A 72,089-nucleotide genomic window follows, 5' to 3' on the forward strand; every position below is an offset into this window, starting at 1 on the left:
TCTCCCACAATGCCGCAATTTTTTGTTTCATTTAAGACTCACGGCGTCGGTATTCACAGTTCATATTCCAAATATACTGCGAAGATTCTTTGTAGCATTCCTGCTCAATGGGTTCATCATACCATTCCTCAAAATCGCAATAATTTTTGTCATTGCCTCCAAACCTATTTATACACATCCAGTATATGCACCCAACATGACCATCGGACCAACATGAGTTCATCATACAACATTTTCCACAATAGCACATTGGTTCATCATTACGTCCAGACATTTGTTAATGAAAAAAACTTTGCTTTTATGGAAAGTGTTGCTATTTATTTTGGTTAAGCGCAAATAATAACTAAAATGCGTTAGTTATTTATAGACAAGGAAACATGCATAACATAGTATATAACTGCGCTATGTTTCGCGTGTTAAAGATTCTTTCAGGTACAATACAACTTTTCCAGGCGAGCTTGCAAAACGGCAGCTTTATCAGGTTGACAAGACAATACACATAACATAGTATGTAACCATGCTATGCTTCGTGTGCTAATGATTCTTTACGGTACAATACATCTTTTCCAGAATACAACTTTTGCAGAATGACAGCTTTATCAGGTCGACAAGACAATACACATAGCGTGGTATGTAACCGCGCTATGCTTCATGTGCTAATGATTCTTTACGGTACAATACATCTTTTCCAGAAGACAATTTTTGCAGAACGATAACTTTATCAGGTCGACAAACAATACACATAACGTGGTATGTAACTGCGCTATGCTTCGCGTGCTAATGATTATTTCGGGTATAAGAAAGCTTCTTAAATTGAACCAAGTCATATGTATTTCAAAGACCTTTTGAATAAATATTACAACATCCATTAAAAAAATGCCTCTAACATTTAGCATTTAACATTACAACTACATACACGATGTTGATGAAGAAGTTGAAGACAATGATAATGAAATAGTTCTAGACAGTGACGATAATGGCGAATGACAATTGTTTTTTTTTAAATGGGTTTATGTTAGATTCTTGTACTGAATATTAATGTTAAATATCAAAAAGATATAACAGAAATGAAAATATAATTTTCTTTCATACATTTTGCAAGATAAACAAGTACATACACTTATTACAAATACATTATGGAAACAAAACACTACGTGTATCCTTGATAGTTGGGCACATTAGATGAACTTCCACCAGGATCTGGATTACCACCGCCACCCAAACCAGCTAAAGTACATTTACGACGGTCGTGTCCTATTTGCGAGAATATGCCACATTTACGCGTATAAATGGTATCACCAACATCCATTTGGTTCCGTATACGCGTTCTTTTTTGCACTTATAGCTTATGCAAATAGTTCTTGCTACACACCATTTTAAATGGTTCCAGCGGCCAATAATTCTCAGCACCTACTGGGTGCAACTGCACACTATATGTGTTTAAATATGCAGTAACACTGTATTGCTTATCAACATAGTTGGCTAGCCCTAAACCTGTATGTTGAAAATACTTGATGGCATGTGAGCACGACATGTGGTAGATGGACCATTTCTCACAAGAACACAACCTACTGGCTTCATTTATGGTGTGTATATTAATCCCCTAATTTTTGATGGATAGTGGTGTGAATTTCAAAAATATTTCACTCGTTGCATACTACAAAAATGAATGCCAATGTGCTCGCCTCCTGTATTTCTCAAATCTTTTTATTGCTATTGGCATAAATTCAACAACCATCTCCATCAATTCTGATGCACCTCTATGTCTTTCAAAAAACCTCTCTGCCATCTATTTGAATGACATCCGCACCATAGCAGTGACAGCCAATCCACGTACAGACTTCAATAACCGTTGAAAGACTCTAACACATTTGTAGTCAGGGTTCTCCATCGTCTGCCACCATCCGCATGCAACGTCCACTTGTCAAGCTCATGTCGCATCAACCAATGATAGGCTCTTTCATCTTCCTGCCTGGTCGATTCCATGCGCCTCTTAAATTTGCCTTTCCGTTGATTAGTTGCAGCCATCCACATTAAATCATGCAACTACTTGTTGGGATATTTCTTCTGAAAATTGACCTTCATGTGCCTCATATAGTAATGGTGGTATGCATACGGTTCCTGCCATTTAGGCAAATACTCTACAGAACTTAATATACCGCCATGCAAATCAGATATTAGACAAATACCTGAACATTATTTGATAACGTGCTCCTTCAAGTGGTTCAAAAATAGTGTCCACGTCTTTTGGCTTTCATTTGTACAGATGACAAAAGCTAGGAAAAATATTTGTCCATTGGCATCTACTACAATGACGATCAACAACTTAATATCATACTTTCCATAGACATGAGTACCATCTATGAATATTACCGGCCGACAATGCACAAAACCATCAATTGCTGGTTTAAATGCCTGGAATACGTATCTGAATATATATATTCGGCTATTCCCGCACTCCGCTCAAGCTTCCATTCAACAACAATCCCTGGGTTAAAGTGTTGCAATGCGTCCATGTACTTGGGCAGAGATGCAAATGACCTATCCCAGTCACCATAAATAATTTCAAATGCACGTTTGCGCCCGAGATATGCCTTTCTTGGTAATGGTACACCCATATTAGGGCTCCAATCCCTAAGTTGAGATTTTAGACAAAGGGCCTCCATTCCCTAGTCGCCTTTACGAATATTAGGGCTCCAATCCCTAAGTTGAGATTTTAGACATAGGGCCTCCATTCCCTAGTCGCCTTTACCAATATTAGGGCTCCAATCCCTGAGTTGAGATTTTAGACATAGGGCCTCCATTCCCTAGTCGCCTTTTGCCGACATTAAGGCTCCAATCCCTGAGTTGGGCAATTTTTCTTTTAGCCGACATTAGGGCTCCAATCCCTGAGTTGGGTAATTTTTCTTTTAGCCGACATTAGGGCTCCAATCCCTGAGTTGAGCAATTTTCCTTTAGCGACATTAGGGCTCCAATCCCTCAGTTGAACGATTCTCATTTAGCCGACATTAGGGCTCCAATCCCTGAGTTGAGCGAATTTTCCTTTAGCCGACATTAGGGCTCCAATCCCTAAGTTGAGCGATTTTCTTTTAGCCGACATTAGGGCTCCAATCCCTGAGTTGAGCGATTTTCTTTTAGCCGACATTAGGGCTCCAATCCCTGAGTTGAGCGATTTTTGTTTAGCCGACATTAGGGCTCCAATCCCTGAGTTGAGCAATTTTTCTTTAGCCGACATTAGGGCTCCAATCCCTGAGTTGAGCATATTTTCTTTTAGCCGACATTAGGGCTCTAATCCCTGAGTTGAGCAATTTTCCTTTTGCCGACATTAGGGCTCCAATCCCTGAGTTGAGCAATTTTCTTTTAGCCGACATTAGGGATTCAATCCCTGAGTTGAGCAATTTCCTTTGGCCAATATTAGGGCTCCAATCCCTGAGTTGAGCGTTTTGCCTTTTGCAAACATTAGGGCTCCAATCCCTGAGTTGCATCTTTTAGACTTGAGGTTTCCAATCCCCTCATCAATTTTGTAGATTTTTATGGCAATTAACTCACGAAATTTTCCTAGTGAAACTGGGGCAGAAAAATTTCGTTCGTTTGTTTGTTTTGTTGTCTGAGCAGGTTTGACCTTGAAGCACAGGGATCGAGATGACCTACGGAGTGAGTCTCAATCCAGAATAAAAGAAAGGAGGAAAAGAACAAAAGAAGATGAGCCCAAATACTGGAGCAAACAAAGTGCGGATCGCTCAAGATCTGATTGAAGTCACGAGCTCCGCCAATCCCGCTTCACTCAATGCTGCAGAAATAAACAAGCGCCTACAACTTGCGAGCATCAATATTCAGATCGAAGTCTACAAGCAGAATCAGCTAAGACTCAAGATCAATTTGCGAAAGAATTATAGATAGGAATCTTGTAACTAGTAGTTGATAGACATAGCTAGCTTAGTTTTAATTTTCCTTTGGTGTAATAAGGAGGTCAGTAAAGCAGTAGTAACAGCATGCAACAGCAGTAACATCAACATTACAGTTCCATGGTAGTCCCAGCTACCAAAACTTCCCGAACTACATTGACCTGATTCCTGTTTAGCCCAGGATATGTAGGAAACCTTTGAAGCAAAGGTTCGGTCAAATCTTTTTCAAAAAAAAAATGCTTCACACGGAGCACTCGGATGGGCAAAAATCGCTCACTTTATCTTTGCATGAAAACTCTTCGTATTTTCGGACAAAGAGGGGCAGCTGTAAGCACGTGATTTTTGCCCTATATGAGAATTACTCCCAAAAAATTCAAAATAAAATAATTTTCCTTTGTGTGCAATTTTTGAATTTTCGTGGCATTTTTGGATAATTATTTATATTTTTTTGTGCATGTTTATTTGTTATATTAATAAAAAATATAAAAATATGTCACATTTGCATTTAATATTTAATTCTACAGTTAGGAGTAATTAAGTTTTGTTTTACAAAATGAAAAAATCATAAAAAATATGTATTTTTGCATTTTTAGCATTTAACGTCCAAATTATGTGATTTTATCGTTAATTGCTATTTAATTGTGTGTTAATTGTTATTAGGAGCTAATTAGTATTTTTAGATAATTTTGGGGTTTTATAATTTAATCTTAGCATTTTTAGCTTTATTATTTAGGAAATTGAATAAATAGAAAAGAACAAAAATAGAAGAAATCGGATTAGGATTTTTCTTCAAATCTTAAACAAAATACCCAGCCTTCCCCTACGACCCGGTCCATTTCAAACCGGGTCGACCCAGTCCATAACCCCAAAGACCCAACACCCCTATCTCCCTATCTTTCATTTCACAAAACAAACCCTAAACCTAAAAGAAACCATCCCCCCCCCCTTTCTTTTTTTCTTCAAGCTTCAAAAAGACCCCTCCAATGGCTGTTTCAACCATCCACGTCCAAACGACCATCTTCTTCATCGTCCTCACGACCTCCAGCTTGAACAAACAGACCACCCTCATCGTCGTTATAGACTCCCTCCGTTCGTCGCTACATCCGTCAACCGGACGAGCTCAACCTCACTATCCCAACCATATCGGCCATGTCATCCTTCTTCCAGTCGACAACCAATCAACCAGCCCCACGACCACTGGAGCCCCGTCGAGCAGCAGCTGTTGCTTCACGTTCTTCTCCTTCGAACACCCAAACCAATATCGTCCAGCTCCAAGCCATGAACGACCACAGTCGCGAGCTCCAGTCACTGCTCCTCCAGTCGCAAGCTCTAGCTCCACCACGCCTGAGCTTCGTCGTTCACCTCCAGCCAAACCCAACAACATCACACGCCCAGTCCGTCTCCCAAACACCAGCCATCCGAGGTCTGCTCAGTTCCGTCGAGGTTCAAGCTTTGGTCCGGTAAAGTTTTGATCGAGTCTCTTGTACGTCGACTCGGGTTGGTCATTCAATGAAAGGTTCCGTTTCTCTATTCTTAATTCCTGCTGCTTGCGCTTCCATGACAAATGTGTTAATTTGTAAATGTTTTACATAGAAATGGTATTCTTGTTGCACCCCCGATCTGTTTGGATTTCTTGGATATGTTGATGAAGGTGACAGATTCGTGCTCATTTTGTTTGGAGTTTGTTAGTTTTTCATCAAGTGATTTAATGTCGCATGTTTATATGTTGGTCCCAAGTGTTTATTTTAGTTCGAATCATTTATCTTTGTTATAAAGTTGTTTGATTTAGTTTGTGTTCAACTGATGTTGAGTTTAGTGATTTAAATCTACTTGTTTGTCTTGTTAAGTTTGTTGATATGAATCTGACTCAGTTAGTAATTCATGAATGTTTGTTAATTTGACAAGTTTATTATGCAGAAGTTGATTATTTGTTGTTGAAATTTGATTATGAATTAGTTATAGCTGCTATAGTTTGGTTAATTGATTTAGGAGGATTGAATATAGCTGATGGGGGTACAATGGTAAATTGCAGTATTTTCAGGGGTAGAATGGTAATTTTAGTATTTTCAAGGGCATTTTCGGGATTTTAAAGGAGTCTTAAAAATAATTAATGAGTGCTCTATCGACTAAGTATTAAATAATATTAAAATAATACGTAGTGGGGAACAAGACATAAGTTAGTGGGGAGGTGATATATTTATTTAATATAATAAGGGATAAGACACAAGATAGTGGGGAATAATTCTTTAGTTTAATATAGTGGGGGACAAGACGCAAAATAGTGGGGAATAATTCATTTGTTTAAGGTAGTGGAGAACAAAGCATGCAATGATGGGAATATTTCGGGGAGTGGTTCAAGACAAGAGTCTTGTTATAAATAGAGTCATTTTGTGACACAAAAGGGAGGGACTAAGAGAGAGACTTTTGGGGAGAGACTTGGAGGACTTTGAAGAAGAAAAAAGAAAGTTGAGAGAGTTGACTGAATTTTGAGAAATCAGAATTTGAGAGCAAAAGAGAAAAACAAGTTGAACTTTTACTTGAATAATTTCCGTTTGTCTTTCCTTGAGTGTTATTCAAAATCAGTAAACTACTGCATCTTGTATCCGTCTCTCTTCTGCTTTGACTGCGATTGCATTCTGGTACTGCTGATTTTCAATCTGTTACTGGATTATTCTACTAGTCGTTACTGGTTTTGCTGTGTTGCTGAACCTGTTTGTTGCTGTGTATTTACACTACTGCTGCTTCCACTGATCTTCATCTTCTTTCCTTGCTTTCCAAATACCAGGTACACAAACTGATACACTGGTACATCTTGTAAGCTACTCGAAGCATGAATGCAAAAAAAAAATGGAAAATATTTGAAGTTGTAGTTTAATGTAGTCTTTTCTTTCTTTTACTGTCTGTATTTAGAACATTCTATGTGCTGCCCATGTAAACTCTTTAAACAACTCACTTTCGAAACTCAACTATAATAACTCGTGAGCATGTAAATAAGTTAGAATTCTTTTTCTTTCATTATAGAGACAAACGAAATAGAAAACATAGTCACTATAGGTCGATCCTTTTAAAACAAAAATGAGGCATGCCTTGCCAAACAAAAATGCAAATTGCGGCGCCCTCAATAATTGGTCATAATAAAATACTTAGAATTTGGGATGGTCCGTTTAGCGAATTTTTACGGCCTTCCTCAAAGATAATAACGCGTTAGACTTTTAGGCGCGATTTTTAATTAAATTACATTCTTCAATTCGGGTGCGCATTTATGCGACCCAAATCCAAATCTCAACGAAATCGGAATATATTAACAACCACGGGTGCAGTGATTGCGACGTAGTTCGAGATGCATTTTCATGACGTTGCAATTCCATAAAAAAAAGCGGTTTAAACCTAATAAAACCACACAAGTTATAACATGTATTAAAATCAGATATTTAGCCATTATAACAATTTAAGCGACCGCGCTAAAACCACGGGATCCGTGGGTGCCTAACACCTTCCCTCGGGTCAACGGAATTCCTTACTTAGAATTTCTAGTTCGCAGACTTCATTTGGAAAGTCGAAAATTTCCTCGATTTGGGATTCAAGATAAACCGGTGACTTGGGGCACCAAAAGCCAAACCTTTCCAAGTGGCGAATCTGAATTAAATAAATAATCTCATTTCGAATATTGTCACTTAAATTGGAAAAACTCTCACTGCGCCCTTGCGGCACGGGCGAAAAAGGAGGTGTGACAGCTCTGGCGACTCTGCTGGGGAATCAAACCCAGAACTTCGGTTCAAGGTTCAAGAATTCGAGCTTAGAATAACTGTTATAGTTGGCTTGTTTTATCTGATTTTTACATGATTGAGCCTAAATGTGCTAACTAACTGCTTTTACCTCTTTGATATTTTGTGAACTGTATATAAACTGTGCCGAAACCCATCTCTTCTCTGAGTCTTCTAAATCATGAAGAAGGGTGCACTTCGTGTGACTTCTTTTCTGTTTAGAGTCAATCCCATTTTTGGAACGAGGTTCGGATAAGTTGCAAAGCCTGGTTGAGCTTCTGTATCCCCGGTACGCTGCCCCCTCCGGCTCGAGCTGTTCGCTCGGGTAAGCCAGGTCTAGAACAAACACCCAGGTTCTGAACCTAGAATAACTCAACTTCATGCCGGATCCCTAGTAGGAACGCTTATCTGCATCATGTGCATTTTTGACTTAGGGGACTCAACACAGGGGTTGGGTCCGTCTAGAAATAGCAACCTGAAACAGAAAAGACCATCCTGATGCATCCTACTTACTGCTTGTGCATTTTGTTTGCTTTGGACTTGCATGCTGACCGGTTTTGAATATTGGGAAAATTTGAAAAAAAAAAGAGGAAGAAAAATAGAAGTGTATAGGGTTAATCTTCTGCTTTGAAAAATAACAATGTCCAAATAGTGTCGAAACTCTGCCGAATTTTTTTTAAAAAAAATATTTTTATTTATAATAGTTTGTTTTACTAAAAGCAAAGGAAAATAGAAAAAGAATCTTTATTTTGGGAAATTGTTCGCAGAAAAAGAAAAAGAAAAGAGTCTTTATTTTAGTTTGGGAATAGGTTGTTTTATTGTTTGTTGAAAATGAAAAGAAAAAAAAAATAGTCGTTATTATGTCTTGTTTTCAAAAAATAGAAAAGGAAAATAGTTTGTCTTGCCATGAAAAATGAATATGAAAAAAGTCTTGTTTTTTTTTAAATAAATTCTTTTTTATTAGTTTATGAAATGCCCAAAAAGAAAATGAAAAGAGTCGTGCTTTGAAAGTGGTTTGTTATTTTCTTATGAAATGCCAAAAATGAAAATGAAAAAGAGTCTTGTTTTTTTTTTTAAAAAAAAATATAGTTTGTTTTATTGGCGAACTACGCGGGTCTGATTCTCACCGGATGTGAGATACGTAGGCAAACCTCATCGATTCCGGCCCATAATTTTTAAAAAAAAAAAATCCAAAAATATTTTCCTTTACTTCCTCTCTAGAAAAGTCTTTTTTTTAAACCCCAATTTTCAAAAAATCCAAAAAAAAATTCATTAGTTCCTTCTTTAGAAATGTTTTCCCTTAGAAAATTCAAATAAAAAAAAAGAAGTTTTAAAAAAAAAACTCACAAAAAGTAGTGTCCTTCTTTCTGAAGTTTTTTCATACGAAAAAACAAATAAAAAGAAAATCAATAAAAATCAAAATCCAAAATACGTGTTTCCTTCATTTTTAAGTATTTTTCCCAAAAATTCAAAAAAATCAAAATCAAAAAACAAAATCCAAAAAAATACTCTTTAAATGTCTTTCTTTTGTAAATGTCCATAAAAAGTTTTTGAAAAAAATTAAGTCCAAAAATATTTTCGCCATTCTTTAGAAGTGCTTTTGTAAATAAAAAAAAAACTCAGAAATCCAAAATATTTTCTTAAAAGTCTCTCTTTCGAAAATTAAGGGGCAACATCCAAAATTCAAAATATTTTTCTTTCTTCTTTAGAAAAAGAGAAAACAAATAAAAATTCAAACAAAAATATTTTCTTTTTTACTTTTAAAATTCCCAAAGTTCAAATCAAAAGCAAATGAATTTTTTTGGAAGTCTTTCTTTCAAAAACAAAACAAAAATCAAATTTCAAAAGAAAAAAAAAATCAAAAATATTTTCTTTTTTCTTTTAAAGCATTTCTTTCAAAATTCCAACCAAAAAAAAAGTTAGTTTATTTACTCCATTTTCGATCTTCCCGAACTACGCAAGATCTGATTCATGCGGGGTCATGATACGTAGGCAATCCCCATCGGATTCGATCATAGCTATAAAATAAATTGAGTGAAAAAATAAATTGAAAGAAAAAGAGAAAGAAAATTGAGTGAAAAAGAGAAAAGAAAAAAGAAAAAAAAAAGAGTGACAAAAAATAAATGAGTAAAAAAAAGAGAGAAAAAAAGAGTGCAAAAAAATAAAAGAGCGGCAAAAACAAGAGTGATTAAAGAGAGGCAGAAATGAAGAAAAGAGGTACAGAGTGAAAGGGCTAGTTAAGGCTGGGATGAAACATGCAACCGTTCAAACACACGGTAGAAGCGTTTAACTATTAGGTGCATTGCATCCCAACATGCGATTTTCTATATGTTAAATGTTTCAAAACTAACAAGGTTGTTGAATGTGCAAGCATTTAGCCAGGTTTTGGTGGTTGGTTTTGTTAGTAGTCTAGTCTCCCCTCCTTCACAAAGGCACATATGGCCTCCGCAGACAATCTACCAATCATCGGTCCTGAGGATAACCCAGCATCGGCTATTCTATAGCTAGAATCAGCAACTGCTGAAGAGAACAAGATGTTGCGTCTCCGCATATTGGAAATGTGGGACGCCTGGTCTAATGGTAGAGAACCACCAAGTGCAATCCCTGGGTTCCCTGTATTGATCCCCAGGTCAGGTGAGGTTACCAATGCTCTTGTGCCCAACTCGCTCATCCCATGCGGGCACCCTCCAATGCCTTCCGATGATCCTGAAATGCCTTATGTGGTTTGCCCCCAGGCACCGCTTCAAAGGCACCACCTCCAATGTTCATCTTTCAGGGTCCACAGCTTCAACCAGAAATGACATATGTGACCCCATATTCTTTCACTCAACCTCCGCAATATGACCTCTCGGCGGAACAATAAAAGGTTGTTGAAAATCCCGAGCAAGAGGAAATGGCTCGAAAGATGAAGAGACTAGAACAAAGCCTGAAAAACATGCAAGGTCCGAGTGGCCAAAAGAGTGTATCATACTCTGACCTCTGTATGTTTCCCCATGTCCACGTGCCAGTTGGCTTCAAGATGCCAAAATTTGAAAAGTACGATGGGCACGGAGACCCAGCCGCTCATCTAAAACAATATTGTAACCAGTTGAGGGGTTTTGGTGGGAAAAAATGAGCTGCTAATGGCCTATTTCGGGGAAAGCCTCACCAGAATCGCTTCTGAGTGGTATACAGATCAAGAAACTACTCATTGGCACGTGTGGGACGATATGTCCCGAGATTTTGTTCGCCAGTTCTAGTATAATGTGGACATCGCTCCCAACAGAAACACTTTGTCCAATTTGGAAAAGAATATCACGGAAAGCTTTTGCGAATATGCTGTCAAATGGCGTGAGCAAGCTGCAAGGGTAAAGCCTTCGATGGACGAAGTTGAAATGGTCATGGTTTTTTTGCAGGCCCAAGAGGCTGACTACTTCCAGAACATGATGGCCGCTATGGGTAGGCCGTTCGCTGAGGCTATCAAAATTGGGGAAATGGTTGAAAACGGTTTAAAAACGGATCGAATCTTGAGTCATGCTGCTTTTAAGGCCATATCACAGGCTGCTCAGAATGGTTTGTTGGAGGGTTTGATGAACAAAAATGGGTTCGAAGAGGGAGCCATGATGGTTTCAAGCTCGAGGGGGGCCCGCAGGTCATTCAGCCAATCATATGTGCCTCATATTGTCCCACCACATTATTATCCCTTCAAGATGATGCTGATGCAGTGGCACCGCCTCCCTATGAGGTGATGAGTGCGCAATCTTACACGCAATCACAACATTATACACAAAATCGAGCTCTAACTCCCATAAATGCCCATCCTTACCAAGCTCCATATAATCTCCAACCAGATCTTCCCCAGTACAATCCTCGCCCAAGAGAGCCTTTCAGAAAGAATCAGTTCACCCCTATTGGTGAATCATATTCAAGCTTGTTTCAAAAGCTAATCAGGCTAAATCTATTGCAGTTAGTGGCCCCGAACCGGCCGAACCCCGAGTCCCCCTCGCACCGAGCTGATGCTATATGTGAATACAACTCTGGAGCAGTGGGACACAGTACAAAGGACTGTTGGACCCTCAAAAGGGCAGTTGAAGATTCGATTGAAGCTGAAAGAATCATTTTTCGGGATGAAGAAGCTCCTGATGTGATGAACAATCTGTTATCCGCCCACAACAACAAGCCAATAGTCGGAATGATTTGTGAAGATGAGGAATTTGATCCGGCACTAAAGGCCATTACAACCATTGCCGAGATAGAAGAAAAGCCATAAAATGGTTGCCAAACATGAAAGTTCCCCATCAGACGGGAGTCTCAGTAGCCAGTCCTGCTATCCTTTCTGCATCCAGATTATCTCAGGGTGTGATCCAGATGTTTTACTTTATTGTCTTACTTTCTTGTATAAACCCTTCTATCTTCAAAAAATTCAAAAAAAATTCAATCAAAATAAAAAAAAATGAAATTAATATTTCACTGTCTAGGAATGTCTCTTCTCTTAATCTTGTCATTTTTCTTTCTTATTCTCTTTTCAATTCTCTTAAATACAGATTTCAATAACACGACATGCTTACGGACTTCATGCCCGGATCCTGAAAGCCGTCAGACCTCGAAATAATGAATCAAGGATTAGATCGCAATGAAGATACGTTTAAGAAAATAAAACATAGAGTTGGAAAAGTTGAAAGAAAATTGGGTCAAGATTGGAAAGGTACATACATTGCAACAAGACTACTGCCAAAAGAGTGCGTTGTACTTGGGACATATCGAAGGAAATGCCCTTGAAATAACTGTCAATACAAATGCAGTCAAAAGATACTATGTTGGATCCTACATATAGTTCTAATATTTTCCGGTTGAGATGACGAAGGCTTTCATTCTCGCTACCCAAACACTATCAACCCTTTGCAAACCCATTTGAGCTGGTTACTCTTCTTTGATTACCCTCTTTGGAACCTGAGAGTATTATTGAAAAATAAATTAAAAAAAAAGGAAATTGAAATGAAAAAGAAAAATGAAGAATTGTTTTTTGGAAAAATAAGAAAATATATATACAAAAAAAAGGAAGAAAAGACAATGAAAATGAAAAAAAGGAAACGGAAGGGAAGAAGAAAGTGAAAAACAAAGCAAATCAGAAAAACAAAAGAAAATCAAAAACAAAATGATTTGCCTGAACTACGTTTGATTTGATTCCGAAAGGATACGTAGGCAACCTCTCCTTGGGGTTCAGTCACACCAAAATAAAATCCAAGATCCCCCCCCCAAAAGTGAAACTGGGGCAAAAGTTATAGTGGTTCGGCGACAGTTCGCCAGAAAGGTTCTAAAGTTGTAATTCCATCCAAGCTCGTTTTACCCTAAATCCTGTTCAAGTCCTTCCGATCAATCGGTAAGAATGTTCAAGGATCAGAGAATGCAATTACTTAGATCCTCGCAAGCAAAATAAGAGAAATAAAATGAGAGAGTCTTATTGGTGAAAACCCACACGGGCATCGTAAGGAAACGATAAGTAAAAAAAATGAAAATGAGAGAGTCTTGTTAGTGAAAACCCACACGGGCACTATAAGGCGATGGTAAGAAATGAAATGAAAAATGCCAGCTCATGAAAACCTACAAAGGGTGCCCATGATCGAAAATAAGATCCTCACAGCCATCGACATCAACAGAGTCCTGGCAAGGTTCCTCGGTATTCAAGGCAAAGTTATGATGAATTTTTGAGAGTCGGACGGTTTACACAGATCAGACATCCAGTCCAAAAGGCATGTCATGTTCATTGAAGTCCGCATGTACTCCAGATAAGTCTTTCTCTCCTTTCCCCGAAAGGGACACTTCTAGTTTTAAACTCATTCTCCATTCAATTATTTGTTTCTCTTTGAATCCCTTTTTGGTCTAACAATGTTCCAAAACCAAGACAAAGAAAGGATGGCAAGACTGATTTACAGGGCTTTCGTTTGATATACGCTAATGTGCAAAAGGCACCCAGCCTCAGCAGGTGCATCAAGTCGACCTCGACTGGCCATGGCGGCCGATGCTCAGGAATCAAAACTCTTGGAAGGAGAAAATCAAATTAAAGCGCCTATAAAGGCAATTGAAGTTGAAAGGGTTGAGTTTCACATGGCTAATCGCCTCAGCGAAGTTGAAGAAACCAAGGTACCCCCAAATGCTCTAAAATTGAAGTTGGAAAAAAGAAGACAGAAAAAGAAAGGCCTACAAAGGCAAAATAAAGTTGGAAAGGTTAAGTCCCACGCGATTAGCCACTGCAGTTAGGTTTGAGGATCAAAAATTCCCTGATGCTCCAGAAAAAAAAACAAATGATTTGCCTGAACTACGTCTGACTTGATTCCGAAAGAATACGTAGGCAGCCTCTCTCTGGGGTTCAGTCACACCAAAACAAAAATCCAATTTTCCCTAAAGTTGAAACTGGGGCAGATGTTATAATGGTTCAACCACGGGCACACCAAATGGTTCCGAAGTTGTAATTTTATCCACAATTATTTTTACCAAAAACCAAGTACAAGTCCTTCAGATCAATTGCCAAAGGCCGGGGAAACCAAGAAATATCATGGTTGGAAGCCGTTGCATTCTAAAATTGAGAGAAATAAAATGAGAGAGTCTTGTCGGTGAAAACCTTCGGGCACCATGAGGCGATGGGAGTAGAGAAACCAAGAATGAGAGAGTCCGTTTAGTGAAAACTCACAAAAAGCACTATCGGGCGACAGTGAGGAGAGAAATGAGAGAGGTCGACTAGCGAAAACCCGCAAAGGGCGCTGTCGGCCGAAAAGATGATTTCACCTCAGAAAGTTCTGGCAATGTTCCCTAGTTTGGAAGCATAGATCCGTTTGATTAATGAGAAAATGCAAATTCGTGAGGGTCGGGCATCCAGTCCGAAAAGCATGTCATGTCAATTTAAAGCCAGCATGCGCCTCAGATAAGTCTTTCTTTTCCCCTGAAAGGGACGCTTCTCTTTTAAATTCATTTTTTCGCTCTTTGTTTACCTTTCTTTGAATCCCTTTCGGCTTAACCCTAAATTCCAAAACGTGCTAGAAAGAAAAGGTGGCAGGACCGGTTTCACAGAGCTCCGTCAAGCAAGAAGTAAAGAAAATACCCAGCCTCAGTGGTGCGTCAGTCCAATCCCGACTGATCATGATGTTGATTACCTCCAAAGTAAAAGCATTAAAAAATATCCCCAATGAGATCTGCCCCAGTAAAAATCCCCAAGCAGAATGAGATGGAAGAACCAAAGCCTTACACGGGCGAATCATCATGAAATCCTGAAATACGAGTCTTATCAGTTTGAAAGGGGGTCACCTTTGAAGCCAATCAATGACAAAGTTTCTCAACGGAAATGAGGCCTGGACCAAGCAATTGGAATGATCAAGGCCACCGAACCAACCACCGCTTTCAAACTCACAATTGTTCTTTGTTTGGAAAATTGAAATAGGTGCAATCTGAAGCAACTGTGCAAGAAGCAGGTGCAACCAAAGGGAAAAGAAATGCACAAGTGCAAGAAACAGCTTTGCAGCAAGGAGTCAACCCAAAAAGGAAGTTTCCTCCAAATTCTTTCCTGCATTTTTACTGAACAAAAAAATAATTAAAATAATAATAATAAAAAAAACGAAAAGAGAAATAAGAAGAAAATTCCAAAAAAAAGGGTTAGTTTAGAATCCCCAATATCAACCTATTTTTAGCCAACATTAGGGCTCCAATCCCTAAGTTGAGATTTTAGACATAGGGCCTCCATTCCCTAGTCGTCTTTATCAATATTAGGGCTCCAATCCCTAAGTTGAGATTTTAGACATAGGGCCTCCATTCCCTAGTCGCCTTTGCCAACATTAGGGCTCCAATCCCTAAGTTGAGATTTGAGATATAGGGCCTCCATTCCCTAGTCGCCTTTACCAATATTAGGGCTCCAATCCCTAAGTTGAGATTTTAGACAAAAGGGCCTCTATTCCCTAGTCGCCTTTACGAATATTAGGGCTCCAATCCCTAAGTTGAGATTTTAGACATAGGGCCTCCATTCCCTAGTCGCCTTTACCAATATTAGGGCTCCAATCCCTGAGTTGAGATTTTAGACATAGGGCCTCCATTCCCTAGTCGCCTTTTGCCGACATTAAGGCTCCAATCCCTGAGTTGGGCAATTTTTCTTTTAGCCGACATTAGGGCTCCAATCCCTGAGTTGGGTAATTTTTCTTTTAGCCGACATTAGGGCTCCAATCCCTGAGTTGAGCAATTTTCCTTTAGCGACATTAGGGCTCCAATCCCTCAGTTGAACGATTCTCATTTAGCCGACATTAGGGCTCCAATCCCTGAGTTGAGCGAATTTTCCTTTAGCCGACATTAGGGCTCCAATCCCTAAGTTGAGCGATTTTCTTTTAGCCGACATTAGGGCTCCAATCCCTGAGTTGAGCGATTTTCTTTTAGCCGACATTAGGGCTCCAATCCCTGAGTTGAGCGATTTTTGTTTAGCCGACATTAGGGCTCCAATCCCTGAGTTGAGCAATTTTTCTTTAGCCGACATTAGGGCTCCAATCCCTGAGTTGAGCATATTTTCTTTTAGCCGACATTAGGGCTCTAATCCCTGAGTTGAGCAATTTTCCTTTTGCCGACATTAGGGCTCCAATCCCTGAGTTGAGCAATTTTCTTTTAGCCGACATTAGGGATTCAATCCCTGAGTTGAGCAATTTCCTTTGGCCAATATTAGGGCTCCAATCCCTGAGTTGAGCGTTTTGCCTTTTGCAAACATTAGGGCTCCAATCCCTGAGTTGCATCTTTTAGACTTGAGGTTTCCAATCCCCTCATCAATTTTGTAGATTTTTATGGCAATTAACTCACGAAATTTTCCTAGTGAAACTGGGGCAGAAAAATTTCGTTCGTTTGTTTGTTTTGTTGTCTGAGCAGGTTTGACCTTGAAGCACAGGGATCGAGATGACCTACGGAGTGAGTCTCAATCCAGAATAAAAGAAAGGAGGAAAAGAACAAAAGAAGATGAGCCCAAATACTGGAGCAAACAAAGTGCGGATCGCTCAAGATCTGATTGAAGTCACGAGCTCCGCCAATCCCGCTTCACTCAATGCTGCAGAAATAAACAAGCGCCTACAACTTGCGAGCATCAATATTCAGATCGAAGTCTACAAGCAGAATCAGCTAAGACTCAAGATCAATTTGCGAAAGAATTATAGATAGGAATCTTGTAACTAGTAGTTGATAGACATAGCTAGCTTAGTTTTAATTTTCCTTTGGTGTAATAAGGAGGTCAGTAAAGCAGTAGTAACAGCATGCAACAGCAGTAACATCAACATTACAGTTCCATGGTAGTCCCAGCTACCAAAACTTCCCGAACTACATTGACCTGATTCCTGTTTAGCCCAGGATATGTAGGAAACCTTTGAAGCAAAGGTTCGGTCAAATCTTTTTCAAAAAAAATGCTTCACACGGAGCACTCGGATGGGCAAAAATCGCTCACTTTATCTTTGCATGAAAACTCTTCGTATTTTCGGACAAAGAGGGGCAGCTGTAAGCACGTGATTTTTGCCCTATATGAGAATTACTCCCAAAAAATTCAAAATAAAATAATTTTCCTTTGTGTGCAATTTTTGAATTTTTGTGGCATTTTTGGATAATTATTTGTATTTTTTTTGTGCATGTTTATTTGTTATATTAATAAAAAATATAAAAATATGTCGCATTTGCATTTAATATTTAATTCTACAGTTATGAGTAATTATGTTTTATTTTACAAAATGAAAAAATCATAAAAAATATGTATTTTTGCATTTTTAGCATTTAACGTCCAAATTGTGTGATTTTATCGTTAATTGCTATTTAATTGTGTGTTAATTGTTATTAGGAGCTAATTAGTATTTTTAGATAATTTTGGGTTTTTATAATTTAATCTTAGCATTTTTAGCTTTATTATTTAGGAAATTGAATAAATAGAAAAGAACAAAAATAGAAGAAATCGGATTAGGATTTTTCTTCAAATCTTAAACAAAATACCCAGCCTTCCCCTACGACCCGGTCCATTTCAAACCGGGTCGACCCAGTCCATAACTCCAAAGACCCAACACCCCTATCTTCCTATCTTTCATTTCACAAAACAAACCCTAAACCTAAAAGAAACCATCCGCCCCCCCTCTTTCTTTTCTTCTTCAAGCTTCCAAAAGACCTCTCCAATGGCTGCTTCAACCATCCATGTCCAAACGACCATCTTATTCATCGTCCTCACGACCTCCAGCTCGAACACCCAGACCACCCTCATCGTCGTTATAGACTCCCTCCGTTCGTCGCTACATCCGTCAACCGGACGAGCTCAACCTCACTATCCCAACCAGATCGTCCCCGTCATCCTTCTTCCAGTCGACAACCAATCAACCAGCCCCACGACCACCGGAGCCCCGTCGAGTAGCAGTTGTTGCTTCACGTTCTTCTCCTTTGAACACCCAAACCACTATCGTCCAGCTCCAAGCCATGAACGACCACAGTCGCGAGCTCCAGCCACTGCTCCTCCAGTCGCGAGCTCCAGCTCCACCACGCCTGAGCTTCGTCGTTCACCTCCAGCCAAACCCAGCAACATCACACGCCCAGTCCATCTCCCAAACACCAGCCATCCGAGGTCTGCTCAGTTCCGTCGAGGTTCAAGCTTTGGTCCGGTAAAGTTTTGATCGAGTCTCTTGTACGTCGACTCGGGTTGGTCATTCAATGAAAGGTTCCGTTTCTCTATTCTTAATTCCTGCTGCTTGCGCTTCCATGACAAATGTGTTAATTTGTAAATGTTTTACATAGAAATGATATTCTTGTTGCACCCCCGATCTGTTTGGATTTGTTGGATATGTTGATGAAGGTGACAGATTCGTGCTCATTTTGTTTGGAGTTTGTTAGTTTTTCATCAAGTGATTTAATGTCGCATGTTTATATGTTGGTCCCAAGTGTTTATTTTAGTTCGAATCATTTATCTTTGTTATAAAGTTGTTTGATTTAGTTTGAGTTCAACTGATGTTGAGTTTAGTTATTTAAATCTACTTGTTTGTCTTGTTAAGTTTGTTGATATGAATCTGACTCAGTTAGTAATTCATGAATGTTTGTTAATTTGGCAAGTTTATTATGCAGAAGTTGATTATTTGTTGTTGAAATTTGATTAGAAATTAGTTATAACTGCTATAGTTTGGTTAATTGATTTAGGTGGATTTGATATAGCTGATAGGGGTAGAATGGTAAATTGCAGTATTTTCAGGGGTAGAATGGTAATTTCAGTATTTATTTTAAAGGAGTCTTAAAAATAATTAATGAGTGCTCTGTCGACTAAGTATTAAATAATATTTAAATAATACGTAGTGGGGGACAAGACATAAGTTAGTGGGGAGGTGATATATTTATTTAATATAATAAGGGACAAGACACAAGATAGTGGAGAATAATTCTTTAGTTTAATATAGTGGGGGACAAGACACAAAATAGTGGGGAATAATTCATTTGTTTAAGGTAGTGGGGAACAAAGCATGCAATGATGGGAATATTTCGGGGAGTGGTTCAAGACAAGAGTCTTGTTATAAATAGAGTCATTTTGTGACACAAAAGGGAGGGACTTAGAGAGAGACTTTGGGGAGAGACTTGGAGGACTTTGAAGAAGAAAAAAGAAAGTTGAGAGAGTTGACTGAATTTTGAGAAATCAGAATTTGAGAGCAAAAGAGAAAAACAAGTTGAACTTTTACTTGAATAGTTTCCGTTTGCCTTTCCTTGAGTGTTATTCAAAATCAGTAAACTACTGCATCTTGTATCCGTCTCTCTTCTGCTTTGACTGCGATTGCATTCTGGTACTGCTGGTTTTCAATCTGTTACTGGGTTATTCTACTAGTCGTTACTGGTTTTGCTGTGTTGCTGAACCTGTTTGTTGCTGTGTATTTACACTACTGCTGCTTCCACTGATCTTCATCTTCTTTCCTTGCTTTCCAAATACCAGGTACACAAACTGATATACTGGTACATCTTGTAAGCTACTCGAAGCATGAATGCAAAAAAAATGGAAAATATTTGAAGTTGTAGTTTAATGTAGTCTTTTCTTTCTTTTACTGTCTGTATTTAGAACATTCTATGCGCTGCCCATGTAAACTCTTTAAACAACTCACTTTCGAAACTCGACTATAATAACTCGTGAGCATGTAAATAAGTTAGAATTCTTTTTCTTTCGTTATAGAGACAAACGAAATAGAAAACATAGTCACTATAGGTCAATCCTTTTAAAACAAAAATGAGGCATGCCTTGCCAAATAAAAATGCAAATTGCGGGGCCCTCAATAATTGGTCATAATAAAATACTTAGAATTTGGGATGGTCCGTTTAGCGAATTTTTACGGCCTTCCTCAAAGATAATAACGCGTTAGACTTTTAGGCGCGATTTTTAATTAAATAACATTCTTCAATTCTGGTGCGCATTTATGCGACCTAAATCCAAATCTCAACGAAATCGGAATGTATTAACAACCACGGGTGCATTGATTGCGACGTGGTTCGAGATGCATTTTTATGACGTTGCAATTCCATAAAAAAAAAATAATAAAAGCGGTTTAAACCTAATAAAAGCACACAAGTTATAACATGTATTAAAATCAGATATTTAGCCATTATAACAATTTAAGCGACCGTGCTAGAACCACGGGATCCGTGGGTGCCTAACACCTTCCCTCGGGTCAACAGAATTCCTTACTTAGAATTTCTGGTTCGCATACTTCATTTGGAAAGTGAAAATTTTCTCGATTTGGGATTCAAGATAAACCGGTGACTTGGGACACCAAAAGCCAAACCTTTCCAAGTGGCGACTCTGAATTAAATAAATAATCCCATTTCGAATATTGTCACTTAAATTGAAAAAACTCCCTCTGCGCCCTTGCGGCGCGGGTGAAAAAGGAGGTGTAACACCCAATTGAATTATTGTTATGTCAGTTAAGCACAGAAGAATTATTTGTGGGCCCACTTAATATGTATAACGCTTTAGTAAAGAACGCTATATACATGTATAACATTTTAGTAAAGAACCCTATATATAGCGTTTTTTGAAAAAACGCTGTACTTTACTGGACAAACGGCAGTTAAAATATAGCATTTTTCAAAAAAAAAAAAACGCTATACATATTTTGGTCACTAAGTCTTTTTTCTACATTTTTCGTTCTTTAAGTCCAAAAGAACCATTTTTTGGTTCCAGACTCACGTATAAGATCCTTTTTTATTTTGAATTAAAAAAAAGTCAAAGAATTTAAGTACTCCCTTGTCCAATTTATTTGATTTTAAGAGTCAAAGAATTTTTCTTTGACTATAATTTTTATATCTTTAAGTATTTTAAATTATTAATTATTTTGACTTAAAATAGTATTTTATGTACTTTTTAAATATGTAAATTTTATTTTAACAAATTTAAAGCTTTTATATTCGAATTCGAGGTCAAAATTAAGAAGTTTGAATCTAAAATTTAAATTGTATTAAATAAATTCGGACGGAAGGAGTAATTTCTTTGAACACTCCTCTCACTTAGTATCCTTCTTGTCTTCTCTAAGAACATGACCATTTTTATCAATAATATATCTTAATGTCAGATGGCCAATTGATATAAACAATTGTTAGCACAAAATCCAAATCACGCCTTAATTACGTAATTAAGTAACATCCTTAAGTATTCAAGCCTAACCCCAAAATTAGGCAAACACCACCTAGAGTCAACAAAAGAAAAAAAAACTAGCACCACAACCATTTAAGCAAAACCAGCAACTTTTTTTTTTCTGTTCTTTTTACCAAATAGAAATTACCTAAAAAAAATGTTTTTGGATCAAACATTTTATTTGAATATATATTGTATAAATGGAGCCTATAAAATAAGGGGGTGGTGTGGGTTGGTTTAAGTCATCAAAGTGTGCATGCTGTCCTGAAATCTCTCCCTTTCGCCAGCGAAGCATTCATCAATTTACAACCCAACATTTTTTAATATATTGTTTGTTTTTAGTGTTTTTATTATCAACATTTTCTTGTTTTAGATAGAGAAAAGATTCCCATTGTTCTAAGCTATAGAAGGAGTTTTTGACGGAGAGAACCAATTCCGTCGCCGTTTGCCGTCGCAGACAATGGTGGATATGGGTCTTTCCGGATCTGTACTTGCGGTGGTGTTTGGCTTCGTGGCAGTTTTGTGGTTTTTCATTCAGAGAAATGGTGGCCGCAAAGATAAAAATAATGACCCCGCCACCACCAGCACCACTACCACAACGGTGTATGATGGAGAATGCAGATCAAAGGACGCAAACGATGACGCTGACATCATCATCGTCGGTGCTGGCGTTGCCGGTGCCGCTCTTGCTCACACCCTTGGCAAAGTATATTTCTTTCTTTCTCATCCTTTATCAATTTATATGTACATCTTTTTTTTTTAACAAAAGAAACTAAATTGAGATTGAGGAGTAATTAGATTGATTGATTTATGTATCTGAAGAGCATAGTTGATGTGATTATTTATAAAAGACATGAAATTGATTTGTTAATTTGATGAAATCAGAGAAATGAAATATGACTTGATAATGGAAGCATTTGGTGTGAAGGAATAAAAACAATAATTTTTTACCCTACAAGTTATGAGAAGAAAAGGGACGGTTATAGCACATAGAATCAAGTTTTACTAGCTGGTGGTGACTGCAAATAGTAAATCTTTATCTATTAAAATTTGCTGTGAAATCATAGGCTAAATATTGAAAGGAAAGAGGAAAAAATGGGATCTTTTAATGAGACTTGTGATTATGCATTTTGCACTACAGGAGGGGCGTCATGTAAAAGTGATTGAAAGAGATTTGACAGAGCCTGATCGAATTGTTGGAGAACTCCTACAACCAGGTGGCTTCCTCAAATTGCAGGAGTTGGGTTTGGAAGGTAAAGCTTCCAAATAATGTGATTTATTGTCAATTTATTCTCTTGAGGTGAAAAAAGGAAGATGTCTTTGATTTTTAGCTTGTTCTATCCTTTTCTGTTGCATTTTCTCATATTTTTTTTATCTTGGCCTGTTGCAGATTGTGTGGAGAATATTGATGCTCAGCGAGTGTTCGGGTATGCTCTTTTCAAGGATGGCAAGAGCACTCGTCTTTCTTATCCCCTGGAGAAGTTTCATGCTGATGTATCTGGGAGGAGCTTTCACAATGGGCGTTTCATTCAAAGAATGAGAGAGAAAGCTGCATCTCTTCCCAAGTATGTTCCTTCTTACCATTTTTTCTTGATAGATATACCTCCTTTCTTAATTCAATGCTATAAGGTTTTACATCTTCAAACAATTTCCTGCTGAATATATGTAGAGGATTCAAATATCTGGCCTTACTAGTTTGGGATGAAGGCGTAATTGGTTTATTGAAACAGTTTCCTGTTGAAGTATCTCTGCTTAGATTGATTAAATGCTCTGCATGTTGGCTTTGATTTTTTAACAGTGTGAAACTGGAGCAAGGCACTGTTACGTCTCTGCTAGAAGAAAACGGGACCATTAGAGGTGTTCAGTACAAAAACAAATCTGGTGAAGAGTTGAAAGCCTATGCACCATTGACCATAGTGTGCGATGGTTGTTTCTCGAATCTACGGCGTACACTTTGTGACCCAAAGGTAAGGACACTAACCAATATTTCTCTTGGGTTTGTCTTTAAAAAAGAAGATGGCGCTGGGTGATTAATTGTTCAAAAAGCTAATTTGTGAAATCTTTTGCTGTTACTTGTTGGATGAATAAGAATTACTGCACCCAAGATTGTCCTAATGAACAAAAAATTTCTATGAACATCACCGTTGTTGTCCCCTCCTTTTGTTTCTCATCAACTCACAATGACAGGTCACGTTTTGTACAGGTAGAAGTGCCTTCTTGTTTTGTTGGTCTGGTCCTGGAGAACTGCCAGCTTCCACATGCAAACCATGGACATGTCATTTTGGCTGATCCATCACCTATCCTGTTCTACCCCATAAGCAGTACTGAGGTCCGTTGCCTTGTTGATGTACCTGGTCAAAAAGTGCCTTCTATTTCAAATGGTGAAATGGCCAAATATTTGAAAAGCGTCGTCGCTCCCCAGGTAAAGAATTGGTGAAAACTTTATCCTGAATGCCATACCATGTCATCATTGTATTATACATACTTGAGCTGCATGATGTTCAATGAGATGTCCACATGGTTGTTCTAGGTGCCTCCTGAGATAAAAGATGCATTCATTGCTGCAATTGATAAAGGGAACATCAGAACAATGCCAAACCGAAGCATGCCAGCTGCTCCTCATCCAACTCCTGGTGCTCTTCTCATGGGAGATGCATTCAACATGCGCCATCCCTTGACTGGTGGAGGAATGACTGTAGCATTGTCTGATATTGTTGTATTACGTGATCTTCTTAAACCTCTTCGTGATTTGAATGATGCACCTACTCTTTGTAGATATCTGGAGTCCTTTTACACCTTGCGTAAGGTAAATATCATTTTAAATGTTTCCTCCCATAAGCAGAAGATTTGGAGCTGGTACCTATTATCTACTTAAAGAATCCCTAGTGAGTTGACTAGATCTATGTTGACTAGTGAGTATCAAGGTTCTGGAACCCAAAAACTGATGTGCCTTTGATGATTTCACCAGCTATCAATCTACATATAACGGAAGTAATGCGAAAGGCTTGGTTCATTCTAGTGTTCTAGGATTTTCAACTCTTCTCAATTCTTCTATAACTTACCTATTCTCCTGCAGCAATATGTGAGACGTAACCTAGAATATTATTTGCCTTTATAGATATTGACTTATTCTGCTTGCATATTTTATCTGCAGCCGGTGGCATCTACCATCAATACATTGGCTGGTGCATTGTATAAGGTGTTTTGTGCTTCACCTGATCAAGCTAGGAAGGAGATGCGCGATGCATGCTTTGACTATTTGAGCCTTGGTGGAGTATTCTCCACAGGACCTGTATCTTTGCTTTCTGGCTTAAACCCTCGTCCATTAAGTCTCGTTTGTCACTTCTTTGCTGTGGCTATCTATGGTGTTGGCCGCTTGCTGCTGCCTTTCCCATCACCCAAACGTATGTGGATTGGAGCCCGGCTGATCTCGGTATGTGTTAATCTTGCTTTTTTGCATTCAATATTTGCTATCTTCACACGTTTTTGTGTGACCTCATATTTTGACCATTTCACGCGATTCAAACACAGGGTGCATCTGGAATTATTTTCCCTATCATCAAGGCAGAAGGAGTGAGGCAGATGTTCTTCCCCGCTACTGTTCCTGCATATTACAGGTCTCCTCCTGAAGTGAAATTGTAACTTCGAGAAACAGAATAAGGCTAATGCCTGTGTGCCACCTCCATCGGTATTCTGGTTGTGAGTGTCTTAAAGAGTTTAGTCCAACTGTTACATATTTTTTGATGCTAGTTTTTCTTTTCTTCCCTTCTCGTTTGTTCCCATGATTGATTGTATTATTAACTGGAAAGTAAATATGACTTATTCAATCATATATTGTCTCTTACTGTACGTTGATTTCTTTTTCCCTTTTTGTTTTTCCTTATATTTCTGCACTATGGGCTTAGGGTTGTGTTCACTTAATTTTGGGAGAAATTTAAAAATAGCCAGATTTAAAATTGGTCGTTCAAAAATAGTCAAGTTTCAAAAGTAATCGAAATTAAGCCACTTTCATGTAAAGATAAATCTGAGAGAAAACACTGTTCAAAACCCGGAAAATATGCAAGTATATTATATTGGAGTTCCAGCATGAGTATGCTTAAACTCCAACATATTATACTGGAGTTCCAGGATAAGTATGTTGGAACTCCAGCATAATATGATGGAGTTCCTGCATAAGTATACTAGAACTCCAGCATAATATACTGGAGTTCCAACAAGTATAATTGTCCAGTATAATATACTGGAGTTTGGAGCACAGACGCTTCAGTCTCCAGTATATTATACTGGAGTCAGCAAAGTATACCGGTCCAACATAATATGCTGGAGTTTATACACAGGTGCACCGAACTCCAGTATATTATGCTGGACCAGTCTCTGTTTCAGCAAAATAGTGGCTATTTTTCATCGACTTCGTAAATGCTGGCTATATTTGAATGACCAATCCGAAAACTGACTATATCGTGCTATTTTTACCTTAATTTTGCCAATTGTAAACCTCGTGCTCCAACAACAGCTGCGCGAATCACTAGCAAGTAAAAAGGTGTGAGGTTTAACACAATAATCGTATCTTAGGGTGTGTTTGATATAACGGAAAATGTTTTCTGTGGAAAATATTTTTCAAGAAAACAAAACAAGTAGTAATCTTATTCATTTTTCGGTGTTTGGTACGCAAATTAAAGAAAATGACTTCTCAAAAGTATTCATAAATAGTTTAGATATAATAAACATGAAGCCATAAACTTTCAAACCAACAATCTTCCGAACCCACAAATTTCATAAACTTTCGAACTGCTAAACTTTCAAAACCGCGAATTTCGAACCCGTAAATTTTATAATTTCTAAACCCGTAAACTTCCAAACACATAAACCTCCGAACTCATAATTTTGGAACTTGTAAAATTTTGAACCTTTAAACCGATAAATAAAAAAATTAAAACTAAAAAATATATTTAAAAAATATTTTTTCCGGGGAGGGGGGGCAGTAAAACAAAAAAAACAGAAATTTGAAATTGGAATTTTTTTTTTGCGGTGGGGGTAGGGTGGGTGGTAATGGAAAAACTGAAATTTTTAAAAAAAGGAAAAAAAACTCTTTTTTGGAGAGAGCGTGGGGTGGGTTGGTGAGGGTGGGGAAGGTTGAGAAGGAGTTTTGGAAAATATTTTCCTCCAATTGGAGGAAAATGAATTCATTAGGAAAATGTTTTCCAAAACATTTAAGCCAACCAAACATGAAAAAATTGGAAAACATTTTTCGGAAAATATTTTCCTTCATACCAAACACACCCTTATAGTCAGACAATTTTACTTCTCTATTTCTCCTTAAAATGGAATGGATGAAAGATACAATTTGGAACTTTATATAACGTGGTTCAGATTTCTCAGTAGATGTTCAATAGATCTACTACATGTTCACGTCTTATATTTTTCTCTTTCGAACATGGGCATTGGTGTTTGGTAACACAAATTTGAAAATCTTTTTTGATTCCACAGAAACCACTCAGATCCAATTAAAACCCCACAACGGGGCTATTTGGACTAATTGAATTATTGATTCATGAGATAAGCGGTTATCGAACATCTAAATAGAACACTTAATTTGGTAATTAGATCCAAAACAATGCCTCATGCGCATGCCACACAGATGTTCGTCTTTCATAAATCCAAGAATTCACCTCTGACTATGATATACGAATGCCCCTCACTATCTCTGTTAATCATTACTTCGATCCCGAAGGCCAACGTAATAGGACCGAAATTCTATAATGTTATCACATGCTAATGTATACAGAGCGTAGGCTTGCTTTGAGCACTCTAATTTCTTCAAAGTAATAGCACCGGAGGCACGACCTGGCCAATTAAGGCCAGGAGCGCATCGCCGACAGAAGGGACGAGACGACCGGTGCACACCTAAGGCGGATCGTCCGGCCCATCCCAAAGTCCAACTACGAGCTTTTTAACTACAACAACTTAAATATACACTATTGGAGCTGGAATTACCGCGGCTGCTGGTACCAGACTTGCCCTTCAATGGATCCTCATTAAGGGATTTAAATTGTACTCATTCCAATTACCAGACTCATAGAGTCCGGTATTATTATTTATTGTCACTAACTCACCGTGTCATTGGGTAATTTGCGCGCCTGCTGCCTTCCTTGGATGTGATAGCCGTTTCTCAGGCTCGCTCTCCGGAATCGAACCCTAATTCTTCGTCACCCGTCACCACCATGGTAGGCCACTATCCTACCATCGAAAGTTGATAGGGCAGAAATTTGAATGATGCGTCGCGGGCACGATGGTCGTGCGATCTGTCGAGTTATCATGAATCATCGGAGTAACGGGCAGAGCCCGCATCGACCTTTTATCTAATAAATGCATCCCTTCCAGAAAGTCGGGGTTTGTTGCACGTATTAGCTCTAGAATTACTACGGTTATCCGAGTAGTAGATACCATATAACAAACTATAACTGATTTAATGAGCCATTCGCAGTTTCACAGTCTGAATTTGTTCATACTTACACATGGATGGCTTAATCTTTGAGACAAGCATATGACTACTGGCAGGATCAACCAGGTAGCATTCCTCATTGACGCCAGCGTCGCATGAGCATTGCTGACCCAAAGGGCACGACCAAGTCCAAGACGAGCACAACTGTCATTCGTAATGAGCATTCTTTGGGCAGATAGGAGCCAATGAAAACCCCATGCCCATTGCGTTTACCGAATCCGAGAGTCCGAGCATACTAGTTGTGGACCAAGCCATCGCAAGGCGAAGCGAGGACGACATGGAACACAACTGCAACTTTTGGTTCACCCCGCACGTAGAACGCGATGGGTGAAAGGCAACCGATTGTGCTTGATAATGCCTTGGCATTAGGTATGCAACACAGAAAACCGACGCCGAACAAGCCTAATTTGTGCTTGTGCCATGACTGAGATGGCATGCGGGCTAGGACGTTGCTGCTCAAGCAGGGATCCAACCTAGCCACACAAGCCGAATACCACTCATCTGCCGCACGTACACTTGCCTCGCCGATACAAGCGAACAACAACCCCAACACGCGACGCGCAACCATATGTTGTTGCCGATGCCAACATTGCAAAGCCAGACAAGCCCCGCAAAGCACGAACAGGGGGTTGGAGCGATGCCAGACACAACACATAACAACCGATGGCAATTGGCAATCGGCAATATACTGATGGCAATCGGCAATATACTGATGGCAACCGATGGCAATCGGCAATATACTGAGCTTCGCCCCATGCGCATGGTACCTTGCGTCGCTACTTGCCCAAAGCTCGGCGTTCGTTGCCAAAAGCCATCAGCTGCCACAAGCGATGCTAGACACAACCCACAACAACCGATGTCAATCGACAACTTACTAAGCTTCGCCCCATGCACATGGCACCTTGCGACGCTACTTGCACGACGCTTTGCCGTTCCATTTCCAAAAGCCATCAACCGCCATGAGCGATGTCGCCTCCCGATGTTGCCCGCAACAACCGATGGCAATCGACTTGTACTGAGCTTAGCCCCATGCGCACGACATCTTGAGGCGCTACTTGCACGACGCTCCGCTGTTCGTTTGCAAAAGCTATCAGCTGCCACAAGCGATGCCAGACACAACCCACGACAACCGATGGCAATCGGCAACTTACTAAGATTTGCCCCATGCGCATGGAACCTTGCAGCGCTACTTGCACGACGCTTTGCTGTTCCATTTCCAAAAGCCATCAGCCACCATGAGCGATGTCACCTCTCGATGTTGCCCGCAACAACCGATGGCAATCGACATGTACTGAGCTTCGCCCCATGCGCATGGCACCTTGCGGCGTTACTTGCACGACGCTCCGCCGTTCATTGCCAAAAGCCATCAGCTGCCATGAACGGTGCCAGACACAACCCACAACAACCAATGGCAATCGACAATTTACTGAGCTTCACCCCATGCGCATGTCACCTTGCGGCACTACTTGCACGACGCTTTGCCGTTCCATTGCCAAAAGTCATCAGCCGCCACAAGCGATGTTGCCTCCTGATGTTGCCTGTAACAACTGATGGCAGTCGACATGTACTGAGCTTCGCTCCCTGCGCACGGCACCTTGCGACGCTACTTGTATGACGCTCCAACGTTCGTTGCCAAAAGCCATCAGCTGCCACGAGGGGGTGCCAGACACAACCCACAACAACCGATGGCAATCGACAATTTACTGAACTTCGCCCCATGCGCATGGCACCTTGCAGCGCTACTTGCATGACGCTTTGTCGTTCCATTGCCAAAAGCCATCAACCGCCACGAGCGATGTCGCCCGCAACACCCGATGCCAATCGACATGTACTGAGCTTCGCCTCATGCACACGACACCTCGTGACGCTACTTGCACGACGCTCCGCCATTTGTTGCCAAAAGTCATCAGCTGCCACGAGCGATGCTAGACACAACCCACAACAACCGATGGCAATCGACAACTTACTAAGCTTCGCCCCATGCGCAATGCGCATGGGTTGTTTTGGATCTAATTACCAAATTAAGTGTAACCATTTTAAGCAAAATATAAAGTTAGTATAAATCATATTTGTTCAAAACATAGAAGTCCTTATATAGGTACATATGGAGTAACATATAATAAATTATCATAAACTTATACATTAAATATTAGGAGGTTATGAATATGAAAGGCATGGGAGTTATTGAGATTATTAAAAATATAGGTTATGAAGTTAAAAAGGTGTGAGTTAAGAAAATAGAATTTTTAATATAAAATGAATGAAAAAAATGATGGAAAACCCAAAAAAAGGAGAAAAAAGATAAATATGTTTCTTGGCTTAAGAGAGGTGCCACCTCACATTCCTATTGCCCACTTATATATATCTATCTATACTATATTAAAAGCATGAACTTCCTAATTTAAAAGTTAAAATTACCTAAATACCCTCTAAATAATTTAATTATTATTTTTAGTTAAAAAAGAATAGAAAAGAAAATGTCGTGCAATAACACCCCAACGAATGGATGTGTCCTTTGATATTTATTAACTGGTTCAATATTAATCCTTTGCCTAAAAGTTGCTTGATTGCAAATCAAACTATTCTCTGTAAAGAAACGTTTATGTCGACCTCAAATATAAAAAGAATTTGAAGAGAAAAAAGACGTTGTATATTACTTGTCTGTATTGTAAGTTTGTTTTTCATGTTCTCATATTCCCACCCGATCATATATTTTAAGTGTTTAATTAATCTGGTATATATTATACTACACTTTTTATGAAACCTTCTAAAAATCAGAAAATCCTTTGACAAATATTATTTTTTGGTATCTTCATTTACTTTTATTTCATAGCAGTATTTTTGGTTCTGGAGTTTTATTTTTCCGTATTATTTTAGTTATTTTTAATATTTTCTCCATTTCAATTTGTGTGAAGATATTTAATTGAGCATTGATTTTAATAAAATAAGAAATACTTTTGAAATTTACGGTCTAATATAAGCTATAAGAATTTTTGTGGCTTCTAAATTGATCATCTCGCTAAGGGTAATAAAAAGTTTAAAGTTAAATCGTTACTAAATATAAAAAGATTTCATTTCTTAAGACTGACTAAAAAAAAGAATATCACATAAATTCGGATAGAGAGAATACTTCTTGATTTTTTTTGTCGTGAACCTCTAAAATATTAGATTTCTTTTAGCAACAATTTTGTTGTTGGGAACTTGACTTCGCAATTATTTGATTTCTATAACTTACCAATTCTTTTGTTTGCGTTGTAGCCTTATTTTAGTTATTTGCATGAGGTTTCATGCCTTTTACAGTTGATATAATTTTTATCTTTACCTTTTGCAGTTACTAATACATTCTATAGGTCAGTAAATATTCTTTTTGGGTTAAATATTTTGTTAGCCTTAATTTTCTTACTTGATGTGTTTTCGAGCCTTTGCTTATTGTTTTTGTTACGAAATGTGATTTTAGCGTCTTTTTCAAACATGTATTTGTAAAAAGTTTCATCCTTATTCTCACTCTTGTTGCTATCGGTATTTTGAATATTGTGCCACTTGTGATTGTAATACATTAAATCATGAGATAATCTAATCTTCATATCCTGCAACTAAATAAAGGTAGATGGTCTTAATTTCAATATGAAGTCGGCTTGCAGAGATGCTATCTCTTTGGATTAAAAGGAACTAATAATTTTTACTTAATTATCTCAGTTAAACCATTTTATGTAATTAATTATAAAAAGAAAGCAAGCAGAACGTAACTTTTTATGTTGAATAATGGAGACGATGTTAGGACCGTAAAAATCAGGTGTCATACGGAAGCTAGCAAAGCAAACCTTGAGCGACGATAAATCATACAACAAAGGAGAAATATACCAAAAGAGACACAAACATTTAACGTGGTTCGGTCAACTGACCTACGTCCACCGCAGAGAAGAGCAAACCACTACATAAAAAGAGAGTACAAAATATCGAGAGAACAACCTCACGAAGAGGCAAACACAATGGACACACTAACACTTGTCCCGTAAAGTTCTCCCCCTAAACACTACTCTCAAGCCCCTATGGCTACATTGTGGATGCTACTGAATCAGAAGGACGGATCTGTAATTTTTAGAACTCCAAACCTTTTCCTACAAGGAAAAGGACTAGCCAAGTATATGAGAATTATAATTTTCTTCTACAAAAAGGAAAACCCAATTAAGGTAATTATATTGCCCTTTCCTTCAACAAATAGGAAAACCAAATATGGTAAGAAAATTATGGCAAACACCTAACAGACGATTGTAAAACAAACATTGATTAGCAAATAAATATGTCTACATGCTTTTTTAACTCAAATAAGAATTCTTAAAACATTTATATAATTAAAATTCAACATTTTGCAAAATGAATTTTATAATAATAAAGTGAAATAAATGTGCAACGCACGTTCCGAGAGACTAGTATTATTATAAAAGTGGAACCCTAAAAGTTAAAAGTTGAATTACTAAATTATCCTTCTAAATAAATTACCTAAATATTATATTAAAATAATATCTAAATAAAGAGAAGAAAATCTAATTTAAAGTGCTTCCTCCAAAAGTTGTGTTCTCTTGTAGAGCAAGTACATGTGTTGTATCCCTTCTAAATAAATAAAACCATCAAATTTATTTAAAGGGGTGTGGTCCTTCAAAGTCACTAATATAACTGCCATTTTTTATTTTGCATTTAGTTTGGTTTCAACCGTTGCTATTGTTGACCGGGGTGTAATCCCATGCCGATCTTTACCTCTTCAAGTAATCATTGATATAATGGTAATTTACCTTTCTTATTTTATTTTTAGTTTAGTTTCTTTTACCATATGTTCGCATATGTTTAGCAAGTTCGGTTTAGTACTAGGGTAATGTGTTTGGTTACTTAATGATGATGATTTTGGTTGATAATGTTCTGGAATTTGGAATAGTCATGGACAGTTTATATTGGCAATTCTATTTATACTGCTACCTTTATAAATTGTCGCCCACTATTATCATATCTTTGTGCATTTGTATCACCAAGTCAATATTCTCGGGTCTTTTGAAGCCAACATCTCAAAACAAACTTTAGGTAAGTGATTACGTTCTCTTTTATGTAGAGTTTTTAATATGATTATTGATCATTTTTCTTCCTGTTCATATCCAATTTTAGGTCGTTGTGTTCTAGGTTTTGGAATATTCTGGATTTTTCTAAACCAACACTTTTGTTTGCTAGAGAATTGAATTTTTGAATATTATGCCTTTGAAAATCAAACTTTGCTTTGAGTTATGTTCCACTATTATAATATCAATGGAAGTATCACGAAGGTATTATTTTTTCTTGTTGATAATGAGTTTTCCATGAAAGGAGAACAAAAATCTTAAGTTGTTGTTGGTTCTGATTTCCTATGATGATTAGAAATGCATGGAAGATACCTTTCAGGGTATAATTTTTTCCTAGAAACTTTTAGCAATGTCCACAAATGGTCAGGGCAGAGTAATCAAAATGTTACAATAAAATATACATTAAGTCTAACGTCTTTTTAATATTATTAAAAAATATAAAGTGAGATACAATAACTTTGCAAACAGACGATAAATTTAAGCGATACAGTAACTCCATTACCAAGTAGAGCCTCCCCGTATATCGGACATTGACTACATGAATCAAGTTTTCTAAAAAGAAATAGTGCCAAACATCCCACAAAAATAAAAAATGTCTAACTTCTCAAAATATTGGGAGTACTGCATCATCTTTTAAAAGGTGTATATGGACTAATAGAGTTAGATTATTTATTTTTAGATACGAGCGACATATGAAATTGACTGCATCGTAAGTAGGCCAATATTCTATTTTTATGTAATTATCCAGTAATAAATAAACCATTCGCTAGGTGTATTCTTTTAAAAAAATCAAGTGATATGAACTAAAGATAAGAAATATAAAAAAAATTTAAAAAGAGAGATAATAGTTAATACTAAGATAGATATTAACTTAGTTCAACACAAAAAATTGGTAGTGACAAAGAAGAGAAGGAATATACCAGACCCATGCGGAAGTATAATATTATCAATAACAAATAATTTGTTAGGGTTATATGATTTTTGGTGTAAGTGTTTGTCATGATTTATATGTTTAATTTTCCTACATTAGATGCACTATGTTCATCCATCATCCGAATATTGTATACAAATTTTTCTTGTGTAAATGTTTTCGTCACCTAGGTTCCTGATCATGACAAAGAAACCAAATGAATAAAAGGAACATATACCAAGAATTTTGTTTATAAAAAAGTATTAGCTGGGATGTTTCATTGCATGTTTATAGTTTGTATCACATAAAAAATAAACTAAATAAAGTAAAAACTCATATGTATTTGATTAAACTTTGATGGTTTATCTTTGTAAGTTCAAACCATATATCTAAGCATCTTGACTTTGATAGACAAGTAACATACGATAATCTACATTGATTATTTCCGTAAATTAAATTTATACTTTATTCTTCATGCATAATTATTTACTTAATAATTTATTGTAATAATATTAATATTATTTTATAAAATCAAGTGTTACGTGACTCAGTATACACGTGTAATGTACGTGCCGAGAAATAGTATATAAGAATAGTTGATTCATTATATTAATCCTCTATCAAGAAGTAATCCTTTTTAATGAGTCGGCAGAGTAAGCATGAAAACTGATTGGCAAATAATTAGCATAGAGAATGGCGTTCTAAATTTCGACCTCAGTATGAAGCTGTTCAGTCAGACCCTTAGTGTGATACTACAATGAACTGATTCAAGAAGCTGCTTCAAATCTTTTCCAACTCATCTAAGAATATAACATAATTCAGCACCTTTTACATGGGCAATTCAGCCTTGGCATCTCAGATATAATACAAGGCAAAATTCATAGGCTAATTACAGCCTCTCTTTATTTGACATCTTCAGCTAACTTACAGTGTACTAAAGCCTGTGTGATATACAATGTCAATCAGTATCTTCAGCAATCTACATCACGAATTGAGCTCTTCAAGAAATTAGCACAGCAAGGGAGTGAGCAGAGGAATCCCGGGAAGTTGCAACCTCGGCTATAGAAGTATTACAACCTATGCTGTAGAAGTCTTCTTATGCTCGTGACATTTAAAAAAAAAAAACTATTCTAGACCGTATCATGAAAACCTTGGTAAAAATCCAAGAATACCAACAGACAAGATGCACCAGTCAACAAGCGGAAGGGTAGAAGCAAATGGCTTTCATGGTCGCTCTCCATCACGAAGGACCACTTGGATTAGCTAGACTTACATACAACATCAAGTGGAGAATGACCCTCTTAAAATTTTACATATATTTTGCATCGTTTGTCATGGCTCTTTTATCAGCTCATGCCATTCTTCCTTTCCGACTTTATAGCCTCATAAGACTTCATAACTTCCTTAAACTTTGCTTCAGCAGCCTCTGCAACCAAGTCACAACATCAGATTTTTATAGCCTGATGCAAGCAGTAGCACTTCTTTCCTTTTGTTTTTCTCAAATTTAAAATAGATAGACAAGTATAAGAAATCAAATAGACTAGCCAATACAATCTACCTTTGTTTTGCTGATTTTGATCAGGGTGAAACTCCTTTGCCTTTGCCCTAAAGGCTGACTGCAAGACAAAAGAAAAGGTGCATTTTAATAAACCTTTCCAATTCCAAGTAAATGCTTTTACACGCCTGCGTGACAGAGAGAGAAGCAAAGCTGATAGTCAAAACTGAAGGACCATCGAGATGCCAACTATATCAGCTGCCCTTGCAACTAGCTCAAATTGGATAATCAAATTAGATAATAGTAGCAGAGATCAGTGAATACGAGTATGTATAACACCATATTATCAGCTTCAAGTGATCGGCAATGCCAGCAGTTCCAGACGATACTTGGCTTCAACTACTTGAATTTGACGAGGCAGTCAAAAACTGGACTTTTGAGTCAATTATTTGTGTCTTTTCTTCTTTTTCCTACCACCTATTCTCACCATTTCAGATTGAATGTTTTTGTTTAATTTACAAGGATTTTTATAGAGTTGAAAATGTTTAAATATTGTTGAGAGATATGTAGGGATATATATATAATGTAGTATAATATATTTGAACAGTTAACCTACATTATTAGACATCACTCTGAAAAAGGTTTAGAAGGGAAAGGTAGACATTCAAGTTGAAACAGAGGAGAAGCAAGCTAACATATGGAATTCGTGCATATCTGTTCACCAATTCAAATAGACACACTCCAAATAGGATTACATCAAGCACAATTTACATAACCTAGAATTCTTGCTAGTTCTGCAATAGGTTTTAACTGAAGTTTGTCGGAAACTTCTTTAGTTTCTTTTGTTGAAGCAATAAATCAAGATTCCAAGTTACTCAAAAGGTTCTGTTCTATTAAGGCAAGTTGCATGATCATTTTAAAAAATTAAGTATTCCGCCCGATCAAAATCAATTGGAAATATGTTCTCTTCCGTGAGTTCAGATTTTTTTCTTGATTTTGTTATTTGACAAGTGGCAGGCAAAAGAGGTAAAGCAGCTTAGCTTGCAGTCTCTATTAAAGAAAGTAGGAACATAAAAAAATATAAGTTGTTGACTAATTAACAGACCTACCAAATAGATTGGGGATGAAGTCATTAATTTTCATCTGGACAAGTGTCATTTCATTTTATTCTTCACCTTTTTCAGGCAGTATTTTTAAACATTAAGAGGCTACGGATGATTTTGTCACCTTTGCCTAGTACCAAAAATAGATCTACAAATGTTTTAAACAGAAAATTCAGAAATATAGGAGCAGCATAAAGTAGATAAATATCTCAAGCCTGTAACTCACACAGGGAAGTAGAAAAAAAAAACTTTATATACTCAGAAAATTAAGAAAAAGGAGATAAATTTTTTACGCCTGCATTCACAAAGGGGCAGCTGGGGTGGAAGCACACAAAAAGAACTTTGTCTCCGCTGTTTAGTTTTCTCGACCATCCTCCTCCACCAGGGAAGAGGTGAGATCAGGGGGCCTTAAAAATGAAGGGAGGGAACCAAGATTTAAAAACAAACAAACAATGGAAGGTACACATGTAAAACAACACTAATTTTCATTTTAATACTGGGAGAATTTTCACACATTTCGGAGAATGATAAATACCTTTATCTCATCATCCGTGTAAGGCTTCGTCCTACACCTGTCAAAATGGAAGGATCAAACATGTCAAGTTTCATGTCAATGTCAATATCATCACCTAAGAACACATCCACATTAAACATCTGGCATCCAGATAAAGACTTCTTGGCAACATGAAAAACTAAAACAGCTTTTATGTAATAGAAAAATTACAAATATGGAAGAAAGGTAGGTATGTGTAATTTACAGAAGAAATAACATCCTCTAGAGCAGCAAAACCTTCTATCCTAGAACACCTCATCGTAGATGTGAGTGCTTAAGAACATAATGATTGATGTCATATACATATGGTGAAAGTAAAACTCAGTAAAGGATTAAATCACAAAAATGGCATCTAACTATCCAGAGTCTGTAGAACAGATCTTCACCTTCATCCAAGTAAGATACGTGGAGCACTTGGTAGGTTGCACCATTCACATCATAGGGTGTTACCTTTTTCTTATCTGATTGCAGTTAGAAAATAAGTCGAAGACGAAGATTTTAAGTATTTTAGTTTATGTCCTTGTTAGAACTAAATGGTGACTTCAAATAAAAGAGCCCACGGTGCTGTAAAGGTGCAGCCAGTACTCCTATGAGTCATATTCTTTTAGGGTTGAGGTGTATGCTTTGGTGCTCGAGTGGCCAACAAAAGTACGGAAACTACTTATTTTCTTCTTTATGTGTTGATCCAAAACACCCTTAGCAAAAGAATGGCCAAAATGCATGCCTCAGGCACCAACGCATATGCCTCAAACCAGAATTATTGAGGTAGTAATGGTACTAACCATTCGTTCTAGGACTATCATCTTTGCAATGGAGTCTCTTTCTTTTCCTCTTTCGGGTTGTCTATTGGCTTAAAAAAATCGGGGGTAGATCATGGAGAAGCGTGGATATTTTCCCACAAGTATTAATAGATCAACTCAACATCCAAAAGCATATTACTACCTGTCAAGGCCCAAAACCGAGTAGTGATGTGATAACGCGTAGCTTGTATTGGCCCTAGGAGCTTCCCTGAAATTAGTTCCCCGGTCTCTGAATGATGTATCAGCCTTCCAATACCAGTCATTCCTTTGCGAGTGCTGATGATAAGCACCTGGCCCATTTTCTTGCCAGCTCTCGTAGCTCCTCTTATATTTGTTTCTCTCCCTATTGAAAACACTTTGCATACGGCGTATGCGCTCCTATGAAAATCATAGAATGTTAGGTCAACAATAATCCCATGCTTAAAGGTAGAACACACATATAAATATCAGAATGAACTCACAAGTGGAAATTTATCCAAGATCTCATTACATTTTCTTTAGCTCAGATATGTTAGCCATAAAATCTAACATCTGTAGTTGGTTGTGAGGGTAACAAATTATGAGATTGGAGGCAGAAACAATCAACAATTCAATCAGGCAAATAAAGCATAGGTAGCATTGAAGATTTGACTAGAAAGAAAAACGGATAAGGATGAGTGTTCACCATTATTAGATGCAAAACGGTTCTTACAACTTCAGTGTATCATCACAAGAAGAAATAACGGCAAATTTTATTTCCATTCCCCAACCTTCTAACTATAAGATTTTCCATAAATTTTTACTCACGGCTTATTTGAGATATTGGGTCACGCTTATATCCAGAAGATAAAATGGTATTTGAATTCTTTAGACATGGCCAAATTCATATTCAGAGAGACATACATGCATTCTGACGAATACACATAGGGGCCTGGATTCATATTCCAATATCTTCATACGAGTTCACTTACTTTTAGTTGAGAAAGACTTTGACAAAGTTCTCTCTTTCAATTCGATATTAGGAAATGAGAGTGACAAAAAATTGTTGAAGATGAAGATGTAGCTCACCACTCTCTCCATTTCTTCTTCATACTCTTCCCGCATCCTGCGATTATATCTTTTCCATGCTTCCTCCTGAAAACTTGTCCTAAAAGAACCCCCAGCTCGAGCTTTCCGTGCTGACTGCATCAACTTTTGCAATTCAAAGAAATAATTATTAGCTCAAGCCAAAAAAAAAAATCCTCCACCCTGCTCAGTATTTACCAAAACAAATGGAGAGTAATCCTTTTCTAACCACAAATGTCAAAAAACATGAATTTATCACGTTACTCCAACAAGAAAGCAACTCCATATGATATACTTCATCTTATACATGCAACAGTTAATTAGAATTGAACTCGCACAGTAGAACATTGCAAGAAAACAGAAAAAGCAATAGTTATGACAACACCTCATTTCACAGAGTAAACATACTCCCTGAATCATAAGAAAATAGCAGTACTAGTATTAAAAGAGGGAGACATCTTTTTCTTTTACAATTACTTTTTATTGTTAAAATTTATAATGGTGATTTCTAAAATTTCTGTAATTGATGAATATGCAAATTTTATTTCAATTTCAAAATTTTAAAAATCAATATCCAAATTCACATCGAACGAGTTTCTTTTTATTGTTAAATTCACCTCGGATGAGCTTTCCTCGAATCCCTCATTCTTATTTGGATAGATGGAGAATATTTTCCAATTTCATCTTCTTTTTATAACCGATAAATTCTCACAGGCCAGTTGGCTTTCAAACTTGTTACGTGCGCCTGTTCACAAATTGCTTAGCTCTTAACCACTGAACCAAAGCCCTGAGAGCACCATTTAGCAATCATCTTCTGAGTGGTGAATTATGTTTAGACGTGAGTAAAACTTAGTATATGCCACATATCAAATGGGTCAGAATCATTATTTCTGAGGAAATGCCTGTATGAAGTCAGTATTTTGACGGAAAAAGACGCTCAATTTCAAAGACAAAATGACCAACCTTCCATTTTCCTTAGGTTTTTGGGAGAGACTCACATATGTTGAAGATCTAGAATAATAAGAATATGCACAAGAGCAATTATATAGAAGAATGATTGATGCATATTAAACATATCAAGATCACATTTTCCTACCTTTGATATTTATCTCTATCGTTTATTTTAGATTGTGAAGATATGGCCCTTGTGCCTGACTCAACCCCAAAAGCTAGTTCATAAGGTAAGGATTGCCCAAGACCATATAAGGAGATCACAACCCATTCCCCTCAACCAATGTTAAGACTCTAATAGCCTGTTTGGCCAAGCTTCTTTTTGGCCAAAAGAACTTTTGGCCAAAAATTAAGGTGTTTGGCCAAGCTTTTGGAAGGAAAAAAGTGCTTTTGAGGAGAAGCAGAAGCAGTTTTGGAGAAGCAGAAAAAAGTAGCTTCTTTCCAAAAGCACTTTTTTGAGAAGCACTTTTGAGAAAAATAACCTTAGAAATAGTTTTTTAAAGCTTGGCCAAAGGAGACCACAACCTATCCCTCAACCAATGTGGGACTCTAACATAGATAATTTATTATCAGTTAGAAATACTGAGTTTTCATTGAAAGGTCTTATCTTTTAGTTAGAGATAGTCTTATCTTTAGTTAGGGAAGTAGGTTTTTTGACTTGTGCAGTGTTTCCTATTTTATAAATAGGATCCTTCTGTCGAGAGACTATAATAATAGTCTATAAATTGATTGGCTATTAGAATACTTCAGTCTATCATCTTCTTTGAGAAGGATTTTTGTTGTTAAGAATTTTCAATTTATCCCCTTCTTCCTGCTCCATTCGCGCTCCTAACCCCCCCCCCCCCCCTCTTCTACTCACATTTTCTCTTTTTCTCATTCCTTCCCCTGATTTTCCATCTTCTATTTGGTGCTACATCAACGATCAACGATTACTAGAAAAAGACAAAAAAACCAGATAAGAGGCCCTCAAAGAAATGAAGCAAAGGTTTGCTCAATATGACTATGCATGCAAAAGGAAAATAGCTCAAGTTGCATGGAACTTAGACTGAATGCAGGTAAGGTAACTCCAGAGTACACTAAAATTCCACATTTATCCAAAATGAGATTGAATAAAGACGCTCATTACCTGAGAGTAGACATAATCCACTGTACTTCGTAATTGTGTAACCTGCCAAATTTCTCAGGCCGTGAGTTAAGAATCAACAACAACCCAGTGAGGAAAAAGGAGGAAGCAAGCAAAGCTACAAACTCCTGTTAAAACTTTTCATTCGTTCCAACAGCATACAGAACACGAAAGTTTAAAGCTGTCAGAAGCAGAAACGACCCACACCAGTTAGCCTTGGGTATAAAAGTATCTGACCTACTCAACTTCAATTTGTAGAATCCATTATTATAAGTATCCAAGAGAAAAATATGTTAAAAGTCACTGAATCATATCCTCTCGTTTATAAAAATACTGAGTTGCAATGCATAAAGGTGTAAGCATCTTTTTTCTTTTTTTTGGGGGGGGGGGGGGGGGACTAATAAGGTGTTCACATCTGTTTTTATATCCATATCTTCCCTTTTCTCTTCTGAATTGATGTTTTATATCCGTATCTTCTTTCACCTTGATTCCCGTTCCCCCCTGTCTATAATATATGATTTTAATCAATATATGCAAGTATCCAAAGCCCTCCACTGGGCACTTCGCTGTTGGACTTTGCCAAGGCATTCGATCTAGTGATTGCGAACTCAAGTTTTCCGAAGCGGGATGAGCATTTGGTTACTTACAAAAGTTCGGTGGCGAAGACTCAGATTGACTATCTCCTCCTCAGGAGATGCGACAGAAGGTTGTGCGAGGATTGCAAAGTTATCCCAGGTGAGACCCTAGCAACGCAACATAGGCTTTTGGTAATGGACATTGGTATTAGGATAAGGAGGAAGAAGAGGTCAGTACGAGGCCGTCCGAGGATTAGGTGGGGCGCCTTGACTAAGGATAAAACTCAGGAGTTGGAAGGAAGGTTATCAGCAATGGGAGCTTGGAGAAGTAGTTGGGAAGTAGTGGGGACGCAAACACTATGTGGTCGACGACGGCTGATTGTATAAGGAAGGCGGCGAGAGAGGTGTTAGGGATATCTTCGGGCCGCACCGGTGGCCACAAAGGAGACTGGTGGTGGAATGCAATTGTCCAAGATAAAGTGGAAGCGAAGAAGGCAGCGTACCTGCAATTCGTAGGGAGCTCTGGAGAGGAGGAGAAGAGAGCGAACAGTGAGAGATATAAGGTAGCTAGGAAGGAGGCGAAGATGGCAGTAATGGAGGCTGAGACGACAGCTTTTGCTCGTCTGTAGGAGGAACTAGGGAACAAAGGAGGGGAGAAGAAGTTATTCCGACTCGCTAAGGTTAGAGAGAGGACGGCTCGGGATCTGAACCAAGTGAGGTGCATAAAAGATGATGACGGCAAAGTTTTGATGGGGGATGACCAGATTAAGAGGAGATGACAGACCTACTTTCATAAACTTCTAAATGAAGAAGGGGATCAGGATATTGCGCTAGGTGAATTGAGGAATGCCAACAACCCCCATGAATTGAGTTATTGTAGGGACATTGAGGTCGATGAGGTCATGGAGGCAATGCGTAAGATGAGGAGGGGCAGAGCTACCGGGCCAGACGAAATTCCAGTTGAACTTTGGAGGTGTGTTGGTAGAGCAGGCTTGAAATGGCTTACTGGGTTGTTTAATGTTATATTCAAGACTAATAAGATGCCTGAAGAGTGGAGGTGGAGTACAATGGTTCCGCTGTATAAGAACAAAGGCGATGTTCAGAGCTGTAACAACTATAGGGGTATCAAATTATTGAGTCATACCATAAAAGTCTGGGAGAGAGTGGTAGAAATGAGAGTGCAAAGGACGGTGTCTATTTCAGATAACCAGTTCGGGTTCATGCCGGGGCGATCTACCACAGAAGCTATCCACCTTATTAGGAGGATGATGGAACAATACAGAGATAAGAAGAAGGATCTCCACATGGTGTTTATCGATCTAGAGAAAGCGTACGACAGGGTTCCTAGGGAGGTCCTATGGAGATGCCTAAAGGTTAAAGGGGTCCCGGTTGACTACATTATGGTGATTAAAGACATGTATGATGGAGCTAAGACTCGGGTTAGGACAGTAGGAGGTGACTCCGACCATTTTCCGGTTGTTACGGGGTTGCACCAAGGGTCTGCGTTCAGCCCTTTCCTATTTGCCCTGGTGATGGATGCCATAACACATCATATTCAAGGGGAGGTGTCATGGTGCATGCTATTTGCTGATGACATAGTCCTAATTGACGAGACACGACGCGGCGTCAACGAGAGGCTAGAGGTTTGGAGACATGCCCTTGAGTCTAAAGGTTTCAGGTTGAGCGGGACGAAGACGGAATACCTCGAGTGCAAATTTGGGGCCGAGCCGACGGAAGCAGGAGTGGAAGTGAGGCTCGATTCTCAAGTCATCCCTAAGAGGGTTAGTTTCAAGTACCTTGGGTCAGTTATTCAGGGGACCGGGGAGATCGACGAGGATGTCACACATCGTATAGGGGTGGAGTGGATGAAGTGGAGGTTAGCAACGAGAGTCTTGTGTGACAAGAAAGTGCCACCGTTACTAAAAAGTAAGTTTTATAGAGCAGTGGTTAGGCCTGCTATGTTGTATGGGACCGAGTGTTGGCCGGTTAAAAATTCACACATCCAGAAGATGAAAGTAGCAGAGATGAGGATGCTGAGGTGGATGTGCGGGCATACAAGGATGGACAAGATTAGGAATGAAGATATTCGAGAGAAGGTGGGTGTGACCCCCATGGAGGACAAGATGCGGGAAGCAAGACTCAGATGGTTCAGGCACATTCAGAGGAGGAGCACTGATGCACCAGTGAGGAGGTGTGAGCGACTGGCTGTGGTGGGCACGAGGAGAAGTAGAGGGAGACCTAAGAAGTATTGGGGGGAGGTGATCAGGCAGGACATGACACGACTTAGGATTTCTGAGGACATGGCCCTTGACAGAGAATTGTGGAGGTCGAGCATTAAGGTTGTAGGTTAGGGGGAAGTTTGTGAATATTACTACAGCGCACTAGAGGGAGACTAGTCATTTAGGAGTTAGACTTAGGATGCTACTGATCAGCTACTGATGCAGGGCTGTATCTGTTGGATATTAGTATACCTTACATCCTTTTCGTATTTCCTATATTTCTTATATTATTGTTATTTTGTTATTTTATGTTATGTATTTTATGTTATTTATTATGAGTCTATTGATAGTACTAATATATTGTCTCTTGTTGCTCTCTTGAGCCGAGGGTCTCCTGGAAACAACCTCTCTGCCCCTCGGGGTAGGGGTAAGGTCTGCGCACATATTACCCTCCCCAGACCCCACTTGTGGGATTATACTGGGATGTTGTTGTTGTATCCAAAGCCCTCCACTCTATTCTATCCTCCTTATCTCCCACACTTTAGTAACTATAAATCCTTTGCACGAACTCCACCACTTCTTCTCATTCTCAATACTAGGTGGCTCTTTCAAAAATAATTCCTGGAATATTTTCTAATATTTCTCGTGATAAACTCAAATATATTACTCAATCTATCATTAGAAGTGGAAAACACACGAGGATATGCATGCTTCAAGGTCTACAGACAACTTATCCAACCAAAAATGTATATGGTAGTCGTACCCAACATTTTTTCTATACATTTTTTCAATAAGGGCCATTGTCCTGACAATGAGCCTGATGAGCTTTGTAAAATCATGTTTTTTCCATCATAATCTTTTTCCACAAACTTACACCATGAGAATTCGTACCGTCATTTGAAAATCTTCATCTTCCATTGCCTGATATTCTGTGTCTATCCACAATCACTATTCTCGATAATGTCTCTATGTGCAAGAACCAATTTCCCTATTAGTGCCAAAATAAAAATATCTGAGCTCTTCATCACTAATCCTTTCCCCCTCTCCAAAGAGAGATACTTTCCTCTCCACCATAAATCACATGTTTCCTTAATTCTTCCAAGATTTCAAAGAGATTACCTTAGAGTTTCGTGGATTTAATGGGGTAAAAATAATGCCTAACCTCCTTGGCTCCTAACCGAGTAATGAAAGTGTCATTCTGTTAACAAAAAATAAGTAATGGACAATTATGCCTATTGCAAATCGGGGCACCAGTACAATATGCGGTAGGACTCTTTGCTTTCACAGAAGTTCATAAACAGTAGATAATTTGAGGATTTGCCTAAGCCAATTCTTAAACTGAATTTCATTGTTCGAGATAACTCCTTTGCTAATAAAGTACATGCAAATAGGGTCGAAAATCTTGAAAAGTTCATTTAGCCCTCTGCAAGACTTGATTTCTGCTGTATCTTCCTTTCCATTCAATAGTCCCTTTAGGACTTCAGAAAATTTACAAGTTATTGAGCACACACACAACCCCCCCCCCCAATCCCCCCATCCCCCCAAAAATAAAAACCAAAAGAAAAAGAATTAACAGAATGATCGCCGTTCCCTAAGCTGCAGCACATCAGCCCGTTAGCAAATACATCACTGTGTTTTCTGAATAGATAAACAATCATATTGGCGGAATTACTGCTAATTTTGAAATCAAGCAAGGCATAAATTTACTTATAACTGATCCTAAAACATAGTTAACCTAAATATCTCAATCTTCTTTCCTTCCCAGTTTGATCAATCATAAACTTCGGTTCTTCCACCCCCACCTAAAATATCAACTCACACAACAACAAACGCAACCCCATTTGCCCTATATGCCCAATTTATTGCATTATCTCAATATTACTCAATAAAGCACAGAACTTTACACAAAACCACTGAATTTCACCAATACCCAAATACAAATTAATGAAAAAAAGTATCAAAAGCAAAAAAATGACATGGTTAAGAACTTACAGCAAAGGTGGTGGCAGTAGCTCCAATTAACGCAAAAACAAAAATACCCCAAAGTCTCATCTCCTCTTTTTCTTCGTAATGTTTTTCGCCATTGTCTTTACCGGCTTTTTCATTACCCATTTTTCGATTAGCTTTGCAAAATTCACCCCAAAATTGTAATCACTGAAGTAAACACCAAAAAGAGCCGATGAAACATGCTATGTCCATAACAGAATCCAAAACCTTTGATGTTTTTCTTCTACGCCGACTTCAGATGAAAATTGAAATTGTTTCTTCTTTTTTTCTTTCAATTTCTGTTTTTATTCTATGTGTGTGGTTTTAATTGGTTGTGTAGTTAAATCCCAGCGACCCGCTAGTGCTCGTCGGACCTTTTCCGGGTCAACTGTATTAATTCGTCTTTCTTTCCTTAATGTAAAAGTAAAAGTAACAAATTTGGACTTCTATTTTGCTACTGAAGCCATCATGATATCAATCTAATTAAGGTATTCATTTTATTTTTAATTATATTGTGAGACTATATTCTACATGAACTTAATAGTTGGGAAAGTTGACTCATACATAATTTAGAAGCAGTAAAACTCGATAATTGATTTTATGGTACTTTTAATTCACTGCATATAATGTCATAAATATAATTAAGTCTCTAGCAAATTGAAGGAAGTTTTTTGAATGCTATTGTACTAAAATATTTCGAGTTAGTAAGTCATGTTATACTGCTAATAGTGATATATGAATATTCATTTAAAGTAATAAGATCATGCTTTTGTCAATGGTATACAATACAGACAATATTCATACTTCTATTTCTTGATTTGGGAAAATTTAATACTTAGCTATTTATTTTTCAAGCTTTAATCTTTTATCCTGCTCTAAGGTTAAATATTCATGTCGTCCATTCAACCATAACAAAAAATATATGATAACATATTTTAGAAAATATTAAAAGTAATGGTATTTATACATCTTTTGGAACTTTTTTCTTTGTCTTATTTTAGTTCAAATAAAAATATTAGTGATGTGGGAACGATTTCTTCATTAATTAGGTATCAAATCAATGTCCTATAAAATTTTAGTGTCAAAGTGATATTTTCTTGGGCTTTCATGAATCTCATTCATTTTGCTATTAAATAACAAAGCTCAATTAGGATTAAAAGTTTACACCAAGATTTTGTTTGACAAGGAAAAGAACAAAGGAGAAAGAAATAGAAAAGATAACTCTTTGTGCAGTGTGGGATTTGCTTATGAGAATCGGAGCTCCGAAGTGTGAGCAAAGCCGTTGAATGACAACCGTTCCAATTCCGACGCGCCAAATTTTCTAATCTTGCAGCTTCTCCCTTACGCGCCTTACTTTCCAAATCTGTAATCTCTAATCAAGAATATCACCTTTTTCTCTAAACAAATTTCCAATTTTGTGTATTCAATAGATTTACATATCCACGAGTACCAAGAATTACTAAAGCACTGTAAATAACGGATCTTGATTCGGGTTTCAACGTTGTTCACTACTGATTCAGGTACAAATTATGTTTCCTTTTTATTTTTATTTCTTCCCATTGTATAAAAAATGGGTCCAAATGACGTTTTTTTGCTCCTTTGTCTGCTAATTATAGTAAAAGATTGAATTTTATGTCCCTTTTAGTTTCTGTTCATGGGTGTGGTTAATAATTTTAAATATATTGTTTGTGTGCTTCACCACAATACTAATCGTTGTATTTTTCCTCATATCGAAATGGGTCCTTTTTGCTCTTTTTGTTGGACTATTGTAGTAAATGATTGAAATTTGGGTCGTTTCTTGGCACCCTTTTAGCTTTCTTTTCATGAGTATGGTTAATAAATCAATAGTTACATGTTACACTATAGTTCCAATCATTGCTTTCTTAAATGACTGGTTCTAATCCTAATATTGAGATAATGCCATATTTGGAAACTTCTGCAAAGAAAAATGCCAGAAATGTTACAGCTTTTGGTATCTACTTTTGGTTTTGACATTTTATGTTCTTGATTGATTTTCAAGGATTTTAACTTGTCTCTAATGTTGCGCAGAAAAAGTTAGTCTTTTGGTTGCAAGGAACCTATGATGATGTCAAGGAGGCCTATCAACCCATCTCGACGTGTAGCGGATGGCAGAGCAGCTTCATTAGATGCCTCAATTCGCTCAAAGACACGGTCTTCCCCATATTTAACGATTGGACTTGTTATTGTGGTACTTATTCTCAGATTTTGATACTAATAGTTATTTAATTGTTATCATTTTGGACGGCAGTAGATAATCTTGGAAAATAACTAGATTCTCAAATCATTTAAACTGTAATTGTAACTCTATGTTTCCTTTTGGATATTTCAGGGAGCATTTCTTCTCATAGGGTACTTTTACCGTGACACAGGTTTGTACCCTGAACCTTGGCGTTTCATGAATTATATCTATACTTGAGTTTATTGTAAAAGGCCAAAAAGAAAGAAAGAAGAAAAGATATTTCAGCTGATTGCTCAATACTGGAGGTCTGTGACGAAACTACTGCGAGATTGTTTATGAACGCTGTACTTGTTTCATCAAAAGGTACTTTTCTCAAGAGGTGAATAATGTTGGGTATCGTATGCTTGAACTAGGGGCATTACAGGTGATATAGGTTTATAACTTCTAGTTTAAATGAAAAAGTAGTTAAACCCTTTAGCTCATTTGGAGGACTCCCTACAATTTATTTCTTTAGAGAAAGCTGTATAACTATTAAAAAGAGCAGACAATACGAGTACTCTGCATGATCAGTCTCACCTTCTCAAGGAAAGAAGATATCGAAACATAGTTTTGTGGCATCAACATATGCACATGTAGAAGATGTGTAGAAGGCATATGAATCATCTTCGACATATTTCTTAATGTTTATCTGCAAATAACATAGTGGTCCTTTTCTTTTCTTTAAACAAAATGCTGGTCTTTTTTACCTCATTTTTTGATGAATGTTTCTCTATATAACAACAACAACAACAACCCAGTTGAATCCCACAAGTGGGGTCTGGGGAGGGTAATGTGTATGCAAGCCTTACTCCTATCCTGGGAAGGTAGAGAGGCTGTTTCCAATAGACCCTCAGCTCAAAGTTTCTCTATATAAAAATCTCAATTTAAATGAATCTCTGCTATCAGTAAGACAGTAACGGTCATGTTGGTGACTTAATTACACGTTGCTTTTCCTTACCTCAACTTGAACGTTTGCTTCTGCCTCTAAGTATTGTTCTTTACTTTGCTCTGATGCTCATAAATGGATTATCATTGCTTGTAGGTACTTTTGGCAGTATTAAAGGCATCAGTAGAGTGGAAGGTAATTTCTCATGCATAATTCTGAAGAATTTGAGTTTTGACATATTTTTCTTTTAGATGACACATGAACTATGTTATATACAAAAGTGCACAGAAATGTCTATTACTTGTTTAGTGAAAATGGTTCTAACTATGTACTCATGATCACCTAATGTTGTGCATCCAAAAATTTCAGTTTGGTACTTACTGATAATCGAGTCCCCAGTTCCTTTTGGGCTCTTGCCCGGAGCTTTACTTGCACGATAATTTTAGAACTTTACGATAAGAAGACTCGGACAAGCATGTTATGCATTTCTTGCTTCTACTTTTAACTCATTCAGAGTATAGTAGGAAGTATGAACCATCTAACTGTAACTTCAAAAATAATGCCTTTGTACATGACATACAGCAGGATTCTTGTGTTCCATGATAAAAATCATGTGAATTGTTATTACGCAGTCAGTCTGTATAGCTGTTTCAATAAACTAATATCAAACATGTCGGGGATTTCTGTTCACTTATGATTCTCTGAATAATTCCCCACACTTCTTACATCACTTGACTCAAGAGCATAGAATAGGTAACAAGATTGGTAATTCACTATCATTTATCATTCTAGGTGAGTGGAGTGACCATGCACTATGCCTATCAAGAATCTCTATATAGCCTATATGCGGAGCTACTGACTCCCAATCTTGCTTATTAGAAGATTAATTGCGTTAGTTTAATTTGGGTAATAGTGCCTTGGTTTCTTCGACTTGACATTTCTGAAGAGAAAGTTACTGCTGTATGTAATTACAGCCGAGTTAGAATCTTGAACCAGTTTTACCTGTGCAGGGGACTTTTCATGTGCTGTAGAGGTTCAAAAGACGATTCCTTTTCTGAAGAAAGCATATGGAGATAGCATGCATAAGGTGCTGCATGTTGGCCCTGATACTTGCTCGGTAGTTGCTAGATTGTTAGAAGAGGAGGATACTCAAGCTTGGGGTATAGAACCATATGATATAGAGGATGCAGGTCATTTCTGCAAAAAACTCGTGCATAAGGGCATCGTCCGCGTGGCTGATATAAAGTTTCCTCTTCCATATCGTGCAAAATCATTTTCACTTGTGATTGTCTCAGATGCATTGGATTACTTGTCTCCAAGGTATCTCAATAGGACCCTTCCTGAATTGGCCAGGGTATCGTCTGATGGACTTGTTGTTTTCACGGGTAAGAAGAGTTTTTTCTTAGATGTTATGTTTAGAAAATGGTCAGTCTAAAATGGAAGAATATTTTGCATTCATTGCACTGTCTTAGCTGAGTTGCTTCCTACCTCTTTTTTAGTCTTGCCTTTCTGGGTACACTCGTATGAGTGGGAATATTTATCTCAATCCTAGAAAGATATTCCTTTTAATTCGAAAACTTATTCTTTTATTTTCAGTACTTGGTCACACTATCACACTTCTATCTTTGATAGAAAGCTATTTAGAAATTTGACTATTTATTGCCTTACTTTGGTTTCTTTCCGTGCTGATATTCAATAGATTTCTATCCCCCTTTTATATTAGGTCCAGTAATGTCCTGTGCGGTCTCTCCTTGGAAGTAGGACAAAGTTGACTGGTAGAGGTTCTTAATTGTTGTTGCCATTCTTGATAAGGAGTAAAGAACATTAAAAGTGAAGGAATTACAAGGATACAAGAAACTAAATAAACCTGCAATAAGAAACCACTTGAAATCAATATAATTAATGCAGCAGAAGACAAAAATTACATGCACCATTCTCAAGTTAAGAAAAGCTGAATATATGTAAGATTTCAAAGCAGGGAGATGATAATGATTAAGGACAAATTGTTGGATTCCACACACAGAGGCAAAGAAGAGGAAATTTGTGTCTAGATGTATGAAGAATTTTTTGGATAACTGGCATTTGCTACTTATTGTTTCCTTAAATGCACAATATAACAGGCGTGAAAGTGAGGAGATACGACAAATGGTAGAATATTGGATGACCAGGGCCAATGTATAACTGAAAGAGATAACCTGTATAGTAGAAAAATATAGCAGAAACAACACGCCTTTTTTCCTTTCCTTTCTTTTAGTAAAAGAACAAACTCACTCCTGAATTATGTAAGTACTCGTTATCACTATAAAAAAAAAACTTAAGAATTTAATATGTCTCCGTCCCCTTTAGCAGTGATAACATATTGTAGATAATATTTTTAAAGAATGATATGGTGATAGCAGTCAGCTTTAATGACACCTCATGCATGCAGATCGTTCTCCCTTACATGAGTAGTTTGCTGTTGTTTCCAAACCAATGAGATGTGGCATATTTTTAATTAAGCTAGTGTGGTTTTATTCTTGTATGACTTTTGGTCAGTTGACCTCTGTAGAGTAATATTCTTTTGGAAGCAGTGGAGACTCTGATTACCTTGCTTTCTTAGAGTTGTTAGCTCCTTCAGTTTTCTCCTTTAAGATTTAACCATATCGTTTTATGCATAAGCTTTCTAAGGCGTTAGAAGTGCCTTTTCATATGCACGCCCTTTATTCCACATGATTTGATAATTGCAGGTTATCCACGTCATCATAAAGCTAAGGTTGCAGATAAGTCCAGATTCGGGGGGCTGGTAAGTGACATGCTCCTGCATCTCACTCATACATTGTTGTTAAAGCATGTGCATATAATTTGTCTATCTCATAAATTTGGGGGTGGAGCAAATGTGTTGGAATTAGGAACCTTCGACCCTTTTATTACATCTTACGGATTGGGTGGGAGTAAAAAGTGGATTCGTTTTAGTTTCTGATATGGAAAGACTTATCCCATCTTGCCCTCTCTAACTTTTAGTTGTTCAAAATTCTTGATGTTGCATAAGAAAATTTGAGTGCACCTTTTAGAGTTCTTAAATTTGAAACCTCAGATTGCATCAATCACCATTCATGCAGTAGCATATCACTATTTGTCAGAAGCCATTTTCTTTTTCATATCAAAAAGAAAAATTGTTTATATATGTTTGTCGCACAGACTTCATGCTGCAAAGGTGATACACCTATAAATCAGCAGCCAAAGTTGTATAGTAGAATATCTTAGGGAAATGCCTGCTCCTGATCATATCGATCTTCTTCTTTGTCTGTTTTGTTTCCTTTAAAAAGAATTGATAGTATATTGACTTAGATTATCTGCTAATTTTGAAACCTGATCCGAACTTCCTCCTTTGCTTTATGTTCTGCCCGAAGGCCAAATTGAGGAGCTCAACGTGGTGGGTCCGGTTTTTTGTTCAAACAAGTTTAGAGGAAAATGAAGTCGCCATTAAGAAGTTTGAGCTAGCTGCTTTGAAGAAATCATACGTCCCTAGCTGCCAAATCTTTCACCTGAGATCTTACCATTGATTTGCATTATACACAGTTATACACAAAAACTAAGAATCGCGCAGCTTGTGAATGCCGTGAAGACATGTTATAACAACTTCAGCTCTGTGTTGATAAGTTGTTGCGGAGAAGCAGGGGTCCCCTAGAAAATGCTGAGTATGCCATCTTAGTGTATTCTCATAAAATGTATATGGGGTTTCAGCAGCAGCTTGTTACAGATTAATTGCAAATGGGAGATTGCTGTTTCAGGGGAGACTATTGTCAAGTAATGATATATACATCATCTATATTCCTCTCTCTTGATCTCTCAGTTTATTTGTTTATTTATTTATTGGGGTTTTTCGCTAGTCGAAATATGGGCTCATAGTACACTTACACAAAACTTTTTGTTGCCTCTATTTATGATGCAATATTGTTTCACCTACTCATGTAGAAAATCATGATATGAAGGTCAAAATAATTTCTATCTCTAAAGTACTTGAAAGGGACACGCCATTGGATCAGTAGAATTCTGAATAAATTGAATTTGATTAGAGTATCAAAACATAATCAAAGAAATGCTGATTTTTTCCTGGACTACTGTAGTAAATGTGAGGCCAAAAAAGAAATATGTGAAACCTATTATACTGAAGTAGGTGTTTGAAACTTTAAATGACATGGTTGCAGTCATTTTTCTCTGTGTAGAACTATACTAGAATCATCTCAAATACTCAACCCATATTTCTAAAGGTTTGAGCTTTCAGTTCAAAAGAAATTAAGGGGCTAAAATGACAACAAACAGTGTAAATTCACAAGTAGGGTTAGAGGAGGGTAATGAGTATTCAGTCTTACCCCTACCTTGTGTAGGTAAAAAGGCTTTTCGAATAAACCCTAGGGTCCAAGCAAGCATGCAAAGTCACAACAATATAGAGAAGAAATGCAGTAGTATAAAAGCCAGAGAAGCAATAACAACAGTAAGATAGTAGAACAACCAAAACATAAGCAATATCATGTAGTAATAAAGGAAAGACGCTCAAATGCCTACCAGCCTTCTCCCTAAGCCTTGCCTTCTACACCCGCCTATTAAGAGTCATATCTTCGGTAAGCTAAAGATGCGTCATATCCGGCCTAATCACCTCTCCCTAATACTTCTTCGGCCTATCTCTACTTCTCCTTAGACATCGCTATCGTCAAATTCTCACACATCCTCATTGGGCATCGAAAAGAAGAAAAAAAAGTAGGAAGAATCCACGTTGCAATGACTTACTGGTCTGCTACCAGTGAACAGTTTTTCTTTCAGAACTAAAGCCATTATTTTCAAACATTAGTACTACTAAACTCGTAGCTATTAAAGGAAAATGGTGGTAGCACAGACAAGAGCTGACTTTAACTTCACTACAAAGGGCCTTTTTATGACTACAGCTGGGAATATGTTCTCATAAAGGGAGAACAGTTTATAAATAATAGTGGGACAACTTGGTCAATTCTTGCGAAAGCAATAGTGTCCAACTTTGCCATTCACCAATCACGACTTTGATTTGTTGATGTTCTTAGTTTAACTTGTATTCATAAATTTAAAACCGCTTGGCCCCATTTTAAAAGGCCAATATCATGCATAATTGTTGTATCCCATGCAATACGCACAAAATTGAACGTACTAGCTCGCCACCTATCTCCCACCATTACGTTGGTAATAATTCTTTACACCGTCAGTGAATTTTCAAAGGTAGATAAATCAAAAGAGAGATGGTAAATGTAAAATGAGAAAGGCTAGCTTAACTTTTTCTAGGAACAATACCTTAAAATGGAGTAATAATTCATTTTCAAGTAAGACCATAAGAGTACGTCCATCAGTATTGACTTCTATCAATTGGACACAGGCAACTTAACAAAAATGGAAATCTACTCTAACACTAAAAAAAGACAATTCGATAGTGTTGGTCGGTGTGTGTGACTATTATCTACTTCTTATCCATAGAGTTTAACTTTTAACTTCTTACTAGTAAAACCTAAATGACTTTAGATTCATTTCCATGAGCCATCATTCATGTCTCATAACTTAAGAAGGGTACATATTAATTGACTCTTATGCTTTCTCCGAATTTTCTTTTTATCAGCAAACATGATAATTTAGGTAGGGATGTACTCACTTTTTATTTCCTTGACAAGAAGCCAATGACAAAAAGTTACACTATTTAGAACATGTGGCTATGTATGTCTGCAGACACGTATGCATGATTTAATCCCAAATTCCTAACATTCTACCTTATCCATATATATACAAAGTCAAGTACGCTAATTATTCCTACATATTTGTGTAGTCAAATTCTAATAATTGTTTCCAATATTTGAACGTGAAGGTATACACGTTCCCACTCTTTACACCCCAGAACATTAGCTATAAGAAGAAAAATGGATAGGAATTCCTTAAACGTTCTTTATGCATGTGTTCTTTTATTTCCATGTTAGTGCTTGCCGCTTGGAAGACAAGTAGGGATGGCAATGGGGCGATGCGGGTGCGGAGCAGTGTGGGTTTGAACGTTAGCGGAGGTGTGCGGGTTTGAGACTTTGCGGTTGCGGGGCAGGTTCAATTTTTAAATTAAAAAAATAACGCAGGGCGGGGCGGGGCTCGGGTGGAAATTTAATTTTAAAAGGCTAAATGTTAAAACCGTTGTCCCGACGTTTCGACGTGCCAATACTCTTCCAGTTTGAAGAACAGCTGCAGGAGGGCTCTCTTTCAGAACTGACATATTGAAATTGGCTTGAATGTCAAAACCAGAAGACACATGAAATGGACTGAAATCTTCATCAGCATCCCAAATTCTATCATACAGATCAATCGGGTGCCTTTTACATAGCACGAAAAACATCACGTTTAAACAGAAAGTAAGGACTAAACAATTGATAATACATTAGCATAATAGACAAGTGAGAGTTTTGACCTTAAGGACCAATTATAACCACAATTGACACGATAATATCTCCTCAACAACTTGTTCTATAGGAAAACCCACGGGATTCAGAGGCAAAAGATGGGAATTTAAGAACAATATGGATATAATTAATTGTTTTGTTAAAAAATCAGATTTAAGTCTAGCTTTCTAAAAAAGAAAGACTTTTTATAATTAAAAACATTTGCGGGGCGGGACAGGGCAGGTGAACGCGAGTGGAGTGCGGGGCGGATGAATGCGGATTTAAATCCTATGCAGGGCAGGGCGGGTTTAGATTGTGCGGGTTCAGACAGAACCCGCCCTGCACCGCCTGCCATTCCTAAGACAAGAAACTGGTGTTCTTGAAAAAAAGATAATTATTTTAGATAAAGCACACTTTTATTTATTGCAGGAGAGACTAATTGGCTAACACGTAACAATTCATTATCAAGAGTTGCAGTGAGACTTAGAAATCATGAGCTTTTTGCTTGCGCTAATATCATATTGAATTATATAATCATTTTATCTAAAAATTTATAGTACTATTAGAGATAACATAATTTTATTTATTTAATAACTATCCTAAACATGTAGCTAGGTTTCATATTTATTTGAGCGACCACTTCCAAAAATGCTACTCACATAGCAAGAAATTAAGGAAAAAACAGGTGGAAAGTTGAAAGAGTCCTTTAGAATGAATCATAAAACTTTTAACAATGTAGGTGCTTTTCCAAACATATTTGCCGAAAAATCTTGCTGAAAAATGTACTTTTGGATGAATGCATACTAAGAAAGCATTCAATTTTTTTGACTTTTCTTTCACTGCAATATTCTGAAGATCTCACGAGGAAATTTTGTTAGTCCTTCAATGGTAGAATACCATTTCAGCTGCATGCATACCTAGCTGTATATTCATGTTATCAGCATTATTTCTTTTCATACTCCACATCAATAAAGGAGCAGAAGTAGGTAAATACATGACCAATTCCTTCAATTCCATATCATAAAATTCTCTTCTCAATTGTGTGCATCATGTGCATATATGGGTGTGTTTCTTTGTGCTTGGTAATTTATATTATTTTTCAAAAGGATTTAAATAATATATACTAAAAGTAGTGTAAATAATATCATTGGTGTAGTTTTGCATGTTGTGACATGTCATTTACTATGTTTTGTAGCTTATCAACCCATACTTATCTGAAGTAACCTATGTCAAAATCAAGCTAGATTTGCCATGGACATGGAGGCAAGATCTAGTGAGAAGGGATGAAATACACAGAGTAACATAGAGGATCGAAGAGAGAGAAAAAATTATATTTCTTTTCTTTCTTACATAACTGCTCTGTGCAGGAGTATGTTTCTGATATATACAGAACTACTAACTAATAGACTATTCTAGAAATGTACATGTTAAATAGCATACTGTACAAACACCCTCAACTAGACTTTATATCTCTACACTCCCCCTCAAGTTGAGAATGAAAAATATTTTTCATTCCCAACTTGGTCAATAGAAAAGAATGCTGCTGATAGCCAAGAGGCTTTGTCAAAATGTCTGCTGGTTGTTGTTGACTTGGTATGTGAGAAGTTTCAATCAGCCCCTCTTGTATTTTTTTCTCTTATGAAGTGACAGTCTATTTCGATGTGTTTTGTTCTCTCATGATACATAGGATTTGGTGCAATTTGTAATGCAACTTTGTTATCACAAAACAACTTTATTGGCAACTTCACATCCATTCTTAATTCTTTCAATAATTCATTAAGCCAAACCAACTCTGCTACTGTGTGTGTCATGCTTCTATACTCTGCTTCAGCAGAACTTCCAGAGATAGTGCTCTGTTTTTTTGCTTTTCCAAGAGATCAATGAATCACCTAGCTTAATACAGTAGCCAGTCACAGATTTCCTTGACATGGGACAAGATGCCTAATCAGAGTCACAGTAAGCTTCAATCTGTTGTGTCCCTTTGCTTGACATGAGGATTCCTAGATCTGGTTGTCTCTTTATGTATCTGACAATATGTAGAGCTGCCTCATAATGGGATCTCTTGGGTGCATGCATGAATTGACTTAGGCATTGAACTATATAAGAAATGTCTGGTCTATTTATTGTGAGGTACAGAAGTTTTCCAATCAGCCTTTGAAAACTCCCCCTATCTTCCAATGTTTCATCAGAGGTGCCAGCATTTATACTTTTGTCAAATTCTATACTTGTGAGCTTCATGTTCTGCTCCATAGGTGTATCTTTATGCTTTGGACCTGCTAATCCCACATCTGAGATCATTTCCAGTGCATATTTCCTTTGTTACATCAGTATTCCCTCTTTAGACCTTGCAAATTCTATTCCTAGGAAGTATCTTAACTTTCCTAGGTCTTTTAGCTTGAATTTCTGGTGTAGTGCAGCCTTTGCATTCTGAATATCCTCTAGATCATTTCCTGTTACAAGTAAATCATCTACATATACCAGTATAAGCACAAACTTGTATTTGTCAGTCTTGGTAAACATTGAATAATCATGTTTGCTTTGAGTAAAACCAAATTCTATGAGAGCTAGATTTAGTTTCAAATTTCATTGCCTAGATGCCTGTTTTAGACCATATAAGGACTTTAGTAGCCTACATACTTTATGCTCCTCCTGGCTACTAAAGTCTTGTGTTAGGGACATGTAGACCTCTTCCTCAAGATCACCATTGAGGAAGGCATTATGCACATCCATTTGAAAAATATGCCAGCCCTTAAGGGCTGCAGCAGCAACTACAGTCCTGACTATAGTAAGCTTGGCCACAGGAGAGAAAGTATCATGGAAATCTAGACCTTCTTGTTGTGTGTATGTCACAACTCGAATTTTTCACCCTCGAGAGTCGTGATTGAGCCTATTGGTAAAAGCTAGGCAAGCCAAATTACACTAATTACTTAACCTTTTCCAGTTTTAAACCGTTATCAGTGATGAGTAGATATCATACAAATAGCGAAAATAATTAGGCAGAAGACAAAATCTGATAATTTATCATAATACAAACTGCGGAAGTCTAAATACAACTCTACCTAGAATTTGGTGTCACAAGTTCACAGACAGTCTAAGAATACTACATACAAAGTCTGAAAGATAAAAGATACATTGTTTCTGAAATAAGTAAAGGAATAAAGGAAAGATAGGAGGTGACGCCAAGGCCCGCGGACACCTGCAGGACTACCTCGGGTCGCCTGTTGGACTGAAGGCAGCAACCTCACTGCGGTCCAAACGCTCCAGTATCAGTATCCGCACATAGTGCAGAGTGTAGTATCAGCACAACTGACCCCAAGTGCTGGTAAGTGCCTAGCCTAACCTCGGCGAAGTAGTGACGAGTCTAGGACCAGACTACCAAATAAACTTGTGCAGTTAAATCATATACAACAAAAAAATAAAAACAGATAATTACAGTTAAAGATGAGAGGGGGGAAAACATGCTTCGGGGAATAACAGATAACAACAGAATATCAAGAGGAATATAAAGAAACCAAAATCCAATTACTAACAAGGATAAGGAAAACAAATCCAGAATTCACTTTCATTTCACATCTTTTTGCAGGCGTGCAACCCGATCTCATTTCATGTATCTCGTTGCAGGCGTGCAACCCAATCCCATTTCATATATCTCATTGCAGGCGTGCAACCCGCTCCTATTTTATATATCTCGTTGAAGGCGTGCAACTCACTCCCAATTCATATATCTCGTTGCAGGCGTGCAACCCGCTCCCATTTTATATATCTCATTGCAGGCGTGCAACCCGCTCCCATTTCATATATATCGTTGCAAGCGTGCAACCCGCTCCTATTTCATATATTTCCTTGGCGGCGTGCCACCCGATCCCAGTTACAAATCAATAACAATCACAAAAGAATCACGGCAAGGGAACAAGAGCAATATAACAATATCCCGGCAAGGGAACAATAATATTTCAATAATATCCCGGCAAGGGAACAATAATATCAAAACAAACATCCCGACAAGGTAACAATAATATGACAATAACATCCCGACAAGGGAAAAATAATGATAATAACATGTGAAGCGCAATAAACTACAACAGAGTCATAACAATTACAATACAAGGCTCACGGGCATGCTTGACACTGACGTATAGATACTCGTCACCATGCATATACGTCGTACTCCACAATTAACACGTAGCAAATAAGATACGACTCCTAATCCCTCAAGCCAAGGTTTGACCAAACACTTACCTCGATGCCACGAACACAATTCAAGTCTCAATTATCGCTTTACCTCTTGATTCCACCACCAATTCGCTCGTATCTAGCCACAAGTTACTTAATTACATCAATAAACGCTAAATGAATCAATGCTAATGCATGAAAATAAGTTTTCCAAAGTTTTATCCAAAAAGACAAAAATCTCCCCCGGGCCCACATGGTCAAAACCCGAGGTTTGAACCAAAAACCGATTACCCATTCCCCCATAAACCCAAATATATAATTTGTTTTGAAATCGGACCTCAAATCGAGGTCCAAATCCCCAATTTTTAAAAAACCTAGGTTCTACCCAAAACACCCAATTTTCTCCATAAAAATCATGTGAAAAGATGTTAGAGATTGAAGAAAACTAGTAAAAAATCACTTACAATCGATTTGGAGAAGAAGTTGTCTTTGAAAATTTGCCCTAGAGTGTTTTGATTTTGAAAGAGTGTGAAAAATGGTTGAAATGCATCTAAGTTATGAATTTACAGGTTGCAGGTGCCGCAATTGCGACCAGGGTTCGCAATTGCGAACCCAGACTTCTACTAAGCTCGCATTTGCGAAGCGACCTTCGCATTTGCGAAGCGACCTTCGCATTTGCGAAGCGACCTTCACATTTGCAAAGTCACTTTTGCGAACAATGTGTCGCATTTGCGCCGACTGTCTCAAAAGGGGAAACATCGCATTTGTGATAAATTCCTCGCATTTGCGATAAATTCCTCGCATTTGCGAGGTAGGCTAGCCTGAGCTATTTTCGCATTTGCGAGCTAGGCTTCGCAAATGCGAAACCTGCATGCCTGCACTGAAACAGCTGAAGCCTGCAATTTCTCAAGTCCAAAATCCACTCCGTGGCCTATCCAAAACTCACCCGAGCCCTTGGGGCTCTAAACCAAATATGCACACCAACCTAAAAATATCATACGGACTTGCTAGTGCATTCAAATCACTAAAATAACATCAACAACTATGAATTTAGCATCAAAACCATGAAATTTCTTAAGAACTTCAAATTTTTCAATTTTCTCAAATACAGTCCGATTCACGTCATTTCAAGTTCGTTTCTTACCAAATTTCACAGACTCATCTTAAATCATATATAAGATCTGTACTGGACTTCGGAACCAAAATACGGGCCTGATACCAATGGTTTCAAACATAAATTCTTTTCTTTACCTCATAATTAATTTAGTAAAACAATTTCTTTCATAAATTCATTTCTCGGGCTTGGGACCTCAGAATTCAATTCCGGGCATACGCCCAAATCCCATATTTTCCTACGGACCCTTCGGGACCGTGAAATCACGGGTCCAGGTCCATTTACCCAAAAGTTGAGCGAAGTCAACTCAAACTCATTTTAAAGGCAAAATTCATCATTTTCACAGATCTTTACAAAATGGCTTTCCGGCTACTCGTCCGGACTGCGCACGCAAATTAAGGTGAGACAGAAAGAGGTTTTTAAGGCCTCGAAATGCAAAATTTATTTTTAAAACAAGTGATGACCCATACGGCTCTGCATTTCGAACTCGAACTCTCAGGTCGATGCCTCAGCAGACTGACCTCTCCACTGAACACGAACAGAAGGGAAACTCTTTGATCTCAACTGACGAACCTGTCGGTCTAAAATAGCTACAAGCTCCTCCTCATAGGACAAGTCCTTGTCCAACTGGGCAGTGCTGAAATCTAACACGTGGGATGGATCGCTGTGATACTTCCGAAGCATGGACACATGAAACACTGGATGCACGACTGATAAACTCGGCGACAACGCAAGTCTGTAAGCCACCTCTCCCATTCAATCAAGAATCTCAAACGGGCCAATGAACCTAGGGCTGAGCTTTCCATTCTTCCCAAATCTCATCACGCCCTCCATAGGCGACACTAGAAGCAACACCTACTCACTGACCATGAAAGCCAAATCACGAACCTTGCGGTCGGCATAACTCTTTTTCCTGGACTGAGCTGTACGAAGCCTATCTTGAATAATCATGACCTTGTCCAAGGCATCCTGAACCAGATCCGTACCCAGCAACCGTGCCTCCCCCGGCTCGAACCATCCAACCGGCAACCGATACCGCCTACCATACAAAGCCTCATAAGGAGCCATCTGGATACTCGACTGGTAGATGTTGTTGTAGTCAAACTCTGCTAAAGGCAAAAACTGATCCCACGAGCCTCCAAAGTCAATGACACAAGCTCGGAGCATATCCTCCAAAATTTGAATAGTCCGCTCGGACTTCCCGTCCGTCTGAGGATGAAACGATGTGCTCAACTCAACCTGTGTGCCCAACTCTCACTGAACTGCCCTCCAGAAACATGAGGTAAACTATGTACCTCGGTCCGAAATGATAGACACGGGCACACCATGAAGACCAACAATCTCCTAGATATAGATCTCAGCTAACGTCTCGGATGAATAGGAGACTGCCACAGGAATGAAATGCGCTGAGTTAGTCAGCCTATCAATAATGACCCACACTGCGTTGAACTATTTCCGAGTCTGTAGGAGTCCAACAACGAAATTCATAGTGACCCGCTCCCGCTTCCACTTGGGAAGCTCAATCATCTGAAACAAACCACCAGGTCTCTGATGCTCGTACTTAACCTGTTGACAATTCAAACGCCGAGCCACATACGCAACGATATCCTTCTTCATCCTCTTCCACCAATAATGTTGCCGCAAATGTTGGTACATCTTCGCGGTGCCCGGATAAATAGAGTATCGGGAACTATGAGCCTCCTTTAAAATCAACTCTCGGAGTCCATCCACATTAGGCACACAAACTCAACCCTGAAATCTCAAAACTCCATCATCCCCTAAGGTAACCTGCTTGGCACCTTCGTGCTGCACTGTGTCTCTAAGGACACACAAATGAGGATCATCATACTGCCGATCTCGGATACGCTCTAGTAAAGAAGAACGAGCGACTGTGCAAGATAACACACGACTGGGCTCAGAAACATCCAACCTCACGAATTGATTGGCCAACGCCTGAACATCTAAAGTAAGTGGTCTCTCACCGACCGGAAAATAAGCAAGATTGCCCATACTGGCTGACTTCCTACTCAAAGCATCGGCCACCACATTGGCCTTTCCCGAATGATATAAGATGGTGATATCATAGTCCTTTAATAGCTCCAACCACCTTCTCTGACTCATGTTTAACTCCTTCTGCTTGAACAAATACTGCAGACTCTTGTGATCCGTGAACACCTCACATGCCACGCCATACAAATAATGCCTCCAAATCTTTAATGCATGAACAATGGCTGCTAACTCCAAGTCATATACAGGATAGTTCTTCTCATTAATCTTCAACTGCCGTGAAGCATAGACAATACGAGATGCATCACAATAAACTGTATAAGGCCCTGAACCTATGGGCAAAACCAACACCGGTGCCGTAGTCAGAGCTATCTTGAGCTTCTGAAAACTTGCCTCACACTCATTTGACCATCTGAACTAGGCACCCTTCTGGGTCAACCTGGTCATCGGGGCTGCGATAGATGAAAACCCCTCCACAGACCGATGATAGTAGCCCACCAATCCCAAGAAACTCCAGATCTCTGTAGCTAATGCTGGTCTAGGCCAGTTCTTGACTACCTCAATCTTCTTAGGATCAATCTGAATACCCTCTGCTGATACAACATGACCCAGGAATGCAACTGAACTCAGCCAGAACTCACACTTCGAAAACTTAGCATACAACTGACTATCCCTCAAAGTCTGAAGAACCACTCTAAGATACTGCTCGTGCTCCTCCCGACTGCGGGAATAGATCAAAATATCATCAATGAAGACTATCACGAATGAATCCAAGTAAGGCCTGAACACTCGGTTCATCAAATCCATAAAAGCTTATGGGGCATTTGTCAACCCGAATGACATCACCAAGAACTCATAATGCATGTACCGGGTGGGGAAAGTTGTCTTAGGGACATCGGATGCCCTAATCCTCAATTGATGGTAGCCATATCTCAAGTCAATCTTCGAAAATACCTTGGCACCCTAAAGGTGATCAAAAAAATCATCAATTCTCGACAATGGATATTTATTATTGATGGTTACCTTGTTCAACTGTCGGTAATCAATACACATTCTCATCGATCCGTCCTTCTTCTTAACAAACAACATCAGCGCACCCCAAGGCGAAACACTAGGTCTAATGAAAACTTTTTCAAGCAAGTCTTGCAACTGCCTTTTCAACTCTTTCAACTCAGGCAGGGTCATACGATACGGCGGGATAGAAATGGGCTGAGTACCCGGTGCCAAATCATGCAAAAGTCAATATCCTTGTCAGGTGACATACCCGGTAGGTCTGAAGGAAATACCTCAGGAAACTCACAAACAACAGGCACAAAATCAATAGAAGAAACCTCGCACTAGAATCACGAACATAGGCCAAATAGGCCAAATAGGCCAAACACCCCTTCTCGACCATACGCCGAGCCTTCATATAAGAGATAACACTACGAGTAGAATGACCAAAAGTCCCTCTCCACTCTAAACGAGGCAAACCCGGCAAGGCTAAGGTCACAGTGACAGTCCTAGATAGCGTGGTAAGGTGATAATCAATCTACCCCTAATATGACATCGAAATCAACCATGTCCAGAAGGATCAAATCTACACGAGTCTCAAGACCCCAATCACAACTATACGTGAACGATGGACACGATCTACCATAATAGAATCATCCACCGGTGTAGATACATAAATAGGAACACTCAAAGAATCACTAGGCATGACCAGATACGGTGCAAAATAAGATGACACATAGGAGTATGTAGATCCTGGATCAAATAAAACCGAAACATCTCTGCTATAAACCAGAACAGTACCTATGATAACTGCATCGGAAGCCTCAGCCTCAGCCTTGTGCCTGGCTGGAAGAGCATAACATCGGGGCTGGGCCCCATCACCCTGAACTACATCTCTAGGATGGCCTGCTACTAGCTATCCTCCACCTCTAGCTGCCTGATCTCCACCTCTAATACATCTACCTCCACCTCTAGCACCTCTACCCCCACCCCTAGCTGGCGGAGCGGGCGGTGGAACACCTGGTGCCTGAACCATGGCACGAGAACCCTGCTGCTGAGAACTGCTCGGTGCTTAAGGGCAATATCTAGCATTGTGCCTCGTGTAGCCACAAGTAAAACAAGCCCTCGGTTGCTGGGGCTGACGACCCTGGAAACTCTGAAGCGGTGGTGCACTGATAGGAGCTGGTGGTGCACTGTAGGACTGCTGATCAGAATACTGCATATGAGAACCACGACCACCTAAAGCACCTTGAGAAACCTAAAGTGATGACTGAAAAGGCCTAGGAGGATGGCCTCTACCATACGAATCCCTACATCCAGACGAGGTACCACTGAATCTGCCTGAATGACGAGGCCTCTTGTTAGACCCCTGACTATCTCCCTGCGATAGAACCATCTCAACTCTCTTGGCCACCTTGGCCGCTTCCTGAAAGGAAATCTCACTCCCTGTCTCCTTGGCCATCTGAAGTCGAATAGGCTGGATAAGTACCTCAATGAAACTCCTCACCCTCTCTCTCTCTCGGTGGGAAGTATGATAAGAGCATGACGAGCTAAGTCGATGAATCTGGTCTCATTTGAGTAATGGTCATAGAACCCTGCTGGAGACGCTCAAACTACCTCCGATAGGCCTCTCTCTGACTGATGGGGAGAAACTTCTCCAGAAATAGCTGAGTAAACTTCTCCCAAGTCAAAGATGGCGATCCGGCTGGTCTAGCCAAACAATAGTCTCTCCACAAAGTCTTGGCGGACCTAGATAAGCGAAAAGTAGCAAAATCGACCTTATTGGTCTCCACTATCCCCATGTTCTTGAGAACCTCATGACAACTGTCTAGATATTCCTGGGGATTCTCAAAAGATGCACCGCTGAAAGTAGTAGTGAAGAGCTTGGTGAACCTGTCCAATCTCCACAAAGCATCGGCAGACATAGCTGCTCCATTACTGGTCTGAGCTACCACACCCAACTGAACTACTCCAACTGGCTGAGCGACTGGAGTCTAAAACTGGGGAGCTACCTGCTCCAGAGTGCGAGTAGCAGGAGTCTGAGCTCCTCCTCCAGCCTAAAAGATGGTTGGGGCTACAGGAAGCAAGCCTGCCCAGGTGACACTCTCCATAAGGCCCACTAGACGGACCAGAGCGTCCTGGAGTACTAGGGTAGCAGTGAACCCCACTGGGACCTAAGCTGGGCCCACCGAAACTGTCGGGTCCGGAACCTCATCATAAAAGTCAACTTGAGGCTCCGCCGCTGGTGCTGCTACTTTGGGTTGAGCTCTGCCCCTACCTTGGCCTCTAGCATGGCCTCGGCCTCGGCCTCGCCCTCTGCCCCTCGTGGGAGCTGTTGCTGGGGGTTCGGGCTGCTGATCGATGGATAAGGAAGTGCGTGTTCTCACCATCTGCGAAAGAACAGAGTAAAAGTTCAATTAGCATTGAGAAACCAAACCGCACGACAGGAAAGAATAAATGTGAAGTTTTTCCTAACTCTATAGTCTCATAGGATAAATACAGATGTCTCCATACCAATCCCTCAGACTCTACTAAGCTTGTTCATGAGCTGTGAGACCCATGTAACCTAGATCTCTAATACCAACTTGTCACGGCTCAGATTTTTCACCCTCAAGAGTCGTGATGGCACCTACTGGTAAAAACTAGGCAAGCCAAATTATTCTAATTACTTAACCTTTTCCAGTTTTAAACCGTTATTAGTGATGAGTAGATATCATACAAATAGCGGAAATAATTAGGCGGAAGACAAAATCTGATAATTTATCTTAATATAAACTGCGGAAGTCTAAATACAACTCTACCCAAAATTTGGTGTCACAAGTTCACAGACGGTCTAAGAATACTACATACAAAGTCTAAAAGATAAAAGATACACTATTTCTGAAATAAGTAAAGGAAATAGGATAAAGGAAAGATAGGAGGTGACTCCAAGGCCCGCGGACACCTGTGGGACTACCTCGGGTCGCCTGTTGGACTGAAGGCAACCTCACTACGGTCCAAATGCTCTGGTACCAGTATCTGCACACAGTATAGAGTGTAGTATCAGCACAACCAACCCCAAGTGCTGGTAAGTACCTAGCCTAACCTCGACAAAGTAGTGACGAGGCTAGGACCAGACTACCAAATAAACCTATGCAGTTAAATCATATACAACGGAAAAATAAAAGCAGATATTTACAGTTAAAGATGGGAGGGGGAAAATATGCTTCAGGGAATAACAGGTAACAACAGAATATCAAGAGGAATATAAAGAAACCAAAATCCAATTACTAACAAGGATAAGGAAAACAAATGCAGAATTCACTTTCATTTCACATCTTGTTGCAGGCGTGCAACCCGATCCCATTTCATGTATCTTGTTGCAGGCGTGCAACCCGATCCCATTTCATATATCTCGTTGCAGGCGTGCAACCAGATCCCATTTCATATATCTCGTTGCAGGCGTGCAACCAGATCCCATTTCATATATCTCGTTGCAGGCGTGCAACCCACTCCCATTTCATTTATCTCGTTTATCTCGTTGCAGGCGTGCAACCCGCTCCCATTTCATATATCTCATTGCAGGCATGCAACCCGCTCCCATTTCATATATTTCTGTGGCTGCGTGCCACCCGATCCTAGTTACAAATCAACAACAATCACAAAATAATCCCAACAAGGGAACAAGAGCAATATAACAACATCCCGGCAAGGGAACAATAATATTTCAACAACATCCCAGAAAGGGAATAATAACAAACATCCCGGCAAGGGAACAATAATATGACAATAACATCCCGGAAAGGGAACAATAATGATAATAATATGTGAAGCTCAATAAACCACAATAGAGTCATAACAATTACAATACAAGACTCACGGACATGCTTGACACTGACGTATAGATACTCCTCATCTTGCCTATACGTTGTACTCCACAATTAACACGTAGCAAATAAGACACGACTCCTAATCCCTCAAGCTAAGGTTAGACCAAACACTTGCCTCGATGCCATGAACACAATTCAAGTCTCAATTATCGCTTTTGTCATGACCCAATTTAGGATCATGACCGGCACCTAGGAGCAAGTACCCCCAAGTAAGCCTCATCAGTGTTTTATAGAAAATCAACAAAGTTTCCCCTGTTTTTGGACTATCCCAAAAATTTTCCTGTCTCAAATTAGCAACCAAACATCCTAATAGCAATTCAAATGACAATGACCTTAACAATTAACCAAAATAAATATCTACCTTTAATAGTCAACCCATCAACAACTAGAAATACTCAACCTTTATCTTCAAATTTGATAAAAATGAGCGATACTCAATATAATCTATAATAACGAAGAATACTCAAGACACTAAATTTTTTTGACTATAGAGTGACTCTAAGAGTTCAAAGAAAAGACCATAATAATAAATAAAATCTCGACCCACGCGAACAAATGCGGGGCTCACCAGAAACTATTAACTTGTGCGTTTGACTAATGAAATCCTCGCCCTTCAACTGTTGTCTATGGAAAAAAAAATAGCAGGGAGTAAGTCGCTAGCTCAGTGAGTAATAACACTTAACTACAACTGTTTTTAATTGGGTACAAGTCAGAAAACATGCCTGTATAGTAATAATTAGAAACTATCATAAAAATAAAATGCCCTTTCAAAAAAAAACATTAATAATAATCAGTCTCATCATGTGTTTTCTGTAATAGAAATCAATTTAACAATTCAATAATAGACTCGGTAAGCACTATGTCATATCAAACCTTTATGTTTGGGAGGTTTCCAAGGAAGGATCATGTAATCTGTATCACTGTATGGACCCCTTCGTAAAAGGAGTCAAATATAACTGTAGGTCCCTACTCGAGGTAAAACTGTAACTGTATGCTAGTTCTACCTTCCTACTAGCGAGGGCTATAACTGTAATCGGTAATCTGTAAATACAAGGTACACCAGGTCTAACGAACCCGCCGTTAGTTATGGGATCCTTTAAAGTCTCCTCCCATTCATACTTTTCTTTATAAACAGTAAATCTTCACATGGAAGCATTTTCAAAACAGTACATGGCATTTTAAATTTTTATCAAATCATGTAATCCAATTTCGGTAATGGTAATCATATCTTTAGTAATAGTAAAACATGTCTAGTAATAGTGAAAATACTTCAAATAACTGTAACATCTCAAATAACTGTAAAACATATCTAGTAATGGTGAAAATATTTAAATTAATCGGTAAACATCTCAAGTAAATTGTTCGGTACCATATCAAGTAAAAGGACTTGTCCCACATGCAATTTCAAAGAATCGGTAATACATTTATTTTTAAAATCATATATAAACCATGCAGGTTATAAAAATACAAATTGTGGTAAGATTACTACTCACAATACTCGTACCGAAATACCAAACATGTCACCTCGAGCAGTCCATACGACTATCTTCATACAATCTATAATCACAACATATCGATCTCATGTTAATTTTCTTGTTTCGTCTAATACATAACTAATATAGAAATACCCAACCTTCGGGATCATATCTTTAATTCTCACAATCTGTACTCATGCTACAGATAATTTAAACTAGTCCAAAATCTTCTAAATAACAGGCAATCATATCACTTATTCACTGTACTATTCAATTTTCTTAACCTTGTATATAAGTTTATTACTGTCCATAATGTCTTTTTTTTTTTGGAATTTAAATTTCTAATGCCCAATGGAATCTCATAAACACATAAATTGAGATTAAAGAAATCCACAGGAAAATCAAAGAAGAATCAAAGAAAGGGAAACTTAACCTCTTTGCATCGAAGGATACTTTTACTGAAAGCTGCTATATAGGTTCAATTCTCCTTCCTTCTAATTGTAAATCTTACAACCAAAAAGATAATATTTTCTTCACTCTTGCTTGTCAATTTTGTTGGCGTCTAATTTTGTTCCAGTAACTACTCTCTTTTATTTTTTTTAAGTTTGAAGTTGGTTCTGCCAATCCCTAACTCCCCGTAATGCTTTAATATGGTAGTCCTTGGCCCATGTAATTCTTTTGCTTTTTTTTTTCTCCTTTTTATTTACTTATTAGGCTAATGACTTAAATATCCCAACTTATGGATAGAGTATTACATTCTCCCCACCTTATAAAATTCGGTCTCTGAATTTAAATTAATTGCTTACTTGTAGTCAAACAAAAGTGAGGATATTTAGCTCGCATTTCTTCTTCTACTTCCTACTTAGCATCCTCAATGGTATGGTTTCTCCACGAGACTTTTACGGACATAATTTTTTTTTACCGTAATTTTCTTACTTGTTTGCCAACAATAGCTAACGAATCCTCTTTGTAAGGCAACTTCTTATTTAGTTGTATAGTCGGAGCTTCAAGTACCTGAGAAGAGTCTGTTATACATTTTATTAGCATAGAGATATGAAATATTGGATGAATAAAACACAGCTCATGAGAAAGTGCCAAACGATATTTCACAGCTCCCACTCGATCAAGTATCTTGTACGGTCTTATAGATATAGGAATTAATTTTCCTTTTTTTGTCAAACCACACTACGGTTTTCATGGGAGAGATACGTGGTAAAAATCGATCTCCAACTAAAAACTTTAATTCTTTTTTTCCCCTTTTCCAGCTAAAACTTTTGTCTGCTTTTCGTTGTGAGCAATTTTCGCATGATCAACTTGACCTTGTCAATAGCTTCTTGTACTAGGCCATGTCCCTATAAGTTAGTCTCACCAGCTTCAAACTATCCGATTAGGGAACATCTCTTACCATACAATGCTTCATATGGTGCCATAAGGATGCTAGACTGAAAGTTATTATAGTATTCAACTAAAGATAGATAGGCATCTCAACAACCTCCAAACTCAATAATGCAATCTCTGAACATATCCACCAAGATCTGTATAGTATATTTGGACTTTGCATTTATCTGCGATAAAAATCAGTACTAAGATCTATTCATGTACCCAACGTCTCTTGAAAAGGTTTTTCAAATTGTAAAGTGCATTGTGATCTTCTATCAGAGATGATAGACAATAGAGCTCTATCGAGTCAAATAGTTTTTTCATTCATGTATATCTGTGCATGTTTTATTTTACTATAAGAGTTTTGACTAGCAAGAAACGTGCTTACTTTGTGAGCCAATTTATAACTTTTTCACATATAATCATACCTCTACTGGTTTGGATAATTTAGCCATATAATATATTGTAATTCTATTGCATTTCCACTTCAGATCTTGAGTTGTTGTAGCGGACCTGTGAGTCGCATGTGCTTGCCTTAACATGATAACATGTCAAATAGTTAGAAACCAACTTAACAAATTTTTCTTCTTCTTTCTTTTCCAACCACTCCAAAATTTTCTTTTTCTAGTCATGGTGCACCTTATGGACCTGAGATATGGCAGTGTATCTAGAGTTTTGAGCTCTATTACGAATAGCCTGTCTCAACCCATATATGATCGCTACACCTAATAGATTACCTAGTCGAAGAATACTATCACTATTAACAATCATCTTCTTGCTTTTACCAACTAGGAACTAATTTTGGTACTTGAACAATCGCTCATCCTCGTATTGACTAGCCTTTATGCACTCTACATTAGGCTTGACCAATAGCCAATAATGTCCTTAATATTTTTTTTCACATCAAATCTAATACGTGTACTCTCTAGTCTATGCATATCTTTGTCCAGAAGTACCTTTACAGGAGCTATATGCCCAAATTACCCATGGTTTGGTTCATTTTTTTTTGCCTAACTTATAATATTTATCTTTCCCGAACAATACAAAATAGTACAGTTATAACTTCAGCAGTTCCTTCCATCAGCATTGGCAAATATTTATATCTCTGTTGGTTTTAAATGTACTTCAGGCTCTTGTGCTAGTTATAAATCTCATAGGTTTCTTCCAATAAATAGTGTATCTAAATTAAAAAAACAATATCATTATGATCATCTCCAAATCATGAGGGTCATAATACAACTTGAGCTTCTTCAGTTTTTCTTGGAGCATAAGCTATTACCCGACCAGTCTACATGAAAAATATCCTAATCCTACTATCGTAGCATCACAGAACATCGTGAATTCTCTAGAATCTATTGGAATAAGGCTAATAATGGTGTGATTGTCAAATATTCCTCAGGCTTCTTGAGTCTCGTTGTACATTCCTCCATCCACTGAAATGTAACGAATTTCTATGTTAACTTGGTGAATGGTGGTGCTATTCTAAAGAAATCCTACACAAAGGCCTATAGTAGCTTGTCAAGCCAAAAAAAAAATCAATCTCTGTAGGAGAAATGGATCTCGGTCATTTATGAACTGCTTTTATCTTCTCATAATCTACCATCTTTTCATTCTTAGATACCATGTGCCCTAAGAATACCACCTAGTCTAGCTAAGACTCACAATTGAAGAACTCAACAAAAAGTTAATTTTCCTGCTGCATTTTTTTAACATTTTTTTTCAAGTTATTCTCGTGATCTTCTTGGCTAAGAGAATATACAAAAATGTAATAAGTAAAAACTATGAATTTTTTTTTCAAAAACAACTTCGAACACCATATCCATTATATGCATGAATGTAGTTAGAGCATTGGCCAGTCTAAAGGACATCACAAGTAACTCATAATGTTTG

General features: G+C 38.1%; 3 protein-coding genes across 5 annotated transcripts; 2 read left to right on the forward strand and 1 right to left on the reverse strand.

Moving 5' to 3' along the window:
- Window positions 1–21,379: 21,379 nt before the first annotated feature.
- On the forward strand, window positions 21,380–25,133 carry LOC107828762 (squalene monooxygenase SE1). Its single transcript, XM_016656133.2, has 8 exons — window positions 21,380–21,990; window positions 22,426–22,537; window positions 22,675–22,849; window positions 23,083–23,251; window positions 23,488–23,706; window positions 23,815–24,090; window positions 24,439–24,717; window positions 24,816–25,133. The coding sequence occupies exons 1-8, from the start codon at window positions 21,745–21,747 to the stop codon at window positions 24,924–24,926; spliced, it is 1,587 nt and encodes a 528-aa protein (XP_016511619.1). The 5' UTR covers window positions 21,380–21,744; the 3' UTR covers window positions 24,927–25,133.
- A 9,409-nt stretch (window positions 25,134–34,542) lies between these two features.
- LOC107828761 (uncharacterized) lies at window positions 34,543–45,966 on the reverse strand. 2 transcript variants are annotated; one of them, XM_016656131.2, is made up of 7 exons: window positions 45,657–45,966; window positions 40,874–40,915; window positions 38,800–38,922; window positions 37,895–38,130; window positions 36,935–36,971; window positions 35,360–35,417; window positions 34,543–35,227 (listed from the first exon to the last, which is right to left on the reverse strand). In XM_016656131.2, the coding sequence occupies exons 1-7, from the start codon at window positions 45,774–45,776 to the stop codon at window positions 35,148–35,150; spliced, it is 696 nt and encodes a 231-aa protein (XP_016511617.1). In that variant the 5' UTR covers window positions 45,777–45,966; the 3' UTR covers window positions 34,543–35,147. The 2 variants fall into 2 exon arrangements, with proteins under 2 accessions (XP_016511617.1, XP_016511618.1); XM_016656132.2 differs by having other exon boundaries at window positions 38,800–38,913; window positions 45,657–45,924.
- Window positions 45,967–46,639: 673 nt separating this feature from the next.
- Window positions 46,640–52,593, forward strand: LOC107828760 (putative pectin methylesterase CGR3). 2 transcript variants are annotated; one of them, XM_016656129.2, is made up of 7 exons: window positions 46,640–47,170; window positions 47,700–47,859; window positions 48,001–48,040; window positions 48,932–48,970; window positions 49,786–50,160; window positions 51,502–51,557; window positions 52,165–52,593. In XM_016656129.2, the coding sequence occupies exons 2-7, from the start codon at window positions 47,731–47,733 to the stop codon at window positions 52,315–52,317; spliced, it is 792 nt and encodes a 263-aa protein (XP_016511615.1). In that variant the 5' UTR covers window positions 46,640–47,170; window positions 47,700–47,730; the 3' UTR covers window positions 52,318–52,593. The 2 variants fall into 2 exon arrangements, with proteins under 2 accessions (XP_016511615.1, XP_016511616.1); XM_016656130.2 differs by having other exon boundaries at window positions 46,814–47,170; window positions 48,001–48,213.
- Window positions 52,594–72,089: the final 19,496 nt, after the last annotated feature.

This window comes from Nicotiana tabacum, chromosome 16, assembly GCF_000715075.1.
Source record: "Nicotiana tabacum cultivar K326 chromosome 16, ASM71507v2, whole genome shotgun sequence".
NCBI classification, from domain to species: Eukaryota; Viridiplantae; Streptophyta; class Magnoliopsida; order Solanales; family Solanaceae; genus Nicotiana; species Nicotiana tabacum.

Coding starts and splice junctions, on each gene's coding strand:
- LOC107828762 (XM_016656133.2), top strand. CDS start 21,745: ATGGTGGATATGGGTCTTTCCGGATCTGTACTTGCGGTGGTGTTTGGC. Junction 22,850..23,082: donor AAAGCTGCATCTCTTCCCAA/GTATGTTCCTTC, acceptor ATTTTTTAACAG/TGTGAAACTGGAGCAAGGCA. Junction 23,707..23,814: donor AAAGCGTCGTCGCTCCCCAG/GTAAAGAATTGG, acceptor TGGTTGTTCTAG/GTGCCTCCTGAGATAAAAGA.
- LOC107828761 (XM_016656131.2), bottom strand. CDS start 45,776: ATGGGTAATGAAAAAGCCGGTAAAGACAATGGCGAAAAACATTACGAA. Junction 40,916..45,656: donor CTACTGCCACCACCTTTGCT/GTAAGTTCTTAA, acceptor GAAATTTGGCAG/GTTACACAATTACGAAGTAC. Junction 35,418..36,934: donor ACACGGATGATGAGATAAAG/GTATTTATCATT, acceptor TTTGTCTTGCAG/TCAGCCTTTAGGGCAAAGGC.
- LOC107828760 (XM_016656129.2), top strand. CDS start 47,731: ATGATGATGTCAAGGAGGCCTATCAACCCATCTCGACGTGTAGCGGAT. Junction 47,860..48,000: donor CGATTGGACTTGTTATTGTG/GTACTTATTCTC, acceptor TGGATATTTCAG/GGAGCATTTCTTCTCATAGG. Junction 50,161..51,501: donor TGGACTTGTTGTTTTCACGG/GTAAGAAGAGTT, acceptor TGATAATTGCAG/GTTATCCACGTCATCATAAA.